This window comes from Toxorhynchites rutilus, chromosome 3, assembly GCF_029784135.1.
Source record: "Toxorhynchites rutilus septentrionalis strain SRP chromosome 3, ASM2978413v1, whole genome shotgun sequence".
Classification (NCBI taxonomy): Eukaryota; Metazoa; Arthropoda; class Insecta; order Diptera; family Culicidae; genus Toxorhynchites; species Toxorhynchites rutilus.
This window is the reverse complement of record NC_073746.1, coordinates 460,188-532,276: the sequence shown is the minus strand read 5'-3', so window position 1 is coordinate 532,276 and position 72,089 is coordinate 460,188. Positions and strand designations below refer to the sequence as shown.

Here is a 72,089-nt window from a genome sequence, read left to right as displayed (position 1 = left end):
AATAAAAAATTAAAGGAAAACGCGAAAAGATGATTTCCCATATGTCATTGTATCTTACATTGTATTTTACATTTTCCTCTGAAATTATTACATCTCTCAAGTTCTGAAGTCTCAAGTTCCCGAATCGCGAATTTGCTTGGTTTGATTAACTTCAGTTTAAATTGTGACATGCATATTGAAAGCGTATTGTTGAACCAATCGTCGTTATCGACATTTTGTCTAATCATCAAGCGGTATGCGTAGAAGTTCAGTGAGCTAAAGATATGAAAACATATCATCCAATACCGTCATGAATAGCCGAGTCTAAGCGTTGTTTTCATACCCGCTTTTGTAGTCCGTGTTGAGAAAACACATACCGGAGTGCAATGATGCATGCGGGTACAAAAGTACCCTCGACTTGCTTGAAAAGTTGAAGTTATTCAACTTTTTATATTACTTTATACTAGAAAGTTCATTCGCCTCTAGCATATGTAATGTCGATTTTTCCAGGCTCCTTGGTTTTGAAGTCTGTGTTGGGGAAACACACTCCGGTCTGCATAAATACAAGCGAGTATAAAAGTACCCGCAGTTTGCATGTATTTACAATGCAGATTTCACCAGGCTACTTTGTTTTGAAATATGTGTTGGGGAAACCGTATTCCACTGTTGCTCTGGTTGCTTCTCTCGCTCGGTGAAATTTGAGAAGCACAAATCAGGACAATCAAAACGTGGGATTTAGCGCGCTTAGAGAATGCTTGATATTTCACAACTATTCAGCATTTATATAATTGTTTATCTCAGGGAAAATAAAATTTTATTCATTGTGATAGATATTTCCTATCAATTGCTCGAGTTATACCCATTCGCAACTTTTTCTTTTTTCCTGCATGTTCAGTGTAAATGTTTTCAATTTACCCCCCATATAACAGTTCGGTTGGAAAGTTTATAAGCTTGCACAGTATACCTTTTTTTTTGCAAAATTCTTCACGTCTGCGAACAGAAAATAACCGCTGGGGGCCAGATCTAGAGAATACAGTGGACGCGGAAGCAATTTGAAGCACAATTCATGCAATTTTTGCACGGGGCGCCATCTAGACCTCAACCTTATGAACTTCGTATTCGAAAATAAATAGACAGATATACGGTCCAAATTATTATCAAAAAGTTTAATCATGGATTTTCTATTATTTAGTGCATACTCCTCTAACATATACAGATACTTTGACCCACTCGCCACTAGATTCCAGATTCCGCATTGTTGAAAATTGTGCAATTTTAATGGTTCAGGTCAATCACGGAGAGCACCTACGAATTGTACAATCTACCCAAGCTCAAGCTCAAGCTCCAGATTCCGTATTGTTGAAAAAGGCTCACACAAGTTTCTTTGAGAGCATCAGATATTATGTTTAAGTCTGAGTTGATTTTTAAGTCTCCGAACTTAACTGAAACGCTGTGTATAATTAGAGCTAAGCTTTTCGTTACTTCCTTGGACTTATACGAACACTTAGAATTCTTGCATCCTGCCTCAGCGTTGTAAATTGCTTTCATTTTCTGCTGATTTTACTCAGATTCTAAATTTATCTCAGTAATTAAATAATTAATTAAAGAGTGTGTCACATCAAATTGCATCACGGAAAAAACGCTGTAGAAATTCGCCCAGTAGACCGATCCTTTTGAAATTTTTAGACAGTAAAATAAAAACTATTAAACAACTTTTGGCATTTTCTTTTTATTCATACTTCGAGTCCAAGCCCGTATGCTCGCACCTTTCTCTTTACCCCGTCCATAAGGTTCTGTACAACGTCAGGTTGTAGTTTTTTTGAACAGAAATCCATTTTCTCTTGAAGTCCGCCTCCGATTTGACAACTTTTGGGTTCTTCCGGAGGGCCTGCTTCATAATCGCCCAATATTTCTCTATTGGGCGAAGCTCCGTCGCGTTGGGCGGGTTCATTTCCTTTGGCACGAAGGTGACCCCGTTGGCTTCGTACCACTCCAACACGTCCTTTGAATAGTGGCACGAAGCGAGATCCGGCCAGAAGATGGTCGGGCCCTCGTGCTGCTTCAATAGTGGTAGTAAGCGCTTTGTAGGCACTCCTTAAGGTAAACCTGCCCGTTTACCGTGCCGGTCATCACGAAGGGGGCGCTCCGCTTTCCGCAAGAGCAGATCGCTTGCCACACCATGTACTTTTTGGCAAACTTGGATAGTTTCTGCTTGCGAATCTCCTCCGGAACGCTGAATTTGTCCTCTGCGGAGAAGAACAACAGGCCCGGCAGCTGACGAAAGTCCGCTTTGACGTAGGTTTCGTCGTCCATTACCAGACAATGCGGCTTCGTCAGCATTTCAGTATACAGCTTCCGGGCTCGCGTCTTCCCCACCATGTTTTGCCTTTCGTCGCGGTTAGGAGCCTTCTGAACCTTGTATGTACGCAGGCCCTCCCGCTGCTTGGTCCGCTGGACGAATGAACATGACAAATGCAGCTTATTGGCGTTAGGTTCTCGAAGTATCGTTTTAGTACTCTGCTGACCGTGGATTGGACGATTCCCAGCATCTTACCGATGTCCCGATGTGACAACTCCGGATCCTCGAAATGAGTGCACAGGATTAATTCACGACGCTCTTTTTCGTTCGACGACATTTTTCCAAATTTACGAAAAATTGACAGTGAATCATGGCCAACGTGATCTATACACTCTTATCTGATTATAAGCGAAAGCTGAAGATATAATTCCTAAAAATTAAATTTCTACAGCGTTTTTTCCGTGATGCAATTTGATGTGACACACCCTTTACTGAGATTCTAATCTCAGTTTACTTGCTAACTTTAGTACAATAAGACATACATTTTCAGCATGACACTGCATCTGAACATTGTTCAATGGTTCAGAAAGTATGAGAGTTCATTTATGTCCGAAAGTCTTCTATAGGCCTTTTCAGGTGGCTCAGTATTTCTCGATTGGACAGAGCTCTAGGGTGTTAAAAGGAATCTTGCACTAGATGGAAGTAATTGGTGACATGTCAGGGTGTCTAACTCGACCAAAACAGCACGGAACAATCATGTTGCTTCAGCAACGACAGCAGACGGTTGTAATGCTGTAATGTTGTAATGAAAAAGTCGCCATTCTAGATGTTGCTTGATATATGATTGTTCCATATGCTCTCACATTTCCCCTTCCGGTTACCAGCAGGAAACTAACTACTGTTAAGAAAACTTTTTTTTCTTGGCGTAGGTTTCCACTTCTATTACCACGTAATTGAACTCAGTGATCATCGCCGTGTGCATATCTCCAAAACATGGCCGTTTTTTCTGTTTACTGTCACGATTTGGAGTCACTACCTTCTTTTAACTGACAGTTCGTTTTTTGATGTAGAACTACGTCATTCAGGGAGGGTGCCAAATCAGAAAACAGGTAACGTTTTTATGAAATAAAGTTAACGTTAATAACTATTTTCATTGCAAAGGAATTCCGATGGTTTTCATACCAATCGAATCGGAAACTTTCTAAGATTTGTTTGATGTGCTATACATTGATATCCCTTAATCTCTAAACGGTTTCAATGAATTAAAACTCGAAGCATTCCAATTTTCTCATACATCTTTGTTCTGCCAATTTATGTGCTTACCTTCCTGTACCGTCAATAACGAGCAACTAACACATTCGTTTCTGTCCGCTTTCAAGTTACAGGTCGGACTTGATTATCCGGAGTATTGATCTTTTCTTCACTCCGGATAATCGAATCCTCCGGATAATCAAGTCAAAACATTTTTTTTCTTTATTTGTTTTTTTTGCATGTATTTTTGGTTTTTTGAAAATAAAAGATGAATTTGATTTTTGATTCATTCCCTTAAAGTCAGAAAACACCTTTCTCGCATGAAAAAAAATGAATTTATCCAGATTCTCTCAGGAGGTGATAGACGAGCATATTTGATGAAAAAAATCCTCCTACGCATATGTTCGAATTTCAACAATGACAGAGTTACAGAACTTTTTTTTGTTTCGGACTCTGTTGCTTCAAATTGATTCTACATTAAAAAGTACGCTACGGAAGACGATTCTGATGCTTTCATTTGAAAGATGAGAAAACTTAGTACAGGATGTAGTAGTGGAACAACTAAATTAGTTAATTTTAATAACATTTTAGAAGGGAAACACTGAAAAGTTAATAATTTTTAATGTGTTGTTATTAATTTAATCCTAAAAATTTATATTAAACTAGATTGTTCCTATCAATTAAAACGAAGTTCTTTAACCGCTCCACAATTTGTTCTTTGACGCACAACTTCTATCTTTCTTAATTTGGCTGCAATATCGATATAAACAATTCCTGGTGAAAATTCAAGCAAAATCTTCAAAAATCACGATTTTTGCCCCACTGTACATGCAATAGCCACTTAAACTTCACCTTAACGTTGAAAGGTTACATTATAAAAGAAATGAAATAAGCCATATTTGCAATATAAGAAAAAAATCCAAACTGAATATAACTGAGTCCAAAATTGTATATAATCGAATCACATGTAATCGAGTCTGTATATAATCGAGTCCGACCTGTACTGTATTCCATTAGTCAAATCATTTCATTTGATACCAATATTGAGGGGATTGCAAAGAATACATAGTCTACCATTTTGTGGCGGCGACCTTCTCGAATTTATGTTGTTCATAGTGTATTCTCCAAATCAAGCCATTCAGCCATATTTTTGCGGCGGCCAAATTGAATTTTCCAAGATCATGGAATACGCTTTTTATAATGACAGTAGAATTAAACGTATGTTCGAAATTTCAGATCAATCATTCAACAGGAACGGGGTCAATTTTCTATTAATGTAATTGTTGGGTTATTCCAACAAATATTCAAACATACATAGATACAGGTCAAGCTGAATGAAACCATTCAAAAAGTAATTAATTGTTTGGGGACTGCGGCCATCTTGAAATTGGATTTTTCATTATCTGCTATGTACTACTAGTCGAGAACTTTCTTTTGATACATTTTTGGGTATTTTTCATAAATAACTGTGTTCTACTAGTCAAGCCTTTTCATTTGATACCCATATTGATGGGGTTCTGAGGAAATAGGTAATCCGCCATTTTGTAGTGGCCGCCTTCTTAGATTTGCATTTTTCATAAATAACTGTATTCTACTAGTCAAGCCCTTTCATTTGATACCCATATTGATGGGGTTGTCAAAAAATATATATATGGCGCCATCTTGCAGTGGTGGCCATTTTGGATTTGCATTTTTCATAAATAACTGTGTTCTACTAGTCAAGTCCTTTCATTTGATACCCATATTGATGGGGTTCTGAGAAAATATGAAATCCGCCATTTTGTAGTGGCCGCCATCTTGGATTTGCATTTTTAATAAATAATTGCATTCTACTAGTCAAGCCCTTTCTTTTGATACCCATATTAGCTATTCAATATAGAATTATTATACAAATTATTCAAAATTTCCGAAAATCAAAAATAAAATACTCCGGATAATCGAGTCTAAAATTCCGGATAATCGAGTCTCCGGATAATCGAGTCCGACCTGTATTTGGTATAAATAAGCCATCCGCAATTTGGAATCACAGTCGCGAGCGAGCTAGCAAGCTCATCGCAACGAGCGGACATCATCCGTTCCTCATGCTAATTTCACACACATACACACACGCAGCTCGATACAAGAATGGAATGAATGGAGAATATTGCGAAACAGCAATTTCGTTCACATTCACTACACACCCTCAAAGAAGAAGAAGCCCTCTGTACCGAAGTGTGCTACGACAAAGAAGGTGCCTGTATCATAGAGGACATTTTCGTGTCAGTGCGAATATGGGAGAGAATCCAGAATTTTGGAATATTGACATACACAGCAGTTATTTAGATACAACGTATCTTTCATGGAAGTATGCTTTCAAATCCCAGTATTAAAACCTTACTGTTGCATGCTCTGGGGTTCAATCCCACCTTAAGCGTAATATAGGATAAGAAGATTTCTGAATGGGTAGGAGAAAATCTGGTGCGGGTTCTCAGTTCGGAACGGCAGCACAGACGCATCGAAGATATTTATTTTTGGGCGAGATGGTAAATTGAGGCACTGACGATATTGAGCTTCATATCAAGAGTATCAAGATGAAACGACGATTACTAGACAATGGGTGGAATGAACGCACTATCGTGATGAAAATTATGAATGAAACATTACTTTTCTATATCTTATATGTAATATGTTATATATCTAATATGTGTTAACTCTAATATATTCCGGAGGCCGTTTTAAATTGTTCAAATTTTCAAAGAAAATTTTGACTAAGTAGACTTTAAGTAGTAAATATGAATAAATACCTAAATAACTAAAGAGATATTTTGAAAATTTCGATGTATTATAAAAACGATCAGAAGTGAAAAACAGGCGGATTGAATAATATAATCCCGAAATTCTACGTCAAAAATGCGGTCGTGTTCCAGGCACAATCCATTGCATTTTTTTAGCTCAATTAACGGTTGTAGACTATACTCCTAAGACGGAGAGATTGTGGTTATTTGGGAGCGCTGAACATTTTTTCGTCACTGCAGCTTTTAGCTTTCTTCTGACCCCCGTTTCAGGCATCCTGACTGTCGACAAATGTTACCCAAACTCTTTTATTATATTGGTGACAATTGATTTAGTCACTTTCGACGATTCCGTGCGAGTAGTCCGGATTTTTCGCGTTGCGTGAGGAAAATTTATGATGCGTTGCTCTTCTTACTTGGACGTCATATTGATAACTGAAGATCAAATATCAAAATCAAAATAGAAGCACACATATACAAAATGAACTGGTTTTTAAATACACAAAAATGATTAATTAGAATTCATTCACATTCTATCTTGATTAACTATTACGGTAGACAGTAACAACAACACAACGAAAAAGTGAATGATGTGAAGTATAATGAAATGTATATCACATTGTATATTATATTTAGATTTTTGATGTGCTCTAATCAATAAATGAGTCCCTACGTAATTTGAGCCGTATCGAAGCGTCCAGTACGCAATACTGACATTGTACAGCAAACACACACAAAGCGAAACAGAAGTGGAATTTCAAATTAGATACTCTCTGACCTTTCCAATGGACATCTGTTTCCCTTCGTTGTCAACGCCGGCAATCAATTTCTGTCATGATTTATTCAGCAATTATATGATTTTATTTTCTCTTTGTACCAATTGATACCGACCAGTAGCCAAAATAACATGAAAGGAAGTTCTATAATCATCCAATTTTGCACAAGTTGTCTGTGCACAAGTGTTCGGTTGTGTGTGCGGCAGCCAGGCTAGTGGACCAAGTACCGACTTTTATTGGGCAATCTACCTAAAACACATTAGTTCCATACATATTTTATCACAAATTTATATCAATAAACATGGATACAAATGCTGCACTCTATCTATCCTGCACATAAAGGAATGATAATTGAAAATATATTTGTAGTAATACACCCCGAAAACAACATCCACCCCATGGGACACGATACGGGAAAATCGCTTTTTACCTCTACCGCCCCAGCTCTCTTTAATGCTGTTATGCTCTCTGCGATCCTATTTTCGTTTGAATTGCGTGCAGAAAAAAAGTAAATATATCTTTTCAAATTCATCCTTCGTCCTTTATTAATGTTTACTCTATTTTGTCACAGTGTTTCATTTCTATTGTGTATAAATATACTCTCCTTGTCAAACATCCTTTTTTGAGGGAGTTTTGCGCACCGAGGTAACTTGGCAGGAAGGAAGAATTGCCATTCTTCGCAGCCGACACTCGCACACTCACCTAATATTGAATTGAGGAATACCGATTTAAAAGGATCCGATCAACACAGGTCGGTTACATGACGATTACGTTCCAGTGACTGAATTCCACCCATTTACCATATTATTCTGCCCGCTCGATGCATACTTCTCATTCTGAGGCGACACATATTGAAGCATGTTCATATCGGTACATTGCGAGACCAGACGGAGCGAACCAGCAAAAACTGGGGACCGGAATATTCTTCACCAGCGCATGTGGATGAGGTGAAGCAATAAAAAATCGTAAAAATGACATCTGTCAAATGAATTAAGTGTGAAATTATAAACAAGTTATTGAGCTCTGGCTCGGCTCGGGCATGGGGAATGTAATTATTTGTAAATTTATAAAAGGGATGCGATACCAAGCGATTGCGTCGGAGGCAATGTACGGGAAAGGGACAACAGGATTTGCTATGGCGCAAGGCGAAACGAGCCGAGCACGGCCAAATAGTAAGATGAAAGGAGATTTATTGTTTGACTAGTGTGAAATAATCTGATGGAAAAATATTAAACGTGTACCGTTCGGTGTCCGTGAAGGAAAGTGATACCGGATTCTGTACACCCTGATTTTCCTGTCGACGCAAGGGAGTCGTGTTCCCGCGAATGGTGGTGGTGGTAAGTGCGGGAGAAAAATGAGTGGTGTGGAAATTAAACGGATAATGTAAACATTTAATCATTTCAGCCATCCGTGGAAGCATCATGCGCGGCCTCGCAGTGATAGATATAGATTCAAACTTTTGTGTAAGGGGTAACGGAGCTGGATTGATAGCATATATATGTAGACACTATATCGGTCGCAGTTACAATTATCTGCATAATATGATTTGCTTTTTGCTTGATAATTTGCATGAAACATTTGGTTCACAAATACATTTTGGTATTCACCTGTTAGTATGGGCTTAATATTTATAATCAGTAATCATTTATTTCAGATTAAACGCTCACGCAAAAAAAAATCGAATAGCTCCGCATAAAAAAAATTTTCGCTCCATCGATGGTAACACGATAATATTTGGCTTTTTTTATTCGGTGTATTTTTAGTGAAATCGTATTACTCGAGCAACCGAAGACTTAATGAAACGTTATCCTCTTATGGTAAGAATTTCAACATTTCTCGTCGTCAATAACATCCTCTGGGGGTACGTGAAGGACCGATGCTATGTTCATAAGCCACAAAGTTTTAATTACAAAAGAAATAACTTGGATTTTCAACAGCATCGAAGTCGTAATGTTAGAGTTGTGCATGAAGAATTTTGTTCACCGTTCAAAACGCGTTATCGAAAATAGGGGTGATCACATCGAAAATGTCCTAAAATAAGCTTTATTTCCTTTTTTTGAAAAAATGGGACCCTGTAAAATAAAGACATGTTCAAAAAATAAAACAAGAAAAAAAACTATATAAATAAAAATGGATCGCCAAATATGTTGGTAAGCGCGAAAGACAATGAAAGAATCGTCCAATTTTAGCCGTTTTTATATTGTTGTATTCGTCTCTGCCCGTGGATCGATGTTATAGAAAATCGAAAAAATTGTGCCAACAAAATTCGGAAAAATTAATTTCGTTCGAAAGCGGAAATGGATTTTGAGATGATGCTCTTCCATATCTTTATTTATACGGGACGAGCTCGATTATATACAGTCAGCGATTTCTTTCCACTGTCAAAATCACATATGATCATTCTGAGGGTTCGAGTTCGATTCGCGTTGGGGCCGGGAGATTTTTCGTCAAAGAAATTCCTTCCGACTTGTACTGTAGTCACGAGTAATCTGTAGCTTGTCATTCCAGAATACATTCAAGGCGTGTTTCCTGCATAGGAATCTCAACTGAGCACTACAGGGTAACTTCGATATAACGTACATTTCACTTTCAAAATTGTACGTTGTATCGAATTGTACGTTATATCGAAGCATAATAAAGGACTCACAAACGTAGCCTAAAATACATTATTGTGTTGCTATTTTAGTAAAGTTAATGAATAAATTCAACTAGAAGACGAAGACAGTCTTTCTCATGATGTTTCCCTTCGTACTGTTGATTAAAGCTTGATTCATTTAGAATCCGGAATCACAAAACCAGCTGTATTTCGGGATTGATTAAATGTACAAACCATGTTTTAGCATCACAACACAGATAGTTTCAGAAAAAAAAAATTCAAAAAAATTTTCCTTTGCACTTTGGAAATGTCTACGTTATATCGAGGTAAAATGTACGTTATATCGAGTGACGTTATATCGAGGGTACGTTATAACGAGGGTACGTTATATCGAAGTTTCCCTGTACTAATAAAAATGATGCAAGTAATAATTACGTTGGGAAGGCAAAAGATCCACTGAGAACGTAAGTGCGATTCAATAACATACATATATTTTTCGTTTTTTTAATATAAAAAAGAATTTAATTTTTGATTCTTCCCCTTAAAGTCAGAAAACACCTTTCTCGACTTGAAAAATGAATATTTTCGATGTTATGTTAGAGTGTACAGAAGGTGTTTGTTCTCAGCATCAGTTCATTTGTTTACACCATGGCGTCACCAAAACAAGCGCATCCGAAATTGATCCAGCGCGCTCACAACGAAAATCCCGGACTATTCACTCACAAGTTGACTAAACTATTGCATGATTTCAAATCAACGATGTGTGATATTCTCAAATGATTTGGAGAGCGCTTGACCATCGACAAGAAACCCGAATGTGACAAAAAAGTAAATTTCTAAAACTCAACTTAAACATCATTCAGCAAGATACGCGACGGAAATGATAGGACCTTCACAATGCTACGTCCAGGTATCAAACAAGAAGGCTGGTTCGAGAAGTTTCAGAGCACACGTTGTACCGTAGCGCCAAATTAGGAGACAAAGAAACCCTTTTGATTGTTCGAGAACTACAATCCAAAAAGTTATCAAAAGAAGTGCCATCCGAAGAAGTTACTTCCATTTCTGAAGCAACATGAGTTTATTTGGTTTTCCAGGCCCGACACGGAAAGCTGCCACTGTTCAAATTCCACAAAACAGTAGCACACTCATAATGGCGTCTCTGTAGTTCCCATGAAGTCCGGCTAATTTCCAAGGACTTGTGGCGGACACGACCATTATATCGTGCTGATGATCTACCACTTGCGAATTATCTATATACGCGTTCACCACCCGATGATGACGGTCATCGGCTTACTCGGCCTGCCTGACCGATTACACACGCAAAATTGAGATTTGTAAATAAAGTAGTTTAGTAGATAGTTGACCATCAATCGCGCACTATTTATTTCTTAACCCATCCGATACTTGGAGGATTGTCCGAAGTTCAACTCCGAATCTCCCAAAGACTAAAGCGAATTCAGGAATATTGATCGATTGCGAACGCGACGAAAAGGAGTTAAAGCGAAAATGGAATGTGGCTACCGAACGCAAGATAACGCAACGAAGAAAGATGGTCCGAGTGCGGGGAAATTCGAGCAACAGATGTAAAGGCAAATGAACTGCAAAGTAAATACCTATTAAAAACAAAGAATAAGAAGGTAAGATGTAAGGTGAATGAATATCAAAACAGTTTTTTTTTCCATTAAAATACATCTTTAATGATATTGACTGGTTCAAAGTTTTTCATTCAAAATAAAGGCCAAACAAAAAGTGTTTTTCAATATTCCAGATTTTTTAACGAGGCAAATTTTGTCTCTTAACCAAACCAGTAATTTTTGCACATTTTCGTAAGAATCAAAGTACTGCTCAGTAAATGGATAAGATGCATACGGTAGTTGATCCAACTTGAATAGCTCGACCCTTTCCCTGGCCGCTCTTGCTCGGTGTGACGGAGCGTTATCATAAAAAATTAAGGGTAGTGTCCAAGACACGATCGCATTGTTAACGTAGGACTACGAAGTTATTACATTCGATTCGCCTGATTATCACTTTCGATACTAAAATAATAACTAAGATAATTGACAATGAACAAATTTAAAAACTCTTTGGCAGATTTTTTTTTGGTGTCTCTGATGAGTGATTTTATCGTAACTTTTATCATTTTCATATTAATCTCAGCCTCAACATATGCTGTTTGCAGCTCACTGTCTAAAGCGAAACTAAAAACGAAACCGAGGAGTAAAATTATTCATACTTTTCCTCGATACAACGTGATATGTGTGGAACCGACCGTGCATCAGTAGAAAATCTGGCAAGAAACACAAATTTGATGGGGCAGAAAGCTTGCACTGAACAGTGCGGACTATTGATACAGCAACAAAGTAGCAATATAAGAATTACAGAAGCCTTCAACTTTTGCGGTCCATATTAATTTAAAAATATGAAATAGTTTGGGGTAATTTTGTTTCCAAAATTTCACAGGATCAAGTTAAGAGTGTATAAAATTAAAGTAGGCATTGGTTGCCATGATAATTTTATATTTACATCATGGCTTCACCGCCTACGCGTTCACCACCCGATGATGACGGTCATCGGCTTACTCGGCCTGCCTGACCGATTACACACGCAAAATTGAGATTTGTAAATAAAGTAGTTTAGTAGATAGTTGACCATCAATCGCGCACTATTTATTTCTTAACCCATCCGATACTTGGAGGATTGTCCGAAGTTCAACTCCGAATCTCCCAAAGACTAACGCGAATTCAGGAATATTGATCGATTGCGAACGCGACGAAAAGGAGTTAAAGCGAAAATGGAATGTGGCTACCGAACGCAAGATAACGCAACGAAGAAAGATGGTCCGAGTGCGGGGAAATTCGAGCAACAGATGTAAAGGCAAATGAACTGCAAAGTAAATACCTATTAAAAACAAAGAATAAGAAGGTAAGATGTAAGGTGAATGAATATTAAAACAGTTTTTTTCCATTAAAATACATCTTTAATGATCTTGACTGGTTCAAAGTTTTTCATTCAAAATAAAGGCCAAACAAAAAGTGTTTTTCAATATTCCCGATTTTTTAACGAGGCAAATTTTGTCTCTTAACCAAACCAGTAATTTTTGCACATTTTCGTAAGAATCAAAGTACTGCTCAGTAAATGGATAAGATGCATACGGTAGTTGATCCAACTTGAATAGCTCGACCCTTTCCCTGGCCGCTCTTGCTCGGTGTGACGGAGCGTTATCATAAAAAAATTAAGAGTAGTGTCCAAGACACGATCGCATTGTTAACGTAGGACTACGAAGTTATTACATTCGATTCGCCTGATTATCACTTTCGATACTAAAATAATAACTAAGATAATTGACAATGAACAAATTTAAAAACTCGTTGGCAGATTTTTTTTGGTGTCTCTGATGAGTGATTTTGTCGTAACTTTTATCATTTTCATATTAATCTCAGCCTCAACGTATGCTGTTTGCAGCTCACTGTCTAAAGCGAAACTAAAAACGAAACCGAGGAGTAAAATTATTCATACTTTTCCTCGATACAACGTGATATGTGTGGAACCGACCGTGCATCAGTAGAAAATCTGGCAAGAAACACAAATTTGATGGGGCAGAAAGCTTGCACTGAACAGTGCGGACTATTGATACAGCAACAAAGTAGCAATATAAGAATTACAGAAGCCTTCAACTTTTGCGGTCCATATTAATTTAAAAATATGAAATAGTTTGGGGTAATTTTGTTTCCAAAATTTCACAGGATCAAGTTAAGAGTGTATAAAATTAAAGTAGGCATTGGTTGCCATGATAATTTTATATTTACATCATGGCTTCACCGGAGCAAACTCATCGCAATTCTGTCCTGTAAGCTCGAAACGAAAATCCCGGCCTATACGCTCGAGTAAACTATTGATTTTTCCGAAACCCACGGATTTTCAAGCGAAGCCCGGAGCTGTAATCGGGGGAAGCGATGAAAGAGGCAAATGTTTCGTAATCCTACGTCAAAAAAACTCTTTAGTGCAATCATTTGGTTGTACTGACGCGGACCGAGAAATGAATACTTACACTTAGTGAGGAGCGCGAACGATTCACAACGCAATAAAAAGCCAAGTTAAGCAGATTGTAAAATAAACTTTGTCTAGAGCAATATCCAAGGTGGCGACACGAAGCAATATCCAAGTAGTTTTTCAGTATCTTTTATTAAAAGAAGTAATTTACAAATCATACTATGCAGCACCTTTCGCAGAACAGCAACAGGAAACCGAGCAGAATCGGTTGTAGGACGGTGGCTTTGCAGACAGGCACCGATGCGAAACAAACTTTCACCTTCATTTTTCCACCGAACAACACAGCTCTCGCTGCTAAAAAAAACCGGCCCAACCGGCTTGAAACGTGCTGCTGACGACACCTTTAACCTGAAAACAATGCTCAAATTCACGAACATTAAATGATCGATCGAATAACAGCTCACGATTCAACAGTCATTCAGCTAGCAACCAAACAGCTCAACAAACATGCTCTGCTGAAGACTTTCCAAATACCTTATATCAAAGCCGAGAGTTCAATTTAATTGTCTAAAGTGATTTTTTTCAAGATTGGAGGCGAATGAGCTGAAAAAGTTAAAAACCTCTTCAGTTAAGTTTAGTTAACTTTAAAAAGAGGTTAGGTATTCAAAAACGTAAGATATTGTATGCTGCGAAAAGTCGGTAGACTTCCGGGCAATGAATAGTTTCAAGAACTGAAAATCATGATTTGAACGTTGATCAAGTACATAATTGCGACGAATCTGGTTCTTTTTTTAAAACATTAAAACACTACATTAACTCATTTGAAGAAAAAGGTGTTGTGGGGACCAAAACAACAAACAAAACCGGATAACTTTCATATCCTGTTCGAACGTTTCTGTTACTCAAAATCTGTCATAGATGATAATTGAAAGACAATCGATGCTCCAAATATGCTACACTTTCAGAGAATTCAATAATTTCCTTGTGAACTGCCGTTTCATTAATGGATAACTTAAATGCGCGCTATTGTGGGGATGAAATTCTCTCTGGTAATAGATTGTTAAGTTTTTTGCCGCCGAATGCAACATCTATTGCCCAACCAATGAACCAGGAAAAATATCAAAATTAGTAACTGCAAATCTACAAAAAAACTAGAAGTGGCAATCATGCTAAGTTCAGAAATACCGAACAAGTCACTGAAGAAAAAAACATTGAACGATGTAGCATCTTGCCTGTTTGTGTCCTAGCAGCACATTTTGTTAACCACAATAATCAAATTTTGAAAGTCAATAGTTATGGAGCAGAACAATCGTTTAGTTTAAGTATATAAATTTTTCTGTTTTAACCTTGTTTATGATTCCTAAAACTTAGAAGGTGGTACCAGAGCTCGAGTGTCGATATCAGTATAGAGGATGGACAATGAGGTTAAAAAGTAAAATTGATAAATGCAGGTGTCATCCGGAAAACGTATTTTTGAAATACGCGATCTACTCACAGAAGTCAATTTACACACAACGACAGTCAGAAGTTATAGTGATGCGATTGCATGGGCAGACCAAAATAGCTTTTTAGCTCATACACTACTGTCTGTGAAAAATACGAGAAATTGCTATAAAAGAAGCTCTGTGACGAAAGTTTCAATATATTGTGTTATGTTGTATTATGATTTGATGTATTACATGCTTCTTCTTGAATGGCACAAACATTCCGAAAGGAACTCTTGCCATCTCATCGTAGGAATTACCTTGCCCCATTTACTAATACTTAGTTGAGGTTTTTCATTCCAAATATCACACCTTGAATATATTCTGAATAACAAACTCTGAAATACGCGTAGCATAAGCCAAGTCGGCAAAAACTTTTTTAACCGAAAAATCCCCCCAACAGAACGAAAATGGAACCTGAACCGCCAGTATGATAATGTGTGACGCTAACCACTCGAACTCGGGAGCACATTATGTGTTCATGTGATGAATAATTTAATAAATGTTTTTCAATACATTTTGCATGTCGCAAGAGAAATAGTGTTGAAAGCATACATATTGAAGAAGAAAAATTGATTTTTCATTTAAAGAAAAGATCTTTTTCGAATATATCACGTTTCAACAATGTCACACGAAATTTTTTTTGAGCGTGATATAATCGAGACGTTACTGTATTTCTCTTCTGCTTTACTTCTGACAATCAGTGCAAGCTCTGTTCTGTGCTTGTTTCGTGCGTATTCTGAGATGTTGTACGTCCGTGAAAAATTTAACTGAATAGAAACAAAGATTGACTAGGACAAGCACAATATATAGATTTGTAGATTTTCAGTTAGCAGACGACATGTATCAACCGCTGACCAACCATAACTGAGATGAATTTCCAAGCAACTACCCATATTTATAGATTTTTTATAGTTTGCTTTCGAAGCAGTTTTTGAGATATTGAAACAAGGTTTCGGGTCAATAAGTAACAAACACCACTCATAGACATTTTTTCTTTCGAATGTAGTGATTATCATACCACTTCGTTGAACCGGCGCAGAAGTATTTATACGTTGAGCCCCGCGTCGGTCCCTAGAGACCTCCGTTAAGCTTTTTGGTAGGAAAACGCAGCCTGACTGGGACTGACAGTTACAAAATAAAAAAAATAAAATACAAACGGTTTATTTTCGGATGTTTTACAAAATGTGACTACTTTCTAGTCGAATTTCTACTGTTTTCTATTGATACAAGAAGAATCTTTGGGAACTGGGACCGACACTGATATTGTGAAAAAGCTCTTGATGCGGGCTGAATGGAAAGCGCAGCAATAAAAATCCGAGGCTCAACGTGTTAACGCTCTCGTTTTGAACATTTCAAACTTACACACCAATATACAAAGTCGCAATGCTACGTCAATATGATTGCGTGATTATGGCGGACGAATCGTACTGCCTGGCAGTTATGGATCAAATTCTTGACCACTAACTTCATGCATCGAAATTCTCCAAAAAGTTCTTTATCTAAGCAATATGCAATTGTGCACCGAAAAGCGAATTTTCATTACTTTTGAGACCATGAATCAGCAAATTTACCAGGAGGAGTTCCTCCGGGAGAAACTTCTGCCTTTTCTAGAGCAGAATACTTCTACTCTGACTGCATTTGGCAAGCTGCCACTACTCAAATTCCACCAAAATGTGGTACAGCGATAATGATGTTACAGTGGTTTCCAAGAAGATAAATGCGGTCAATACTCCGTATCTGAAGCCACTTAAAGAATGCTGGAAATAGAATTTGACAGCCGAACAAGTGGAAACAGGGCTCGTGCAAATGATGATGTACAAAAAAAACACGAGCAATGACACGGTAAGAAGATAGACTGAAAGACCTTTGTTTCACTGTAAAACCATATGGAAAATAAAACGCATTTCAAAACTCCAACAAGATTTTCGTGTCCGGATTTTTCTTTTATTCAGTAACTCCTGGACAATCTCCACACCCGCAACTCCTTTCATGGTGTATTCCACATAACCCTCACAATTTAATAATCTTTTTTAGAATTAATTTATGCTAACGGTTACATTTTCAAAATCTGATAACAGCAAATACGGGTAATGAAAGGGCTGACTCATTAGCAAAGGTAGGTGCAATTGAAGGCGATATTTATCAGAGTCAAATCGCCTTCAATGAATTTCATTCTTTAGTCCGCAAAAATACCATAGTTAACTGGCAACGCAAATGGAACGAAGATGAATTGGGCCGGTGGCTCCACTCGATTATCCCTAAGGTTAGCCTCAAACCATGGTTCAAAAGTCTAGACTTGAGTCGGGACTTTATTCGCACCTTCTCCCGACTCATGTCCAATCACTGTTCGTTAGATGCGCTACTCTTTCGTATTAATCTTGCCGACAACAATCTTTGTGTTTGTGGCCAAGGTTACCACGACATCGAGCACGTTGTTTGGTCGTGCGAGCTGTATCTTGTCGCCAGATCGAATTTAGTAGTCACCCTTCGGGCCCGAGAAAGGCAGCCCATGATGCCGGTGAGAGACGTGTTGGCTCGGTTAGACCTTGATTACATGTCCCAAATATATGTATTCCTTAAAGCTATCGATCTTCGTGTGTGATTGTCCTTATACCCTTAGTTTTTCCTTTTCCTTTTCCTTTGTGAGAGATCGGATCCCTTCTTAAGAATAAGATGAAATGTAAATACATATTAGATATAAGATAGGTTTAAGAATTGAGTGTGATGAGTGGGATTGAGAGTGTGAGTGTGATCATTGTCAATATATCCTCATATCCCCTCCTTTTCCTAAAGAAAATATGTCACCCTTCTAAACTCGAGTCGACCGCGAGTAATCGGTTTCCTATATTATTAACATTAGAATTAAGGAAAAATGTATATATACTAGTAACAATACAGTAAGGAGTTCGGCTCCATTAAACATATGTAACTGAGCCTTTAAAAATAAACGATTTAAATAGAAAAAAAAAACAGCAAATAGTTATTGGCGAATATCTTTACCCAACGCCATAATTATCTCATTTCTATTAAAGTTGCCGACCATTTGTACTTAATTGAAATTCCTTTGCCAAATAACACGTGTAGACGCGTAAGTTCAAAAATATTCAAATGCGTTCAAGGAATTATCGCCTTAAAAAATTACCATTAATTTTTTACATTTTTCGTCAAGAAGAATAGGACTGATTTCTTTTCATTCTATGTATTCACGAAATTATGAAAAATTTTATAGATTCACAAAAACTAATTCATAATTGAAAATTATCAGTGCAACCAAGAGTATCCATGATTATGTCCACAATGAACAGATCGATTTTCCTAGGTAATTCACTACCGAAAAAAAACAAAGCAAACAAAAGCATTTATACGACAGTTCTACTTATTTTATAGCATCATTTCTAGAAGACCCGAATACGTATCATCGAAATAACGAAGAGATAAAAACTTTTTACGGCATATCCAAACCGAGCAAGAGACGTATGAACGTCACTCGATTTATTATCTAATATATTCAAAATCTGTCAATCGATGACGGTGGCACCTGGTTGGTGGGAAACAAATCTTATTGGCGGTACCACCAAGTCAACCACAAAAAAAACGGAATTCCCACAAGCAATTGAAAATTAATGGAAACCCAAGATTAACTAACTCTTATTTTAATTTTTTTTTCTCTATGTGCACGGATGTTCGTTGTTAGCTTACGAAATTTATCTCCGCATCGTTCTCACAAGTTCACCCAAACGAGTAGAGGAAGAAGGCAAGCCGGCTAGATAGGCACTAATTTCGATTGACACTTGTTACAAACTTTACGAGTGTTCGATCATGCTTTATGTGGATTTGGAAAAGAAATCAATTAACTATTGTGCCAGAGTATGGCCCAACCACAAAGGAAAGCGCGCTGAATGAAGCTCGGATGAGAAAATGACAAATTTTAGAAATCGCCGGCATTTACTGTTTGGAAGATAATGTTTGAATTGGGAATAATGATATAACATACGAGACGCAACAGCAAACACACAAAAAAGGCCTTGATAGGAAGATTATTTCTGATGGTTGCGGACCGACTCCATCGATAGCATATTAGGTAACAATAAAATCTGGTAATTAAATCTCTTCTGATGAAATTTTAGAGAATCGGAAAAAGTTACTGCCTACAGAGATAATTGAGATTTCACCTTCCGTTTAAACGATGGGAGAATATTGTCGTTCAAGAGGAAGGTTTCATTATGCTCTCACGGTATCTTCGCTGCTGTGATATGATTAAAGCTGAGACGAAACTGCGAGATTTCAAATAATGGCATGTGAAAACGAGTATGTTCGGAAAAGACAAAGGAAGTAGCTAGCCCGGTGGCATAAGATAGTGAATATTTATTTCTATTCTCCGAGAATTAATGCACTTCGAAAATTGTTTTGTAATCAGAAAGCATGAAATTAAAATTTGCAGCATCCATTCCTTACTGCTGCTGCACCAAAACAAAGTTTCACTTGTCCTCTCGAATGACACCATAATTATAACTTTTTCGATGTGTGCGAATAAAACAGATAGCTCGAATATGACTCTGTCTCAGTCTGCGAAACTTGGTTCAACGAACAAAATTTTTCAAACAGGTCCTCAGAAGACAAAATTTAAATCTTACAGCCTGCGGCGAAAGTTGTCTGGACATATTTCTCCAGTGGCGTTGATTTTATGTCGAAAGACTTATCCTCATATCAAGTCACATTATTATTACTATCAAATATTTATTATAAAACCATTATTTCTTGAATAGCAGACGGGCCATTAGACCAACTTTGCGAGACGCGATCTGTAATTATCAGACCTGAATAAAAGAAATGCAAAACAGTTTTGGCAGTCCAGAAATATAATTTTAAGATGCAACTGCAGCGAGCATCGAGGCACGTTATTAAAGTGACTATGACCATTCCGAGCTTGTGTTCCAGATCAAAGATCTGTGATGAGAGAGAAGAAAAGACAATAACGTCGGAAAAAAGCTCACAAAGAAGTTGGTCGGAATTAGAGACTAAATTATAATGATTATACGTGATGCTTGACGAAGGATAACCGTGATTTCTAAGCGTACGTTGAAAAACCAAAAAATAAAATGAGTTATACACATATTATATTTTAATCGTTATCTGAACTAGATATAATTTCTATTATGTATCTAATGTTCCGCAGTGATGAACACGTTCGTTCCGATATAACCCATATAGGCAGGATTGTACAAGGGCTAACTAAAGTTTTAGTCACACGTACCAAAAATCATTTACATATTCATACCATGGAAGCTCACGTGCGCAAAATTTAAACTCCGTCACTGCATCCACAGGCAGGAAGAGTATCATGAAATAGACAAATTTTATTACGCGTATAAAAGAAGACATTTTGAATCTGCTCGGTGACGATTGCGTTGCGATTCGCCAAATTAATAAGCAAGAAAATCCAGCGTGAAACAGTATGAAAAATCAATTATTTAAATTTCATTAGATATAACCTCCCTCTGCGAAGGGAACGTGTACATTAGCGGGAAGACACTCGGTGTGAAGCGGGAGCCTGGAAATATGACAAATTCGATCAAAGCTATATCCATTGCGACACGAGTAAATACAGGGGAAACGAGTCGCGCGACGGGGAATCCAAAACAGATTTTTTGCCTTATTCAATTTCACAGTATTCATGAGATTGATGTGGGGTTCGAAATAGCCAACAATTGTCGTTATATTACGGCAATTTATTTTAATTTTAAGGAAATGCTTCGTACTTTTTGTACCATATCTTGAGGCTCCATTATGGGCGATCAACTGTTGGATGGTGGCGAGGGTGTAATGGAGGGCGTCGATGGTTTGGGTCGAAATATTTTGATCTGTCAGTATTTTTTCTTTTTTTTTTGTAGAACCAATTATGTTATGTACAGTAATTCAAACCAAAAAGTGGATGTAGTAATATATTTTCAAGCCATAAGAAACTTCGAAAGCCATATGTTCAAGTTGAATGTGTGAATAGCCATCAAATAACACCTCAGAAAAAGATCTCATGCCCAGCATTATACAGAACTACTAAAAGTGTAAATATTGGATAGAATTATTCTTGAAAGGTTTGCCAGATGGGTCATTACTGATTTGGACATCAATTTTTTTTTCCATTCGAATTGCAATATTTTCGAAATAATCTCTTTTTTACACTGAGTGGAGGTGAGAATGGGTCTAGCTCAAAATTGAATTCCATGCCAAACCGATATAGTGATTGTGAGATATTCATGAAAATAGGTGGTTTTATTCCTCATCGTAAAATATTAGACCCGTATTTTTTATTTTCATCAGGGTGGCCATTTCCATTTTATGGTGGTCCGAAAAATCAACTTTTCCCCCTTTTTTCCAAAAATGACTTTTTTTCAATAATTCATAACTTTTGAACTACTAGACCGATCGAAATTAAAGCCAATGAGCTAGTTTTGTTTGAAAAATATAACACTTGAGAAGAAAAACTGATTTTGTTCTCGTAATTATTGATTATAATTGTTTTTCACAGCTTACATGGTTTCGGAACTAAGGTCACCATATTTTCTATATTTGTTCTTGAAAGCTCACTCGAAAACGAAAAAAACCATCTCTCTGATATTCGGATATGTTATGTTAAAAACATATCCGAATATTAGAGAGATGGTGTTTTCGTTTTCGAGTGATTTTGCAAAGTTAACATGTTTTCAGTTTTTGTTCAATATTCCTATGCGACTGGACAACATCTATGCGACTAGAATCCAATTTTATGCATATGTGGTATTTCATGTGGCTTCAAATTGGTATACCGATCATCTGACTCAACCCGGTAGTACAAAAGTTATGAATTTAAAAAAATCTTAGCTTTCAAGAAAAAATATAAAAAATATAGCGCCCTTTGTCCCGAGACAATGTAAACTATAAAAAAATACAATCAATAATTACAAGACCAAAATCCAAAATTTCTGCAAGTATAATATTTTTTGAGAAGAGACTAGCTAATTGACTTTGATTTGATATGTCGATCATCTGAATCGGTGCAGTAGTTCAAAAGTGAGTGAGTTTTTAAAAAAAGTCATTTTTGGAAAGAATCAGAGAAAAATGATCTTTCGGACCGCCCTAGAATGGAAATGGCCACCTATTTGATTTGATATGTATATCATCCGAATCGGTACAGTAGTTCAAAATTTGTGAATTGAAAGAAAGTCATTTTTGGAAAAAAATGGGAAAATCTCGATTTTTTTGGCAACCCTGAAATGGAATCACCCTAATGTAGTAATATATTTTCAAGCCATAAGAAACTTCGAAAGCCATATGTTCAAGTTGAATGTGTGAATAGCCATCAAATAACACCTCAGAAAAAGCTCTCATGCCCAGCATTATACAGAACTACTAAAAGTGTAAATATTGGATAGAATTATTCTTGAAAGGTTTGCCAGATGGGTCATTACTGATTTTGAACATCAATTTTTTTTTCCATTCGAATTGCAATATTTTCGAAATAATCTCTTTTTTACACTGAGTGGAGGTGAGAATGGGTCTAGCTCAAAATTGAATTCCATGCCAAACCGATATAGTGATTGTGAGATTTTCATGAAAATAGGTGGTTTTATTCCTCATCGTAAAATATTAGACCCGTATTTTTTATTTTCATCAGGGTGGCCATTTCCATTTTATGGTGGTCCGAAAAATCAACTTTTCCCCCTTTTTTCCAAAAATGACTTTTTTTCAATAATTCATAAATTTTGAACTACTAGACCGATCGAAATTAAAGCCAATGAGCTAGTTTTGTTTGAAAAATATAACACTTGAGAAGAAAAACTGATTTTGTTCTCGTAATTATTGATTATAATTGTTTTTCACAGCTTACATGGTTTCGGAACTAAGGTCACCATATTTTCTATATTTGTTCTTGAAAGCTCACTCGAAAACGAAAAAAACCATCTCTCTGATATTCGGATATGTTATGTTAAAAACATATCCGAATATTAGAGAGATGGTGTTTTCGTTTTCGAGTGATTTTGCAAAGTTAACATGTTTTCAGTTTTTGTTCAATATTCCTATGCGACTGGACAACATCTATGCGACTAGAATCCAATTTTATGCATATGTGGTATTTCATGTGGCTTCAAATTGGTATACCGATCATCTGACTCAACCCGGTAGTACAAAAGTTATGAATTTAAAAAAATCTTAGCTTTCAAGAAAAAATATAAAAAATATAGCGCCCTTTGTCCCGAGACAATGTAAACTATAAAAAAATACAATCAATAATTACAAGACCAAAATCCAAAATTTCTGCAAGTATAATATTTTTTGAGAAGAGACTAGCTAATTGACTTTGATTTGATATGTCGATCATCTGAATCGGTGCAGTAGTTCAAAAGTGAGTGAGTTTTTAAAAAAAGTCATTTTTGGAAAGAATCAGAGAAAAATGATCTTTCGGACCGCCCTAGAATGGAAATGGCCACCTATTTGATTTGATATGTATATCATCCGAATCGGTACAGTAGTTCAAAATTTGTGAATTGAAAGAAAGTCATTTTTGGAAAAAAATGGGAAAATCTCGATTTTTTTGGCAACCCTGAAATGGAATCACCCTAATGATAAAAATACGGGTCTAATATTTTTCAATAAAGAACAAAACTACCACTTTTCACGAAAATCTGAGAACCACCATATCGGTTTGACATGTAATGGCTATATATAAACGTTTCCATCGCACTTCTAGGTGGATTGACACTATTTTCGTAACTCAAATAATCATTCATTTTGAAATTATTGAAATTATTGAGATATGGACTTCTAAACACAATTCTTTAGAGAAAATATTATTCACTACTTTGGTCCATTGTCACCCCCTCTAAGGCGTCAACTTTCATTTAATCATAGTTCAGTGAGGAGTGACGAGTTACGAGTGTTCATCAATAGAGAACATTTCTACGTAATCAGAATTGTGTTTTACTCTAATTTACGATAGTTATTCAACAGAAAGTTCGAAAACTACCATTTTTGACCCATTTTTCACTCTCATCGACGGTATTTTAAGATACTCCGTCGTTTTATGTACTCGTTAGAATTTCCTTTTGAATGGAAGAAACCAATTAATGAATTAATAGAATTTGTGTCTCATCCGTTTGAAGCACATAAAAACTTTGAAGGTAATTTAAGCCAAAAAAAAGCTTAATAACCCAAAATTTTTCTTAAAATATACTAACTACTATACGCGAGTATATCAGTATACAAGCTCAAATATTAACAGATAGCCTGGATATAATTATATAGAGCAATTCCATCCAAATCAGCCGACCGCTGATCCGACCCTCTCTGATTATTTTTGAAACACATGATACTTATGATGGAAACTACCTAAAATCACAATTCTCATTATCATATAACCCATTACGACTGATTTTTTAAAAGGGTTTATTCAAAATCATTGATCTTTCTTTTAAAAAATCAGTCGTAATGGGTTATATGATAATGAGAATTGTGATTTTAGGTAGTTTCCATCATAAGTATCATGTGTTTCAAAAATAATCAGAGAGGGTCGGATCAGCGGTCGGCTGATTTGGATGGAATTGCTCTATATAATTATATCCAGGCTATCTGTTAATATTTTAGCTTCGTAACTCGTAACTCAATCGTAACTCAAAATCCAGATGTCTAATAAAAATATAACGTTTGACAAAGTTGTTGGAAAATAAATTAATCATTTATGAAAAATCACATTTTAAATATACTGCTAAAAATCTTTCTCAAAAGTTTAATTTAGTATTAAACACTTTAAATCCTGAGATATCGAAAAAACATTCGAAACCATGTTTTTTCGATATCTCAGGAAAAACGCATTTAAAAATTCGTACAGCAATACTATATCCCTTGAGGTGACCTCATACTTTTGGCTGTAACTTAACAACGAAGTCGAATATCGAAAAATTCTTTCAGGACAACATTTCTGAGGGCATAAACTTTCCAAAAATGCAAAAAACAAAAATTCGATTTTTACGATTTTCCAGACCGGGGTCCCCCTTAAGAAAAGTAACATAAAAATGGAATCTGCAATCTTTCGGCTGATTTGGTGTGGAATTGCTGTATATGTTAATGCAGACTACTGAAAAAAAAAAAAGTTTGTTTTTTCCGAAATACACTATTCAAATGTCAAATCGTATCGCATAGAAAGTGTATGCACAGACATTAATGAGACAACAATGCACTCGTGTTCCTGGCCAGATAAATCAATAATTAACCTATTGAAACCACATTAATCAGCGATGATCTTCAACACCGAAAATCAATGAAATCGTTGCTAAGTCGTGCTTCGATTCCGGGATCAGGGAATGATTATCGAGTCAACGCGAAATGTTGATTTTCAAAGTATCAGTATGGTTTCAAACGAAATAAGGATATTCCAAAATTTTAGCACTCTCTTTTCTGCCTATACGTTTAATTGGGAGTGCGTGTGGAGTATTACTAATGAACTTCAATCGCTCCGAAAAAAAAACTACCAGCAACCCCAAGCTCTCGTTCCGCACTTTATATCGTCGTGACGCGGCTGGTGGATCGTTCGCATAATCACTCGTTTTTTGGACTTCAACCCAAAACAAGCATGGGCTTTTTGGTATAAATGCATCTGGCAAGATCGCTATAAAGAAGAAATATATTGTCCCATTCTTCCCGAAAAGCACGGCGGCGACCGCCAGTAAGCTATATGTCGAGATGTACTTTCAATATTTTATTTATTTATATTTTTGATCATATTTCCGTGTCTCTCGTTATAGAAAGAATTTCGTTGGCCATCGTATGGCCGACTGACGGCGGCTCGCCGTTTGTGTTCCTTTAGCTTTTCATATGCGCGCTTTTGCCTCCGGGCAAGGTGAGAAATCTGCCGGTTTCCTCTTCAATCTTTCACCTTTTATTGCGACCGGCATTGGAAGCAGTTTCGGTTTTTGCTTAAATTTATTTACACTGTATTTATAAATTTATAATTTCAAAAATTCTCAGGTGTTCGGGGAATTTTGGAAGATCGCGAAGAGTGAAAGAGTGCAGACGTAAGCTATAGAATCAGTGATGTTTTGAAATGATGATTTTTTCCACCTCGACCGTTCTTTTTTAATGTGTTCTTCACATTTGGGCTTTGGAGGGAAACCTCGCTCGGCGATGTTCCAGATTGTTTGCACGAGAGATGTCGACAGGCCCAGACAGACTGGCAGGCGAGCTGCCATACGCTGAATGGATTCCCTTTCGAGCGGTCTTTGTCGCGAAACAGATTTTGAAAGATGCCCGACTTGTCTGATCCATTTCGTAGATATTGATAATTCAATGAGCTTCTGTTTTTCTTTGATTTGTCACGAGTCAATAATATTCCATCAGCCAATTTGGAGCATTGATTCAAAGTGTGTGTGTGTTTTTTTTTTCAATTTCATGTTCCGAACTTGTGAAAACTAGAATTTCAATTCAATTATACCGTGTTACACTTACATGACTGAAATGAAATGTTTTTATGCAACTTATTTGTTGTACTCCTCAGCGGACAATTCTACTTTGCTGAGATGAAATTGTGTGATCCTGCTGAATAAGTTCAAACAAATGATTGCCATAAAATATAATCCAAAAATTTACATAAATATAAAATAAAATAAAACATTCGCCCCATTCTGGGGAGTGAAAAATATATCTCAATTTGATAAAAAAACGTCACAACAAAACAGTGAGAGAAAGCACCGGAGAACTTTGCAAAGAAAATATTGCGGGTGGTTGATACGGATTTCCATCTTGCTGCCCGCGCCGCTCTAACAAAGGGGAGTGTCATGAAGGGGTGCCACAGGAGTAACAGAAAAAACATTTATTCTTTCTCTTTCACTTTCCATCGTGGATTCGAAAAGCGCAGAAATAAAAATGTGCCCCCTTCTCTCTGTATCTGTACGCTAGTCCTTTCGCAAACGTTCCAGCGCCCAACCAACCACTCTATCCAACCCAATAAGAACCAGAGTAGCATCGCATAACTCCTCATGCTGTTGGGGTTATCTTGGTCTTATTTTATGAGATATTCTGGGTGGGCGGAAATGGGACGTAAATACAAAAAATGACTTCTTCGCTCAACTCTCTCCATTGGGTTATGTTTTCCTTTTTTTTTTCTCTTCTATCAAGTTGGTCCAAGTTTTCATTTTGCTACTGCTATATTTATATCAGCGTTGTGAACGCTGGGTAGGAGCAAAATACACGTTGAACCACCGGTTATCCTTAAAGCGCAATGAAAGCGCCAACCACCCAATCCCAGAAAGGATCCGCTCGTGTGCAGTGGGTAAAGAGAGAAAAACAATCGAAGCGGACCAGTAACCTTTTTTTTCTAGATTTTATTGTTTTCTTCGCTTTTCCTCTTGTTACCGCCAATCCCCCATCTAACGCTTAAGATATTACACTTTATCCATACAGATGAGATTTTTATGGCAATTTTTTTCTATCGGAATGGTTTTTTCCGAGGATTTTTTATTTATTTGAAAAATTTATTGTTTCGATAAAAGGATTTAGCAATGACATTTTTTTCCTACAGGAGGAAAGAATGACTGTTATTGTTCCCAGTCGAATTTGAAGTAGAAAAATCAGGAAAATGGAAGAAGATCTTTATCAGAGATTATATTAAAATCACAGACGCTTGAGTTTCAACACGTGCATGCTTGAATAATTATTTTGCTACTCAAAAATAAATATGCAGAACATGAACACCTATCGGTACATATATTGATTCATTCATTACAGAATAAACTCAAATCCAGCGTATTGATCGCGACACACCCTACGAGTTAACCTTTGCCACCAATTATGAAATTACATATTGATGTCCATTTTCTGAGCATATGGTTGGAGAGAGACAGTGAATGCATTTCATAAAATAGTCGAGTATCAATCTAATGATGAACTTGTCTCAATGTATCCGTGTGGCCACAGATGCGTAGTAGCACATGAGGGAGTCTATATTTTCAGCCGATTCTATGCCATTAGTGTGAACGAGCAATGGTCATGAGCTAAATGGAGATTAACTCGTAAACCACTTTAACATCTGGACACATTTCCTTCCTGGTTTCTGTGCGTGCCAGAATTAATAACAATTATTCCTCCCTTGATTTTCGATGGTGCACAAAAAATTTTAATTGTTCGTACCACTGATGAGATAGAGAATTCTTTTTTTTTATCATTTGCAATGCCAGTTAATCGTTTAGACGAAAAAATATTGTACATTACGTTCCAGATAATTTTTTCCAAATCTTCATATTGAATGTCAATATATACTTTGTGCCTTGCTACCAAATCTGTCAAAGCTTGTAGCTCTGCTCAGAGCACTGACACATGAATGAGTACAAGTGCTCAATACGTAGGGTCAATGAATAATAGGGAATAAAAGGATGATGACACCCTTCCCCCAATTAGATTATTGATAATTCTCACTTGCTCAAGCCAACAGACACCGGGGTAAAACACCCCTGCCAGTTACACAGCGGAGAAGATACGAAGCCCAACCGGGAACAAGTGCGTAAAAATTCTTACAAATACCAAAGTAAGTATTAGAACGGGTGTACAATTTCACAGTCAATAGATCTATTATGTGCTCAAACCATTCTATGCAGCCGTACAAAGGGATTAAAATAATCTCCACAGTTATTAATGGAAAAATGTCATTTTGCATATATTTGTTCTCAGTCAGATTTGAATCTCGGGAGTGGAAGGAAAAGCATATTTAAGCTATCTGATGAAATATTCAGCTTCAGGAAGGGTGCACCGGAAAAGACAATTTTCTACTCTGCGTAAGTCCGTGGCAACATCAGAGGCTGTTTTCTTCAACCCACACTTTTTCAGAGCATTTTGAAGCATTTTTATTTAATAAACTTCAACAAATTAAGAAAGTGGAGTAATTTAAAAATCTTTTGGCTAACCACAACTTTCTCATTCCTCGCCCACCAATCTTTGGGTTCGACCGGGCTTATCCAAACAAAATTATGGAATGCAAAATTACTGATGGCGTCGAGCCATGTCCAACCATGCCCACTTCATAAAATTCTCTTCTTTTGAAGTGTTTTACTTCCGCAGATCTTTTTTATCCCTGCTTTACAAAATCTTATATTTGTTGAATTTGTTCTCATCCGCATCCGCCCCACATCACCCAAAATGGAGCTACTGACGATGATTGAAACAAAGTACGGGAAAGATGAAAAATGCTCAATTCCCGCTCCTTCGTGTGGAAAATTGGGTGGTGTCGGATGGGATTCCCGGTGGTGGCACGAACAAGCAGTGGTTGAGATTTTCTTTGGGGGGAAACTTTCCCGAAGATGCTAATTTTCCATTACGAAACATAAATCATGTCGTTTCACAAGCAGGATTTATTCTCGTGAGGAAATTTGCCCACTGGGCGATTACAGACCAAATTGTTTGAAAACAACACAAAGTTATTTGTGCATTTATGTAAAACAAGGAATTGAAATGTTAACATTTACTACGATGATTGTTTTCATGCTCAAAATAGGTGTGTACTTCCTGTTGGACATTTTGATCCTTACTAATACAATTTGTACGGTAGCCATATAAAAAAAATACCCTTAGCGGATTTTCTTGCACTTGTTTTTTTCGTCTAATTTCCTTGGACAATCAATTTCGTCCCCAAAAGCACTTTGAGTACCTTCTTTCTCTTCGCAAATCCACCCATTTATATAAACGAATAAGCATCCGTAATATTTATCATTCGGGCTGCTGCGAATTGAAATTAAATAAAAACCACAAAATGTTTTTCTTAGTCCTTTTGCTTTCTTCTTGTCCTTCGCCGCATAACAACACATCCACATATATATATACGTGTACGCAGACATTTCCGCAGCGGAAGGAAAATGTGTTTTCCTTGTATTCGTTTCCTTTTCGGTCTGCCCTGTCCATCAAAAAATAAAAGTGAGATGGTCATCATTCTGCGAAATATATGGACTATTTCTATCTTCTTCTACCGACGCGAGAAATTTGATATCCCCGAATGGATGGAAGTGCCATGAAAATATTTCGTAAAATGAATCGTAAACATGCAAAATTGTAAAATCATAAAACACATTAGATCAATTGTATTAATAATATCAATCTCTTTTGCTCTGACATAAAGTTATGTAAAATTAGCAATTGACATCTTCTTCAAGCTTTTTAAACCCCGATCCATACACTAGCAAAAAAACCGAGCATCGAACGCATAGTTTATTGTGCTGTTTCTTATTCTTAGTTCCAATACTATTCGCGTTGACGGCATTGAGCTTCGTTTACTAGTTTAGGAGAGCGGAATGCAATTGAACACGTTTTAAGAATTATGAATGAAAATTAACTTTTTCGTATCAAACTGTATTCTATTCAAATGAAAAACACTTTTTTACAGGTGGACAGGTGGACGCTTGATTATGCATTTGCATGCATTTCATAAAATAGTCGAGTATCAATCTAATGATGAACTTATCTCAAAGTATCCGTGTGGCCACAGATGCGTAGTAGCACACGAGGGAGTCTATATTTTCAGCCAATTCTATGCCATTAGTGTGAACGAGCAATGGTCATGAGCTAAATGGACATTAACTCGTAAACCACTTTAACATCTGGACACATTTCCCTCCTGGTTTCTGTGCGTTCTGTTTTTTTTTCACATCCGGCTTGAAAAGTGCTGCGCCTTGACGCCACTCTTAGCCCGGAAACTATGCTCGAATTCGCGATCAGAAAAAGTCGCCAATAAGGCCACAAACACTTATAAATTCACACGTGCTATCCGACAAAAAAATACATAATACATAATAAACATAATAAACTCTGAATTGACTACCAACTTTAACGAATGATGTTGACTCATCGCTGTCTAAAGCGAAAAATTGAAGAGAGAGCAAGAGTGTTGAATTGTAGATGTTTTAAACAATTGCTGTTCATTCGTCTCTAACCTTGAAAAAGGCCTCCTGAATTGGCCTCGCTAGATGCTCCGTGACGTGAGCGGAATCGGCTCTCATATCAGCAGAGAGAAACAAATAACATGTTCCATAGCACAATCTCTTATTCTTTTCAACAGAAAAATATTTTATTGCACAAAATGCACGATCAATCGGCATAGCAGCAATATTACAAATTCGTTCTCAGTTTTAACACATAGTGTTAGCTGAACGCTGTCTAGAGTAAAATCAAAAATCGGAGCCACAGAGCAAATCAATTCGTACCTTCTGTTCGATGCAACATGACATCGATAAAAATGCAAACTAACGCCCGAATCGCATGCCAGAATGTTTGACTGCACGATTCCGAGTTGTTTCCCGATGTTCCCGATGAAGAGAGTTCAGGATTTTCCAGGTGCTTCCGCAAAATCAATTCGCGACGTTGTTTTTCGAGTGACGCCATTTGTCTCCGCCCAGATAGGTTCCTGCGCGGAGTTCCAGTCCGCAAAAAATCATGGAATGGTAATATACTGAAATACCATTTCATTCAAAAACTAGTATTCTGCACCATGTTTATTTTAGAATTATATTTAATGTTACTTTTAACATTATGACATCATAATCTTTTTTTATTATAAATATCTGTTAGTTTTGATTACAAGAAATAAATATTCGCTCGATTAATCGAATACTGAAAGATAATTATTCGAATGAATCGAATATTTAGAATAGGCCCACGATTAATCGATAATCGAATAAACGAAAAATTTAGACTATAGGTCTCTCTAGGTATGTACTGATCGAAGGTTTTAGGCGGCCCTTACACGATCAGTAGCATTGACATTATCAGTAATGACAATAGTGGCAAGAATCACTCATTTCCGCAATCACCTTATTCTTCAACCTTACACAATCATTCTTATCGCTTGCAGGAATGCAGCAACTCTGGCCTTCATAGTCGTAAGAGAAATCTACACATTTTCGAAATGAAAATTATCAATGAAAATCAATTTATAGTGTCAAATAAACATCCCCGTTAATAATTTGAAAGGTTTTCTGCAAACAATGAAAAAATCTTAAACGAAACATGTTTCTAATAATGATTTCTAATTATAATTTCAACAATTTGATCTGTTCTTATAATGTTTTTCAGTAAAGGATGAAGAATGTTCAGAATAATATGTTATGAATATTCAATAAAACATTTTGAAATGCTTTCCATTGATCTATTGACAATTCAAAACTGTATTTTATCATAGCAATCTTAATAGAATATGCTTGATTCATTACCATTTAATACCTTCGTAGACGTCGACACCGTATCTTACCCGTGTGTGAAGCACACCCCGTAATTGAGTAATAGATGTCGACACTGTATAGTAGCCATCGCGAATTAACATTTTATGCTTCCTGCTTCATCGTTGTGAAGCGAAAATGATAATGGATTTTCAGGTGGAATGGGCAAACATTTAAAATCAAATAATATAAATGAAAATTACTTTCTTCGCATCAAATATGTTGCTCTATGTAGTAGAATAACAAGTTTTCCGCAATTGGTGAAAAGCCTTGAACTAAAATAATATCTGGGTATAATTTTATTTTATAATAATGAATTTTAGAAGGGATTTCAGAAAAATTATAAAAAATTGATTAGGTAAGGTTCAGTGCTACGTGTTTTATGCATTCAAGTAACAACAAGTGATAATTTTCATTCAAATTTTAGGGATTTAAAATTCTCTTGGGCCCACTAACCTGACAGAGAGTAAATTTCCTCACAAACATAGATTTTAACACAAGATGTCGCACAGTATCCTAGACACCTCGAATGATAGTGTCCCTGCCCTATTATAGAAATGATGGAGCGAGATCAGAAAATCCGGATTTGCATCATTATTGCCCGTCGTATCAATTTTGTCAACCTTACATGATCATTGTTATCGTCATTTTAATGAAGTAATGTCATCATTATTTATCGTGTAAGGGACCCTTTATAGCAACTGATCAATACTGAAAATGCTTACCCCTTTTTTAAACAATTCTCCCTATGGTCATTTGAATAACCTATAGTAATTGCTTCTTGGATCGGGTTCCTTCTCGAATGTTCGCTATAAACAATACAATTTGTATAGTGGATTCATTTCCATCCGTTTCTATCCTTCGACACTGAATTGTTATTGTTTGTATTTTGTGTTGTTTCCTACCACTAATGATACGTATTATGCATGATACTACAACTAACACTGTTCATTCCAGGTTACAAGCGGTAAGTGACAATTTTCTCATATATATAGCGGGACTTTTTTTAGGCGCGGACTCAGGCCCTGGATTGCAGTTGTTTTTAATGTTTAAAATATTAATAGTAAATTGCTCAGTTGTTTTAAAAAAGTATCAAAATTCAAATTTGTGTTTTCATTTATATGTGTTCGACCTGGGTCGCAACACAATTTTTTCCAATTTTCGAAAAACATAGAAGTGCGCCCCTCCATTGAGCTGTAAAAATTTACAATCTTCTTTATTCAAATAGATACGTAGGGGAGATGGGGGTGAGACGGACATGTTAAAGAAAACATCAATTGTATCTTTGGAAACTCATGTTTTTGAAAATTTGAAAGCAGTTTCTTACAGTTCAATATACTGGTTCTCGAATTAACTGGTTTTATAAAGTTTGTTTTTCCATGTTTTTCACTGAAATTAAAACAAGCCGAAAAGTACAACATTTTTATCGACGCGGGTATAATGGACATGTAGTGGGGGGGATATGGACAGGTTCATAATATACGAAGCGTAGAGGTTTATCGCGGGTATAATGGACATGTAGTGGGGGGGATATGGACAGGTTCATAATATACGAAGGGTAGAGGTTTATCGAGGAATAATTTCACTCTCTCCCAGTGTTTATGCATCCAGTAACTGAAATAGAACAAAAAGAGAAAGCAAGAAATATAACAAAGAGTTCCCTTATGCTTCTGTGATTATGGATATGACTGTCCATTTCACCCCCATTTTCTTACTAAGCGCAAGTTCATGAGTCCAATAGCAGAACTGTTCATTGATTGATCTTTTAATCGACCCCCTTGAATTTACCTTTTACTATAAAATTCCTAGTACCTCTACCGAAACTCATCATTATAATATCAGATTATTTTCAGACACAATTCTCGTTCAAGATTTTTCAACCACTTGCAAATAACATGTTTCTCCATTACATGGAATAAATGTTTTTACAGAAAATATGATAGAATAAAGCCAGCTCCCTCCCATCCCCTCCCCTTAGAGAGTGGGGAGGAGTGTCTATTCACCACAGAAATCCCTGTCGCCTTAAATCTTCACATGCCGAATTTTGTTTCGTTTGCTTGATTAGTTTTCGAGTTATGCAGAAATTTGTTTTTCGTTTGTATTAAGGCCCACCCTAAGAGAGGGGGAAGGAGTGTCGAACTACCATAGAAACATTTATTGCATCCTAAAACCTGCACATGCCAAATTTGGTTTCGTTTGCTTGATTTGTTCTTGAATTATGCGGAAATGTATGCTTCATTTGTACGGCAGCCCCCCTTCCCCCTAAAAGAGACGGGCGAAGTGTCTATTCACCATAGAAACGTTTTGTGTCCTGTTATACCTTCGCATGCCAAATTTGGCATTTTCTCGATTAGTTTTCGAGTTATGCAGAAATTTGTCTTTTATTTGTATGGCAGCTCTCCCTTAGAGAGGGGAGTGGAGTGTCTAACCACCATGAAAACAATTATTGCGCCCTAAAATCCCCATATACCCAATTTGGTTTCGTTTGCTTGATTAATTCTCGAGTGCACCATAGAAACAATTATCGCATCCTAAGACCTCCATATGCCTAATTCGGTTTCATTTGCTTGATTAATTCTCGAGTAATGCAGAAATTTGTGTTTCATTTGTATAGCAATAATTTCGCTTGGGCAAACATCAAAAAGACTAACAGCCCTTGTCACTATGTAATTGTACAACATATGGGAATTTATTTTCCGAATTTTCCCTTTTTCCTTCAGAGTTTTCAAAAAATTTCTAATTGTCATGTTTGGTTGGAATATTTTTGGTTGAATATGTGTAATATTTTTATGGGACCCCTCTCCATTCCAGAGTATCATACCATTATTGAAACATTTCTCACACCCAAAAACCCTCACATCCCAAATTGTGCTTGATTATTTCTCGAGTTATGCAGAAGTTTGTGTTTCGTTTGTATGGCAGCCCTCCTTAGAGAGAGGGGAGGAGTGTATTCACCATAGAAACGTTTCGTGTCCCGTAAAACCTTCACATGCCAAATTTGGCTCCATTTGTTTGATTAGTTTTCGAGTTATGCAGAAACTTGTCCTTGCCTCCCGACCTCTTTTTGGGATCCTGAAGCAATTGTTATAAAATTATTTGTTGTTCGATAAATATATATCTCTCTCTTTTGTTCGAGAAATATATCTCATAAGAATCTTTTTTCATCCCTCGCAATATATTGCAAAATGTTCGAAATTGTATCGACTCATGTTAAATAGTTTCTCTCTCTTCGTTTCGCAGCTCAACCATTTGTAACTTGACTGATTTGATAAACTCTCCGAGGAAAATTTAAATAAGCGCAACTTTAGTTCGCCCATCAACTCCGGACACCCGGACCGTGATGAGTTCTTTTCTCTTAAATCAAGCGTATCATTAACTTTCGTACCTAAACGTCGGCCATCAAAAAAAGGAAAAAGGATATCTGGTTTTACCAAAGTCATCCCCACCGAGAACAGTGAAAATTAGAATTTTTGATTAAATTTTCCCTTTGCATGCATAATTTACAGCACCGCCTGTTCGGTCGGCGAATAGCGAAGGCACCCGGAAAATTTCCAAAACTCATTCAACAAATTGCCGAAAAATTGAGCTCTGCCATAGCGAGAGGATCAGATCAAGTAAATTGTGTTTTTCATACCAGCAGAAAAGGGCACAATTTCCCTGAGCTACATTTTGTAAAATGGCAATCAACCGACAAAGGTCTCGCAGGTAGCTGATGTCGTAATGAGGGCGCTTCAAAATTTGGTACGGCCGGATGCCGCTGATTTAGATGAACAACAACATGAAGATATTTATCATCGGGAACAGCACATTCTGTGCAATTTTCCTGGCTTTGAATGATATGTTTAAAATGAGGAAGAATTTTCTGATTAATCCTGTTACTATATAATATTTATCCATTTACTATTAAAATCACTGAGTGTAGTGAGGAAACGATAACGCAGATTGCCGACAATCAATTGCTGCATGTGCAAATATATGCATATGAAAATAAATTAAAATAGTTTGAGAGGAATTGAACTGAACACATGAAACGACACACACCCACGACAAAATGTTGATTTTCTAACCCTCCCTGGGTGTGATTGTGTAGATTTTGATTACACCCTGCGAAGCAAATCAAGAAAAATATAAAATATCGATCGAGCTGTCTCTGGAGCATTCTTAATTACTTCATTTCCTCCGAAGCTAGCCGCTACAGTTGGGATATTATCTTCTCTACTTCGAGCATTTCTTATTATGGCGTTTGTTCATCCATTACATTGGGGTGAATTTTATGAGTCGGACAAAGGACAAGCAGACCTTGGTTCAAATTAGCTGGAATAATTTCGTTGTAGATTTGTTTGTTTGTCATTGACAATCCCCCTATAAGTTGCTTGAATTCACCTGTTCAGTGTTGATGTTCGCTTGGAGGTATGTGGAACAGCAAAAATGAAATGAAAATACTTCAGGCGGATCGTTGAATTGCATGACGTTTAAGTATCATCTGCAGAACATTGTTTTACGAAAGTTCACAGAATCACTAGAAATATGGGTAATTCGCTATGATTGTAGTGATTGTAGATTAGCGAACGTATGAAAATTATCTCAAACTCATATTCGTACGATAGTTGAAATTTCAATTTGATTTCTCGAAGACTCGAAGGCTTTGATCTATTTCAGTATCCAATCTTTAGTGTGATAACTGTTAATTGGCTTGTGCTTCTTTAAAGATGATGATAAGAACACGTTACTGTCAAGTTAATTGCTACCGTCCAACGATTTTCTATTTGTTGTTGTCCAACATTACACGAGCTAAAGCTGGGTGACACGCGGTTTCAACAAGACGATGCCACATGCCACACAGTAAACGATGGACCTATTGCGCAATGAATTTGGTGAGTAGTTTATCTCATTTCTTGTTTATGCCGATAAACCAGCATCGACTCAAGCACTGGAAGACAACATCACAGGTGTTATCAATGAGATACATGCCGATATGTCCAAAAAATAACTCTTGATTGGACTTCACGTATGAATCACCTAAACGTAGTCGTTTAACCTTAACCCCCAATAATAAATTTTATACTTTTTTACAAATTTTCTGTGTGTTTTTTACTGTAAATTAAAAACTTATAAAATCACTCTTTACTATTGAAACTACATGCGGTCAGCTAATGGGTTTTCAATAGAAAACCCAAGTGGTTCTATTCGGGATCGTGCTCACCAATAGGAGCTGCGTACATCTAATTTATGGAAGATTTCGCGGAAAGATTTGAATTAGCGGTCTAATAAAATTCAACTCTTTCCGAATTTCTCAATAACATATTGTTACCGATGAAGTTCATTTTAGTAAAAAGAGGGAGGGGTGTCGAACCAGCATGAAACATTTCTTGCCCCTTAGAGCCTCTCTATGCCAAATTTGATTCTATTTGCTTGATTAGTTCTAGAGTTATCGCCCCCCCCCCGCCTTAGAGAAGGGGGAGAAGTGTCAAAGCACCATAGAAACGTTTCATGCTCCCGAAAACCTCCACATGCCAAAGTTGGTTCCGTTTGCTTTATTAGCTCTCGAGTTATGCAGAAGTTTGGGTTTGGGTTCTTTTGTATGGCAACCTCCTCTTACAGAGCGAGGAGGAGTGTCGAATCACCATAAAAGCATTTCTTGCCCCCAAAACCTACACTTACCAAATTTGTATGACAGCTCGCTTAGAGTTGGGGAGGTCTTCCACGGCCACAAAAACCTCTACAAAAAAATGTTCACGCCGATCGGTTCAGTAATTTTCAAGTCTATAACAATCGGACCGAAAGACAGAAAGACAGACAGACATAACTCCATTTTTATACATCTAACTGGTGTTCAATAAAAATGAGAATTTCTTCAGTAAAAAATTAAAATTATTTCAGGCAATTCAGTATTTTTTTTCATTAAAAACATAACAGTCGTTCTTCAAAAAAAAAAAGTCAGTGAATGTTGGCAAAGGGCCGTGCTCAGCCGTACAACGCAACTTGGTGGAAATGCTCTCACAAGAGCGCTGGACGGCACTGGCATTCATCTTCCGGATGCAATTCTGGATCCTCGTGGTCACCTGCTTGATGTCCGTGGCCCGTCAATTAGTCTTGTACAGCAGGGCACTGAGGGAGTCGAAAAAATCCTCGATCGGATGGCACTGGGTCAAGTTGGTAGGGTTCCGTTCCGGTATCTGTTTTTTCCTCAAGGTACGCCAACGTCTTCTTGGCGTAATGGAGAGACGCCTTCTCCGGCCAGAAGATGTACTTCCCATCAGAATAATGATCCTCTAAGAATGGAACCAGAATTTATCAGGCACTCCTCCTAGTACACCTTCTGGTTGATGGCAAGATCAATCAGCTTGGTAAACCAGGGCCAGGGATTTCAACCTTTGTCGGAGATTGCAATATACAGCATAACTTTCAACTCAAACTTATGCTTGTATTTGTACTTCACCCCGAGGTTGTGGACACCTTGTCGCTGGTATAGTACCGGTCATTGCTGGGAATGTGGGAATTTAACAGCGGAACTTCTTGTCGTGACGCACGAACGATGACCCGCAATAATTCTTCGTCATTCACCTGTACTGAGATTTCACATTCGCTATCTGCTAGTCCATGTACTCTGAGGACCTAGTCTTGAATGTAGAAATGGGAGCAGCGAAATTTTCGGCAGACGTCACGCAAACTCGTACCGTTCTTGCTGTCGAACAGATTCTTCAGAGATTCCTTCTTCTTTTTCGTCGTGATCTTCACCGAACGGCCACTGCCGGTCTTCCACTAGACGTTCCGGGATGCTAGGATAAGGTGAACAGTGCTCACCGGCACATTTTCGTCCCGAAAGTGGTCTACTGTAAACTTTTTTTCCTTGACTTTCACGCGGAATCGTGCAACGCGCTCGCGTAGTGTTTGTTGTTTCGACGCCATCTTTGATCGAACTGACAGCACCAGAGCGAAAAGAAACGAGCAACTCGTTTCTAGGGAGCCCAGAGAACAATTCTCTTAGTTAGAAAAAAAATTACGCTCTTTTCTTTTTTTACAGAACGATGTTGAAATCATTCTCATTTTTTATTTATTTTATTTAACACCCGTTAGTTGATAAAATCGGCAATTACTTTTCAGGCAGTCCAATAGATCAGATAACGCATTACTAAAAGAATTATAACTCGGTCAATAATTGGATTTTCGAAAAGTCCTTTCTAGAGTATATTCTTGAAAGTTTCGATTTCAGAAATTTTTTTTTTCAAATTTCTATATAAGAATACCTCCTTAACCTAATGACTTTCCCAATAAAATTGGATTAAAAAATGAAAAAAAATTCTGCCAAAAATATACCCAAAAAATGAAAAAGGATTGTGTCTAGAACACGACCGCTTATTTCAACGAAATACATCGCCAGGTCGAGTGATTTTAGATTAGTTCTCTAGGTTAGCTTCTCAGGTTCTATAAAACGTGCGCGTGGTGCATAATGGATCACTCACTTCAGTGAATCCTGATTCAGATTTCATTTTAATAGCTTTTTTTAAAAAACCACTTAAGTAGAAAGTTTTAGTGGTGTGAACAGAGCCGTGGTCATGATTCATTTTTCCCTATCGTGAAAAATACTAAGACCACGGGAATAATTTTTATTTTTCTTCTTGGTGTTATCGCTACAGCAGTTTTCGTGGCGGTCTTTTTTCAGTTCACATACGCACGGTCACAGACGAACAGACGACTATATGTTTATTTCATCACTATTATTATTCATATTTCTAATAAACAAAATATGAAAATCGTTTACCATCATTTTAATCTACATTTCGCAACGCATGGCAACTAACAGAAATGTGTGCGTGTGACCCAAAAACACACAAGTGCTCTCTACCAGATGGCATGAAAATTCATCAAGTCCCACCTTGTGTTTGAAGTTGTGAACGAAATTGCACCATGATTTCATTCCCACCATGACATACTATCGGCACTCCAAAGTGATGTTGACCGCCCGCTGGTAGGAGCAAGACTGGATAATAAACTTCACAAATTTTCTGCTTCTATACTCTGGCCGTGTGTGCAAGTTGCCATCAGACGGATCTTAAATTGCAATATTTTATCTCTCCACAGTGTCCGTTCACAAGTGGCCACATTTCGACTGATATGCGTGCGATTGATTTGCGATGGTGTTCGCATTTGGTTCTTATTGATAGCACGGGTAGGCACACCAATGAGCAAAGCAATTGTATGGGAAAATGGGGATGTCTGTATTTGCATCAATTTCAATAATTTAAAGTCTAGGGGATTGTAATTGAGAAGCTCAGAAGGAAAGGGGTGTAAGTGATTTGATCGATTTCTCTTTATCAACTTTTTCTTGAGTTAATAAATCAACGTTCCAATTTGAGTTTGCTATAGAATCCGATAGATAAGGCTCTGACCTACATTGTCAAATACAGCTGGAAATGTGTTTGCAGCTAAGTTAAGACCAAAAGATAGAGTCGATGTGGATAAGTCGATGATGTCACTTACACCCCTTTCATTTTGAGTCCCTCAATTTATAGATTAACCGTTTGAGTGCGGAGCAAATTTTGTTAGCATATGCCAAAAATGCGGATGAGTTTGGATATATTTAAAAAAAAACATTAAGAGTTTAGATAACTGATTAGGTCACAAAAGATGTATTAATAAGAAAAAACACATAAAAAGTGAGGTTTATAAATTTTACTAACATATACTCCCTTATTTATAAATAATTTTTTTTTTAACCAATGAAAAATAATATTTAAACAATTTCATTCAAAATTATGGTTTGCTGCACAAAGCACGTGTCCTCTTTGAAAAATGTCCCCGAAAGACGAAATCCTACGTTAAGAGGTGCTAAGTCAAAAATAATAACACAGAACAAGAAGAGCGCTATCGCGCTCCCCGCACTTTTCGCATACAACAAGAGGAGCGCTATCGCGCTCCCCCGTATTCAAACGGTTAACGTCATACAAATCATAGAGAATTTCCGATTCGATTAGCAAATAATCGAATCCGTTCGCAGCAAAAATACTTAATATCGTTAATATTATTCCATGAAAAAGTGATCTATTTTCTGATTTGACACCCTCAATGAAAGACGTAATCATACGTCAAAAACAATTGCTGCACCCAAAATTGATTTTTAGCACATGTTTTGGCATCCCGATTTATTACATTAAATTAGCTAATAACACAAAATATGCTACTTCTCCATACTGGTATAGCAGTTGAATTTTATTAAAGCAATAAGCAATAGCAAGAGCAATATGGACGAGCGAAACAAGAGACACATTACAAATAAGCAAAACTTTTCGCATACTTTACCACATAAACGGGTCAGACCAAAAAGAATGTAGATTCACGTTTATGCTCTCCTTTTTACTCTTAGAAAACACTTTCCAACTTCATTTCATAAAGATGTATAATATTATCACGCATTTATGCAACAGTTCCAGTGGCTATGTGACAATGGCTATAATAGCGCGGTCGTGTAAAACAGTCTTGCATTCTTAGCCGGCCTTGGATCGATCCCCGATCGAACTTCTTTTTTTGGGTACAATCGCAAGTTTGAGAGAAAGAGATGTCTGTCCTATACATACAAACATTCTAAAGCTTTTGAAAAAGGTGCTTTTATTTGTTCATTACACCCTTCAGCACACGAAAAAGCATTTTTTCTGCCGAAGATGAAATGTTTTCTGCCAACCCTAGTTTGAGTGTATGTGGCATATTTCTTCATATTGTTGAAAGAGAATATCCACAGCATAAAGACAGTAACTTTACTCTTTTAGTAGCAACCAAATTTAGATTATTCAGATTGTTCATGATTAATCGGCAAGCCTGACTGATGGAAAATGTCTGTCAATTTTTATTCAATTTTAGACTCACGTAATTGTTATCTTGAATATGCTATGAGCCATCAAAATGGTATCATCTATATTGGGAATGTGTGTGATGAAATGCTAATTTCACTTTGTATTGTTTTTTTTCGGTTGACCGTAGATGTTGGTGTTGGTGTTGACCTTTTCACACAAAGGTCAAAGTGTCTTCTTCTTCTTTTTTGGATTTGAGAGGCTTTTAACTTTTCAGTTCATTCGCCACGTCAAAGTGTCAAATTCAAAGTGATCAATTATCGTCAGTAGCGCTCAGTATCAATTCGATTCGATTCTTTGTTTTTCTTCTTCTTGGATGGCACTAACGTTCCAGTGGAACTTTTGCCTTCTCAACGTAGCACTACTTGCGTCATTTTTATGAGTAGTACTTGGTTGAGATTTCTATGCCGAATAACACGCATTGAATGTACTCTGGAGTGGCAAGCTCTAGAATACGTGTGACCACAGTGCAAGCCGGAAGAATTTTTTTTGACGAAAAATCTCCCGACTAGAACGGGAATCGAACCCGAACCCCCGGCATGCTCGTGTGGGACGCTAACCACTCGGCCACGGGAGCACTATTCTTTGTTTTAAGAGGCTTTAAACTTTGCAGTTCATTCGCCTCTATCAGTATCAATGGTTTCGCCAAGTTTCAGCAGTTCATAACAAAACATAATAGATTATAGATGACTCCACGAAACACAAAATACTATCTTCTAGTCCATTATCTTTTGGGTGGGCTTGTTAATGGTTCGGCTAGACTTACCTATGATCTTAAAACCGCAGTTTTTTTTCGATTGGAAGAAGAAAATAAGGTTTCCGTATGACCAACTTTTTACACTGAGGATACATACTTACAGATGAATGATGCGAAAATAAACATAAAGGAATTTGTAACAATTGCGATTCAAATGAAACGAGGGAAAAACTTCGGATGAAAATGTAAGTGCACTGATAGTAATTTAATATTTCTCTTGGTTGTATATTATTTTGTCATTGCATTTTTTGCTGCTGTACAGTATTTTCAATAAAAACAGTGTCATAAAGATAGAATATAAATACCTAAAATATCTTAATAACATAAATTATCACAAAAAAGTTGTTTATTTAGATTTGCTCATTTCTCTGGTATACATCCACAAAATGTGGACACGAAAAAAATAAGTGGAACTAAACAGTGGAGCAGTTTAACGATTGGAGGTGGAAAAAGAAGAGGGTGACCGAAACATGGTTAACCTTAAAGCTATGTACAAAATGTTATTGTATATTTTTGGAACCACATGAAAATGACAATGGATTGATTTTGTTATTTACTATGAATAAAACATAATAGTGTCGGTTTTGATTGGTTGTTTTCGCTATCTTTCTCTCTTTTTTTTTGTTTAATCCAGATATCAACTTTGACCGCATGAATATTACATTTCTTCCGATTTGTATTCTACCATCAGTGTAGCTATACATTTACAATTATTAGTTTATTTTTTATAACTTACTTATAATTATTTGATTTAGACTTTTATAAAGCATAATGTAGTATTTAAATGTGTTCTTTATAGGTACATACATACAGTGACACACTCACATACAGTACTTTTAAAAGAGCTTCTAAGCTCACGTGATAGCTAATGTGGTTTCTATATAAAACATGACTTCCATCTTCACCCATATTTAAATGGGCCTCAATATGAGTCAAATGAAAACAAATTTTCAGTTGGTTTCTGTTCCGTTGCTTCACTTCACAGTATAGTGAACAAACACGGGAATACAACGCAAGGGTTTGCAGTCTCTGTATGCTCCAGATTCAATTTTCGCTACATCATTGGTTTATAGCATCGCGTTATTTCTAACTTCGCATTCCGTTCCATTTCATTTCGTAGTTATCACACAAAACATAGCCTTTTTCGGTCGTTTTGCGCTCAGTTGTACTTTCTGACACATCTCAAATTTTACACAATCTGCACTGAGCATGTGGGTGTGTTCCGCTTTCTATCTGTCTATATTCTTTCCTGCATTATCATTACACGCCTTCGTGCAACATCTGAACAATCAATATAAAGTTTCGATGATATGTTACAATTTTTTACAAAAATAGACACTTCCATTTTAAAAATACAAATTCGGTTTGCTTCATCAATAAAACGAAGGTTGGGATTGTATCTGAGATCGCACATTTGATTACTAGTTTCATTACCTGTACTGCTGGGCACAAGATACATTTTGTTCTAAAACGTGCTCTGATTGGCCAGAGTTTGAATTCTATAAAAGCATATGATTACCGTCTTTTGTCAGTAGATTCCGTTCATCTACAAAGCAGATAAAATGCGATTACCCGAATTAGGTTATCAGCTTGCGGTGATATTCTCCGGCATCTCATTCAGTTTTTGGCACCAATTCTTGATGTCCACATCTTTGTTGATGAAATCCTGGTAATTATTGTTGGAGGTATTTTCCGATACATTCGCGTGAAGGCTGGAGCCGCGTTCGTCACTGTTGTGTTCCTTCTCTTGCTTTACCATTACATTCGAAGTGCTATCGTAGCTGCCGGATTTGGACCGTTCCCGTTTCCGTTCTCCCGGTTGCGAATAGTCGTCGGCTGCATCCGTAGGAGCTGGAGAGTAAGATTGCGAAAATCGGCTATTGGCATGATTGGACGCGTTTTTCAACCCTCCTCCAGGGGCACCGCTAGTAGAGTTGCTAGAATCCTGCGGCGGAGTTTGCGTGCGTGACTCATCACCGGAATTGCCACCCGAGCTGCCAAACATATCACGGATCTTGTGTGTGAGCATGTGTTGCTTCATATTTCCCTGCAATTAAAGGAAGAAAACAGAGAAAAAAAATTATCCTAAAATGTCCCTCACATCTGATGTTGGCTGTAGTTTACATTTCGATTATATGGGAAACATGAGATATAATAGATAAGCTGTTATTGTTCGTGAAGTTGTTGAGGCGTTATTATGTAATAAAAGACATTTAAGCGAGTTTTAAAATTAGAACACTATAATCGCACCCGACTAAGAAACTATTCATTTTCAAAGAATAAGGTAGTACGAGAGACACTCAATCTATTTTCACTGATGACTCTCATGCTACCAAACTCTGAGATCTATTTCGGCGTTTTCAATATGTATGTTCTAGCGCATCGAATCGATTTTTGTTTTACTTTAAGTTCTTCGGATCGTCACATTTTTCACATATCTAATTTGTTGAAATCATTATCATTTTGATGGCAGCAATTAAGTTTTTTTCTTGGCGTTAACACCCAGATTGTGTCTTCGAGAGACACTCTTCAAATATAAACTACATGCTACACTTCCAAACAAACAAACAAACAATAAAAAATGTGACAAGGCGGAGAGCGGAGGAAAGCGTGCGTTACTTCAAAAAAATGCCGTAATTTATTGCGCACGATTGAAACGCACACCTTAGACAGTGTTGAATAGTCGAGGGGGAGGTGAACTGAAAGAAGCAATAGCAACCGAATATTAGGAACAAAAAAAAATAGACGAGGCGCAGTGTGAGATGCAAGCACAAGGTATCGATATCAAATTGGTGAGAGTAAATTTAGTTCTATTTTTAACTAATTACAGAAAATTTGGTATTGTACTCGTTTCGTTCTATTTTTGGCGCGGTGGATGTGTCCCATTCCTTCTTTCCAATGTTCTTATTTTTTCTCATTCTTCCTCTACATGTTGTATTGCTAATGTCACTCGAAATTTGATCCCCCCCTCGTATGCTTTCTCTTCCGTCCACTGTTCGATTCTTCGACATTCTTCACCGATTAATGAAATTTGATATTTCAGAAGGAACGATTACTTTTAAATGTCACCGTACGCATCGGAACGAAAATGTAGCTGCTTCTACAAGTGCGAACAAATAGAGATCAGTGCATTCTCGAAATTATTCACTAGACTACAATTTATAAGCGGAAAAAAACGAACGGATCATGATGGTACGTTATTCAAACCGTTGATGATTGTCATCCAAAAAAAAACATAATAATGTGATCGCTTCCATCTCATCGTTCGCCTTCGTTATTCCCAATAGTGAAAAGAAGAAATAATGAAATTATGATTGTGAGTTTACGGTTTTAACGAGCCATACAAAAAATACACTCAGTCAAAGACGTCTCTTTACATAGGATTCGTGAACTGGTATTATCAATAGGGATTTGGCGCCATTACCGAAACAGAATTAGACGGTTCGAATGGAACAAAAAGTATAGCCTTTTGAATTTAGAATACAGGGACAAATTTTAATAACAGAAGGTAAACCATACACAGAAACAGGGAGATTAAATCAAGTTCTGGGAATCAAAAATAATCAATTAGAGTTTTACCTTGGTAGAGAATCCTCGATCGCAGATTGTGCATTTGAATGGGCGCTCCTTCGTATGGCTTCGATAATGAATTTCGAGCGCGGAATTACATGCGAAAGTTTTAAAGCAAATATTACAAGTTGTTGTGTTTCCACGTACGCCTACAATTAATCAAATTTTCTGTAATAGAGATCTATTGTTCTGAAAACATATGCAAAGTCTACTCCTAAGCCTGTCACTTACCGAACAATCCGAACGGAGGCATATTCGATCCGGGTGGCCCGATTGGGACATTTCCAAGAAATGGCGGTCGGTTAATAAACGGCGGGAACTGGGGCATCCCAAGGAATGGAGGTCCGTAAGGAAAGGCAGCCGCCGCAGCCGCTGCAGCAGCGGCTCTTCCAGCAGCGCCCACTCCTATCTGTTCACCACCGGATGTTGGAGGTGTAGACATTGGTGACCTGGTTGAGAGAACCGATGAAACCGAACCAATTGGGCTAGACGACCTCAGACGTTTGGCATCAGACGAATTGGGACTGGCAGATGCTGTGTCCCGTGAGAAGTCTTCATTCGTTAACGATCGCACCGACAATCTTTGCAGATTTATTGCACGTAGGTCTTCCACATGATTCTCGATCACCGGTGACGTATGTCCTGTTTTTACTTTCTGTTTTTCGTTCACTTGGACCTTATGAGGTTTCTCAAGGTGTCCTTCGTGATCATTCTCTTCGTCCGAGTGTTCCAATCCTCGTTTGTTTTGGTTGCTTTGGGAAAGCTCACTCAATCGAACTCCAAACGGATTCAAACGCATGTCGGGACCTTCGTATTCTTTGATCTCGGCAGCTTTGATTTGGTCGGGAGTCAGATCCGTCATCTCTCCGGTATGCAAACGAATGTGTTGCTGCAGGACGAAAATGTTGGAAAACTTTTGGTGACACACAGGGCACTGATGGAGCGTTCGCATCGGAGGTTTTATTCTATGGACACTCATGTGAGTCTTCAAGTTGCCCTTTGTTGTGAACGATCGGCCGCATATTTTACAACGGAAAGGACGCTCACCGGTATGCACTCGGTAATGCATTTGAAGTGCACTTCGACACGATAGAACCTTCTTACACACCAAACATTGATTGGGTTCCGTAGTCTTACTGTCTATGTTGTCTACCAGCTCTTGCAGTTTCGATGTTTCGGAGGAGATTTCAATAAAATTTTCCCACGAACTATCGTTGCTATCGGGACGAGGCAGGTGAGCTGAATAGAATGAAGGATCCAGCACTGTATCCTGATATAATGAGCCCGATGAAGAACTCGAGGGAGGAGATACAGACGGAACCGTTGCTAGATTTTCCACCGAGTTATTTTTCAGCTTCAAAGGAAACTCTTTTTCGCTAGTGCTGTTATTCAAATTGATATTTTCCTCCTTTTCTTGCTCCATTTCTTCCTTCTCTTCTTCCCTTTGAATTTTCGACGATTTATCGGAAAGATCCAGCGATTCCTCCATCGGCTCTTGCTTTATTTGTGGGGTTTCATTTATAACTATTTCCGGAGAAAGCCTCATTTCTGGCGTGGGTTCTCGAGGCGGATCTGGTTTCTTAACCTGCGATAGATCGACCGGATTTCGAGGATGTTCGTTCAGCGAACTCGTGAACATTTCCATTGGAGGTCGCGGTAAATAAAAGTCCGGGAAGAAACTTCTGGGAGGGAATGCACGCGAATCTAAGCCAGGAAACTGCGAAGGAGGTCCTGGTGGAGGAATTTGCTGCTGTGGAGGTGGTTGGGATTGCTGTTGCTGCTGTTGTTGCTGCTGCTGCTCTTTCAGCGCCTCCTGTGGTATCAACGGAGGAAAATATTTGTCCAAATGTTCCGGAACGGGATTTGGGTTCATCGGTATGTGGGGATATTTATCCGAATGCCGTTGAAAGTGAACTTTAAGGTTGCCTTTAGTTGTGAAACGACTGCCACAGACATTGCATTTGTATGGTCGTTCTCCGGTGTGGGATCGGATATGAATTTGAAGCGAAGAATCTGAGCCAAATATTTTACCACAGTATCGACAGCGGTGTTTGAACAGGGCAGCATCATTTCTCCCATTGGGAGATGATTTATCGTTCGCGAACGCAAGCTCGTCTAGTAGATTGTTAGATAGGATACCTTGGGAGGCTGAATTTAGCACCTCCTGGGCCTTTTTCTCCAACATGGCTAGCGAGTTTGGCTCACCCAGGATGGATGGCGCATGATCTGTTATAATGCTCGCCGCCAGAGAGGAAAAATGGGAATCCTGATATGGTAAAATTTCATCCTTCTCGGATGTTCCGCCTCGAGCAGCGGTTGAATGTAAAGAAGTGGTCAAACTTGAACTTGCACTGGATGTTGCCGTCGATGATGGCAAATTATGCATTGGTTCTAGCAGTGGCCGCTTTTCAACGAACGGCTCAGCGGTTTTTGATTTCCTGATGTAGCAAGCGGAAAGAAATGATTGTTTTTATTATGTACGAATGTACCAGCACAATGCTAAACTTACCTTAGTTCTTCTTCCGGAACCGGATGAATCAGTGGACGATTTTCGGTATTAGTAGAAGCAGCGGCGGCCATTATACTAGCCATCTGGTAGCTTTTACTATACGCATCTTCGATGCCTTCCTCTTCGATCTCTTCTTCTTCTTCCGTTCTTTCGGGTTTTCGGAGATCTTGAGGTTCATTTCTTTTACTAAGATTGTTGTTGTTATTATTATTGTTATGATGAAACACTGAACAATTGGTTTGATCGTTCGAAGGCTCTTCCTTCGGAGCTTGTTTCTTGACGAGCTGTGATTGCAGGTGCTGAATCAATTGAAATTGAAGAAACTGCTGCTGCTGAAGTGTAAATAACGCAGATTGCAAAATCGCTAGATTCTTCACCACCGTATCGTTGTCCATATTGTTGGCCAAAGCATTGGCGGTAAACTGAGCGATCGCATTCTGGAAAGCCTGAATAGACATTTGTCCCGGTGGAGGAAAAAATGCCGCAGGATTGAATTCATTTGGTAACGCCGAAGATGCACCCACAGGACTTTTGGATGCAGCCGCAGCAGCAGCGGCTGCGATGGCAACAGCGGCGGCTGCCGAACCTGTGACCGACGATTCATCCACCATACTGTGAGGCGTTAAACTGCGATCATGAAACTCAGTCTTCTTGTTATCAGCTTCATCGGCGTTACGACTGCTGTCCTCGTCATTCTCTTCGTCACTCATGTTACTATCGCCATGCATCATCTCGTCCTGATCGTGTTGATGATGTCGCGTCGAGAGATGATGAGGATGGTGATGATGATCCTTTAACTTTTCCCGCTTTCCGCACTCATTTTCCACAAATTCTTCCGACATTTTTGTTAGTAACTCTACCGAAGGTCTTGGGATTATGCTATCTTTACCGTTACAATCATTCTCCTTCATATCTGTGGAAAAGTGAGAGAAAAATACTATTTTATTATCTACTGCAGGTTTCTACTATACAGTCTGTAAATATATATATCGGTAATTTATAATTTTAAATCTTCGCGCTGAACATTTTTCAATTTTTTTTTGACATTTTGACGTTCTTTCATTTCTATACTGAGGTGTATGTTGAAAGTTTTGAAAACGAGAGCGTTACGACGAAACTACAAGATTTTGAGCGTTAATATCTCCTAATCAGCTGAACGAAATGGTTTGATAACTACTTCGTTCGAAAGATAAAATGTCTACGCGTTATATGCTTGTTAATTATGAATCAAAAAATTTGATTTAATAGCTCCAAAATAGCTTTGAAAACAAGCCATTGAATTTGCATATAAGCTGGCGCCCGCTCGGAAATCCATTTAGTTGTGATAGCAATGTGACATGAGGATGCTCTCGCTCACAAACCTATGCGTTATGCTCTTCTCTTCCAATTGCAGTCGAACTGAACGGAGCGTTCAGCGAAACCCGAAATATCGATGATAATTCGATACTGATGGGTGCCATTGACAATGGATTCGATAATGGAGAATACGATATGTTTAATATAGAGAATATTTCACCATATCAAAAAGGCTGCATTGTTATATAAAAGCAATAGTTGTTGAATTTTCACGAAAGCTTTAAGTAGATTGGTACGGAAGCTCACATGAATCGCTCGTAAGGGTTGTTGATTTTATACGTTGACAAAAATAAGTTATGGGGGTCGTTGAGCAAATGTGAAAACGTGTATGAAGGCAGTAAATCTCTAGAATAAGGAATACATACTGACAATAAGGATATATATCTCGTGTATTATCCTTACGAGAACAAGCAATAATTATGTATCAACCATCTTCAGTTGCTTCTACAAAGCCAATCGATCCTTTCCAGCACCACCAGTCAGTCCAAAAGTGGTCAAATTTTATGCACTTTCCTGTATCAATTATAATTCAGCACTCAAAATGTCCACTCATTCATTGTGAATTGATTCAGATGCAACAAATGATTACTAAGCCAACGGTAGTCCTACGTCCACCTTGCAGTTATTTAGTTGATACTACTGTCAGTGATCTTAATGTAAATTTTGAGCGCGGTTTGTCATTTAATGCTTGTATCATTAGGAGCATGTTAACATTTTTTTTTTTGCTCGGCGTCCGTAAACCGGGGCAAATTGATTAGGATTTTCTGAAAAAATGTAAATATTTCGAAATGTTTTGATTCAATTATATACAGTTATTTGTTAAACCAGTACTGGTGCCAAGGTCACAAAACGTTATGAAATATTTTGTTGAAAAATTTCCTTAAACTTTAGTTTTGAAAATTTTTGGCGGAAAATTTCAAAACATATATTTGGGGTGAAATTGATCAATCTATTTATCGATTATTTTCTAGTGTAATATGCACGAAAATGTATAGAAATTCATTGATTTCTTTACATATGGTTATACACATGATAATTCAAGCGTTTGAAGATACCAAATCTGACTTAATCCATCTAAAGGTGTAGTTGTGCCTTTCTCATATCTCGATCTAAAGTTTGAGCTGCAGGTTATTCGGAGACTGCCGAAACATTAAAAATGGTGATGGTGATTCAACTAAGGTGTACGAATAATATAAGGCATTCGAAGAGGGTCGAGAAGAGATGAACGATTTGCTACGTCAAGGACGACCATCCATCTTTTGAACTAAGAAAAACATCGACAAAATAAAAGCAACGGTGGAAATCATCATTTAAGTTTGAGAGAACTATCCCGTGAATTAAATATTTCTCACAAGACCGTTCGTCTTATTTGATGTTTTGGGCATGAGAAAAGCCGCAGCACGACCAGTCCCATAAAAGCAAAATTTTCTTTAAAAAAAAATTCATCGCTATCAAGTGGCTGAAAACATGCTTAAACGGTCAAATTACCACTATGACGTTTCTGTACGACCTTTCAACACAGACATATTTTTATTTGAATGAAAAATTTCCCATTTATGTTTTATATTTGTGTCATCATCAAAAACGATGAGGTATTTTTTCATTCTAACTAAACTATCTCTGTATGAGAAGGTTCTAAATTAATGTTGGTTAGCTAAAAATTGTGTTAGTCCACAAAATATTTGAAAAAAAAAACAGGAAAAACGATTTCTCATTTCTTGCCGATTTTTTGTTCACTAAGCCTACATACATCAAGACAAAAAATATGTTTGTAATATCAAGCTGAAAGCTTAAGCTTTGTGATGTATATATCGTTATCTAAATAGAATGTTTCAAAAGCTTGTTTTAGACTTTCCAAATAGAGCTGCATGGTGGGGTCAACATACATTCAAAGTTTAAAGGAGGCACCCACCATATGTAGATTCGCATTTCTTCATTGCGAAAGCCTTCAGATCAGTTACTGCTCGAACATTGAATTTATATGAAAATATTTATTATAAACTCATTTTGGATTTATGTCCCTTTTCATCTTGTCTGGAAACCAGCGATGCTGTTGCGCTTCGTACACCTTATTCTCCGATAGTCTTTTTTCAATGGCTTTCCTCTTACATTGGGTCGTTTTCTCACCTCGCCAACAACTGTTTCGCTCGGATTTCCTACAGGGTAGTGGTAGAGTCGTGTAAAATCTACTTTAAACCTTTATCTCCTCAGTTTCGACGTGCACTCGGCCGCAAATCAGTGCTCAACAACCAGGCATGCCATTATATGATCGAAATGTGCGCCCTGTCTCTGAAGTGCAATGTTTTTTAATACAGACCCCGCCTCATTTGCTGACTTGTTCCCTCCCATGCCTCCATTGATTTATCCGTACGCTCCGTATGTGAGTATGGTGGTTGTGTTCAATACTATCAAACGCTATCACCGACGTTCCCCAGTACTCCCTGGGAAGGAAACTGGGTTCCTTTTTAAACCGCAGATTTATGCACATTTCAAAGATTACCCCTCACGTATCGGCTCGGACTTAGGCAAGAAAGCGCGAGATGATCGTTGCATAGCGAAGCCATTTACTCCAGCGAGAATATCAAATTTATTTCATTCCGTAAACATAATACTGAAAATATTGAATTAAAGAAACAAAAATCCGACTGTCGATACTGCATTCAAAATATCGAAAGAAAGTCGTGATACTGAAATCTGACTAGCTCTAGAGAAGGATGCAATTTATTTCATCTAATTCCTATCTTATAGCATGCTTAACCGAAACCATAATCCCACTCCTAGACGACACTTTGGGTTGTGATAAAAAAAATTTATTGCTCGTTATCGTTCGATAAATTTCGCAGGTGATTTCGAACGATTTTATTACTGAAAAATTATTATTGACAAAAGACTCGCATCACGTCTCACGCGAATATTATTTTCCCAAAATATTGGCTAAATGTAAATTGCACGATCACTCTCCGGCAGCATGCAGCATCCAGCATCATGCATATGAAGATAGATATAGGTGATGTCTGTTACTCGCAGTGCGAGTGTGTCCATGCACACGAGAAAACTGGTTTTTCTCCGCGTGATGACGTGTATAAATTAACAGCATCTCTCGGGGACTTTGGCAGGCGCGCAGCCAATGTTAGTCTTAGAATCGACATGGCTGATCCCGCCGTTAACTTGTGTTTGTGATACTCATAAGCTTGAATCGAGGAGGAAAGCTACAATAAAATCGCAAGAGGCAAAGGTACATGCGTATCCGCATGAAAGAAATGAGATGAAAAAAAAACAAATATGAGAAGATAAAAGCGAAGCGACGGAAAATGTTACAGGAACTACAGAATTTAATCGGACGATACTGCGAATATATGATGTTAGGCTGACCAACAGACCCCACTTCCACGCACCAGATTTCCAAAGAATCTTACGAGAAAACTGGTAATTGCAGTCAGTGATTTCGTTCAGGAAAAAACACTGCTCAACTTGTCTGGCAAGAAGACGATAAGGAGGATGAGCAAAAAGGAAGAAAACTCAACTGGAGTGGAATGTCGAACAACGATCGATGGTTGCCGTTTTGGTCATCGTCTTCGGCGGCGGCGGCGACTGTGTATTCGAAAAACGGGTTGAAATCAAAATGGTTTCCAATTTTTCGGGGTAGTCATATTTCTTTTCCATACACTTCACATAGCATTGGCTTTTTTTTTGTTCAGAGTCTTACCTCGCGATTTCGTATTAAACACGAGTAATATGAAATTGCCTGATAGCCGCAGTTAAAGCTACTACTATTTTCGAATGTCGAAAAATTAACCTCATTAAAAATGATAAAATTATGCATTCAATTGCTGACTCTCGTTGACTTTAACTGCCGTTTTCGATGACGATGACAGACGAACACTGTGCGCTTCACCTCAGTCATTTTGAACGAAATACACCAAATGTATGCAAGAGATTATTGCACAAATCGGGCTCGAAAAAAAATAAAACAGAGAATAATACAAAAGGTAAGCACTACCATTGAAAATTGGCTGATTTATTAATTCAATTTGCACGAACGAAAACAGCAATGCGCTGGAGAATTTTATATGAACGCACATTGACGCGTTTCATAAATACATTGTTGCTTTGAAAACTAAATTTAAAACAACTAGATTGCCGATATATTGCGACATTGCGATCAATAAATGTAAACAATTTATAGCCTCATTCATAGGGATAAATACAAATACGAAATAAATTAATAATGATGGACGGGAGAATTTTACATGCTAAAAACCATGGATTAGAATTTACACTACTTCTCGTAGCGTAACATTCTCGCACACACAGAGACGATTCGTTTTGTGGGTGAAATTTGTTTATTTTTAAGCCCCATTTGGTTGCATGAAAGGTCGACCGTCTATTTTTACATCTTAATTCTCTCCGTTAGTCGTATGATTCTCTGGTTCTCATGCCGACGATGATAAAAAAAATATATATCTGCTGCAGCATAGAAGGTCCCCACAAAACCACAAAACATTAAAGGATGAAAGGATGTGTTAATTGCAATATAAAAGCATGAATGTGTACAACGCAACAGGGCTGAGTTAACCGATCTTCCGAATGCAAGGGATGCAAGTCAATGGAGTGGGACCAATGCACTACCCTTAGAAAAATCCTCGGTAGAAAACTACCAAATACCTTTGGTAATGCAAACATTTATAATGTACAATTTGTTTGTACATACTTCCAACTGCATTACATTACATTACATTACATCCCTACCAGAGGTTAGTATATTTTACTCGAAAACATAAGTATACTGAAATGTTGTCATATCTGAATACTGGTGTGAAAAGTGCGTGTTAACTTCTTTTATTGATGACAAAGGGCAGGGATGGCCAACATTTGAACAATTAATCGCCCATAATGCCCAAAAGTTTGGCCACCCCTGCTATAAGGCAACACGGAGGTAAGTGTTTTGATATAATTCTAATACGTGTATTTTAGCCGGGAAAATGTAGCCGATATTGGGCTTTCGAATCATGGTTCTGCTTGACATATATGTTTATTGGTGCGGTAGGAAAAGACTGTAGATTGATAGCAATTACCAAAAAAAATCGTTATATTTACTAATTATTCCTCTCAGTGTAGATATACAGATAATGAAGATGATGGAGTATATGAGTCACAAAACAAGCGCTGCCATAATTACTTTTCAAATCACGACATTCATATTTGTATTATTATTTAATATCGCTATTTTCAGTATGTTTTTTATCAATTAATAACATACATTTTTTTCTAGCTCTCGCTAAATATGAGTATAATGTGTCGCGGATATTTGTGAAATCACATCGAAAAATTCGAATAGAAGTGACATTTTTGTGCGTTATTTTCACTCACCCGCGTTCATAGAAACAAACGAATTTTCATTATTTTAACGATACCAAGTTGATATTTTTTAAGACTCTCAGTGTCGGTGTGTAAGAGTGTTGTGCAAAAATAGTCTGCAACCAAGCAATAATTCACCGAACATGCTACTAGTTTTGAGGACTAAGTATACGGTTGCTCCTGGATATTTCACCACTTAAATAATGAAAATAGGTAACAATAAATTGTCATCTATCAAAACACAAACAGTTGTAATATTTCATGAGCCTTTGACTCAAAACAACATGAAACCGTGAGTATTTTTAACATTGTTTTGTTTCTTACAAATGAATTTCATGTTGAATGTAAACAATTGTAATGAACGTAAATAACACTTCGCCTACTACTCCACTTCGATGGGAGTGGGAAAGAACATTGTTAGTATACTTTAAAAATGTTAACATGAATATACGGGTTATTTGACACTAGAACTACCGACCAGTCAAAATGACCGGTTGTATCATTTGTTAACAAGAATTTATCTTGAAATTTTTTATTTAATATTTTTTATATTGTTATAACCTTTTCTAAATATAATTTATTCTCTTTAAATTTTTTATATTCTGATAACTAAATAACACACTGGTCAAATGATCGGTTTGGTTGTAATAGGTATATAAAAACTGTCGGTAGTTCTAGTGTTGAATTAGTTTGTAAAATTTAACGCACAAATAATTTTGAACATTTCAGTTACTGTTCCAGTATTGAGCCTTTGGAAATATAACAGCATATAAAAAAAAATTACGTCTCTTTAAGGAGAAATTCCGCTTTCACGTTGTGGTTGTATTCATTTTCACAACTTGATTCAAAACCTAATGCCCTGTTTGTGGATTGTGGCAAATCGGAACAATTATTTAGGAAGAATCCTGGGAATTCCAATGTTCACACCACATCTGATGTAATTCGTACTAACGGTCGCTACGAAAACTATACGTTTTCAACAAAAATCGTGCATATTACGTCTATGTCTATGATATGTCTATGTTCGATCGTAGGTTCTCAATATAACAGCATGGGGGGATACATAGTAAAACGGCTTAATCAATTATATATTTTAAAATAAAGATAAAAATTGTATTTGTTTGGCCAGTCAGTATTAATTTATAGGCACGATACAATGTCCTTCAACATAAAAAAAATGTTATAAAATGTGCAGAACCTCAATTAATAAAATATAAAGTTTCATTCGTGTAGGTGCTATTTTCAATATTTGAAATCAAAATTGAGATTTCATTTATTTGCGAGAAGAATAGATAACCAAAATTGTCCAGTTATCGATCGGTACATAATTGTATATTTCACTGGGAATATTATATATTGATTAAAAATTTATTTCAAAAGACAAATTCTAACCGTGAACCCGGCGATAATTTAACATGTAAAAGGTATCTTTTGTTGCGAGACTATGCTTTACTCTCGAATTCTATAAATCTCTGTGTTAATCACTTTCCCGGATAATCCACACAAATTATCGACTACATCGTGTCTTCATCCAAACCAGGGAAAACTATTCGAAGATGGTTAAATGGGTGAAATTATTTAACACAACGCAGGAGTTTTGAAGTCGTCGTACGTCTCGTTCTTCCGTCGCATCCATTCGAATCAAATATTCAAATCGATCCCAACCAAATAAATCGATGAGATTGAAACCACACAGACGATCTGAGAAATGCATCACAGCATCATCTGAAGCTGGTGTGTATTGAAAACATTTATTTACTCTCTGTGCGTTATAAATATAATTGATTGTTGCTGATTTATATTGAAAACAGACATAAGCACAGTGGCGATCGTAGAAAACAACACTCCGGCGTTGTTTAGTGCAACTCGCCTTCTTCATGTGGCTTTCATATCCCTGTTGATGCTTTTGAAATGATTTAAATCGATAGATTTTAACAATCAATCGATAAAATAAAAATAAAAATAAAAAGAAATAGTCTCGCAGAAGGAGATCTCGGACTGAGAAAGATATGGTTTTGTTTACGCCTTCACCGTATATAATCTAGACTTATTGAAATATTACACCTCGAATTAAACATTATCCGAGCGGCCGACGGCACGCCATTTTTGGTATATTATAACACAAATGTGTTTTTTTCCACTTCCAAGTTGTTATTCAAACAAATATATTTTCTGTGCCCATTCATATTTACAATATTCCGATCTTAAACTACACTAAATAAATATGTTCATTCACCTTCATTCACGTTCGATTCATTGTTCACTCTTGAGTATCCAACAGAGTCGACTTGAATCATTTCTCAACACTGTTCCTTCAGTTTCTGGCGACAATCCTTCTTCAAACTAACCACTTATTCTTCATAATTCAACATAAACATGAGGATACTATTGCTCATTGCAACTTATTGCACAAACTTATTCTGCGTAAGTTTATCACTTTGTCATGTATCGCGCGTAGGTAATGCAAGATAATATTTTCTCTGAACAGCACCACAAAAACACTTGTAATCAGGGACGCATGTTCGTTTCGTTGACCTCCGAAAACTCTTGGAGATTACTCACGGCGAATCACTCAGTTCAACGTTTCGAAGCTAACTATCCGCGGATAATAATGTTAACACACGTGAAGAATATGCTTTGTATGTACGGCCGATGAAACTTCACTCGCATCCGTCTGCGGTTACCGACCACATCATTCAACAATCAACGCGCTACTACTGATTAACAGTATATGCTAAGCAAGCTAGTCGGTCGATAAGTCAAAATCGATCGAGTCCGAGACACGGAGATAAATAGAATTAGATAGCCAGCGCGAGAGATATAGAGAGCGAAGGAGCGCGTTTGACATACACCCGGTTATGTATGATGGACGAGGCGATAAAAACACAAATAATTTTACACTTCACTCTACACTGCCTGCGAGGTTCGAATCTCGATCGAGAAAGTACTACTTTTTATTTATTTATTTTTTTCCACGTTCCTCGTATTGATATTTTGCGCCGAAAAAGTCTCTCGTGTGTCATAAGACCGCTCTCCCGTTACAATACACGCTGACTGGCCACTTCTTAGCAAGAGATCGCGTTTCCGTAAACTACAAAACATTACTAAACAAACTTCCACATAATATTGACAAAGGAACCAATTACTTGTACGACGATAGCGCTAAGACTGGTTTGGCCACCGAACCAACACCAGCCTGCAGCACGGATCGCATGTTAGAATACACTTCATCCCCACCAAAATCAGGTTTCATCCCCACCACAAAATACGAAACAGTTTTGTAAATGCTGCACTACTGTAATGTTATGTTCTACACGCACACACACACACACATGGGCACCCATACTTTCACAGAATCCATACACATATGAGATCAGCAATCATCGCGCTATGCTGAGTGCATGGAGGAGAGCGAGAGCACATCTCTCTCACACACAGCATTGGAAACGGTTGCAGAATTTACAACATTTTCCGTAGCGCACCGTCAGAACTCGGAAAACTCTCGCGCCGTCTGCCCGCCGTTTGTATGGCTTCAGGTTGTGTGCCTTCGTTTGGTGTGTAGAATATACACGAATCATAACATTTATTGAAAACCCGTAGTTCTTCCTTCACTCGCCTATCTTTCATAAAGCATAAACATAAATATAATCAACGACTTGGTCACAACGTAACGTGCGCTGAGCTGAGGAGGACGAATACGCGGAACCATAGGTGGGAAAGAGATGGAAGATCCGAAGACGGAGAAGGTGCACCAACACCACGTTTAGGTTTCCAACTTCATATACTTGGCGCGACAGTGTGTGCGAACAGTATGGAACGCAGTAAAAAAAGGGGATAGGAGGAAAAATATCATAAACAATTTATTATTATGACAGAAAGGTGGAGTCATTTTGATAATTTCGTTATATTATTAATAAACAATTCGAAAAAGGTGGATCTTCGAACTCTGGCAATGTATGTGTGCGCAGTGTTGCTTTCATGTGTATTTTGGATGAGTGATGTTTTCATTTGGTCATGATAGAATATAGAAGTGGCTTTCGCAGGGGTGGATGGCAATTCAGTTTTGACTTGTTTCTGTAGCATTTTTTATGTACTTGATTATGAACGCTGTGTAGTTAGGTGTTCTCTACATGAGCGATTATTTCTCAGTCAACACAGATATTTGTCTTTGAGTTTTGTGAATTATAAATTATTTTAACTATTCACAAATAGTGAAATAATGTACCGTTCTGAATCATATTTCGGACAGCTTCATATTTCGGACACTCTGGATTAATAACATGAAATTCTTAAGGCCCTGATGATATAACTATAAAAATATTATCACAATTGATTTTTTAGAGTAACCCTTTAGTTATATCATCGGGGCATTAAGCATTTCTCGCGTAACTTTTGAAAAGGTCCAATGTAACATTTTCGTCAACTCGAGAAAAACGAAGTTGAAGACCCGAACATTATTCCGCGAATTGTCTTAAAAGTTATCGATCTTTATCGCTCCTCTCACCACTAGCGATCAAGAATAGCTCTCCAAAACCAATCGTAGCTGTTGTTCCGTGATTTGAGTTTAAAGTTGGAGCCAAGGAGCGAAAAATGTTACATTGGACGTTTTGACTGCCCGCGTTTGCACATTGGACATATTACGTTGCACGATAAGAATTTGAAACTCACTACTAAACAACAATCCAAAAACCAGCATTTCGTTCTAAAGACAGATTATTATTGTTATCACCCGTTGAATTGAACTGAAATCGATAACAACTACTGTAAAAAAAAAACTCAAAACGACCGAAGTACGTCAGAAGTAACAGCCGGGTGCTTAAAATCCGAATCTGTACATTGCATATTTTTTGTATCGGCGATAAAAAGATGAAGAAAATAGATACGTGAACGATTGTTTTTGTAATGCATTCAATTATTGAAGACTAATAGCGTGCATCTATTAACTCGATTTGTTTACATTTGTTACATAGGACCTTTTCAAAAGTTACGCAAGATTTCAAGTTATTATTACAGAGTGTCCGAAATATGATTCGGAACGGTACATTTGAAGACGACAGACTGCTTGCTACTAGTAGATCGATTATCTCTAGCAACATTCAGCTTATAGAATTTATTAATTTGTTATTACTTTCTTATCGAATGAAAGAAAAGATTGGTATGTTATGTCTCTATGGATAACATAACCCTCTTAACTAATCACTTACAATATTTTAAAAAAAACTTCAAAAACCAGGGGGTACAATCAAGGTTCACTAAAAAAATCTTTTGATGCGATCCACGAATCGATTCATTTTATTTTCCTTTCTCCATAAGGCCGGCCTGACTATCCAGTCGGTCGTCGTTGATCGAAACAGGAGATTGTATTTTCACAACATTACATTTGTCAAGCATTGTCATACAGCTAAATCACTTTCTCATATCCTTCAGATATTGCGGTTGTTCGCTGTTCAGTTCGAACGCATCAACTGTATTCTACAAAGATCGCCTGCGTCTGATTCAGTTACTTTTCATAGATACAGAAATAAATCATACAGTGTATCTCAGAATGGAAGAATGTGTCACTGAAGTAAAATGTGATATGAATATATATCCTAATTGTATTTATTGTACTATTTTCATTGTATTTTTCAATTACTAATAAGGTCAATTATCGTTTCGTCAAAGTCCAATAATTTTTAATAAGCCTTACTTGCAGACAACTCGGAGGATTCTTCTCCTTCCCCACACAATGTTTCCGCAGTCGAACAAAGGGAGATTATTTGGCATACCGAATTGCTTGCCAAACCTGCACATTCCTTGCTTTATCTTGCTTTATGGTGCATTATTGTTTTGAGTTTTGTAGTCCAGCTAACGTAGTTTTCATCAACCATAATGATGCACATTTCGCGTTTGCTCAAAATTCAATAGTTAAATTTAAGGGCACGAGTTTTCACGGAGCTTGCCTGAACTCTGCTGATTTTGTGACATTTTTGCTTTCTATGTGTTTTCAATGTGTTAATTAACGATCTTTAAAACGTTCAATCATACCGTTTAAATTTCCTCACTTTTTTGAGCAATGTTCCTTTTTTCTTTCAAAATATTTTTATACAAATCTGGGTTGGACGGGTCATGTTTTCAGCCACATATTTTATGACAGGCCAACTTCATTTCCATTTATTTATATTACGACACAAATCGCTATTTTTTTTTTGTGTAGTTTAAAAAGTCTAAAAAATGTAGTTTCTATGTGTTTTCAATGTGTTAATTAACGATCTTTAAAACGTTCAATCATACCGTTTAAATTTCCTCACTTTTTTGAGCAATGTTCCTTTTTTCTTTCAAAATATATTTATACAAATCTGGGTTGGACGGGTCATGTTTTCAGCCACAACCGGTAGATCGTCCGATGTGTTACATATACCAAAAAGCTTGATAGTATTTTGGACCGCATGGACGCTTACTTCTTCCGTCTTTGCTAATTTTCCCATTGATATTCCTGTTGAGTTACAGTACCTGATCACAATAAATTCACGTCAGCCCTCTTATTGTTTTATAGAGAAAAAAACGAACTTTTAACGAAGGTATCTGAACACATGTTGTATTAACAACACGGGATACATAAATTACTTTCAAACCTCTAGTATTTTTCAAACAAAGATTCTGAGGCACATAATTGATAGAATAAATTGGAGAATATTCAAGCAAAATAGGGTTAACGTTGACGATATTGAACTTCATGGTCCATTATTGTGAAAATAATAATAAATTGTGAAAATAATAATACTTATACAGCGCTGACTCGATTATATACAGTCTCCGATTTCTTTTCACTGCATATAATCGAATCCTGTATATAATCGAGTAAAAAAAAAGTTTTTTTTATTCGTTTTTCATCCATATTTTTTTCGTTTATAGAAAATAAAAGGAGGATTTGATTTTTGATTCAACCCCTTGAAGTCAGAAAACGCCATAATCAAATGAAAAAAAAAATTCCAGAATATCTTAGGAGATTATAGATGATCATATTTGATGGAAAAAATCCTCCAACGCGTATATTCGAATTTCAACAATGACAGAGTTATAGAACTTTTTTTTTTGTTTCGAACTCTGTTGCCTCGAACTGGCTCTACACTAAAAAATACGCTACGTAAGCCAATGCTGTTGCATTCATTTGAAAGATCTAAATTAGAGGATAAAAAATGAAAAGTTAGTAATTTTTAATGTGTAATTATTCATTTTATCCCAAAAATTCTTTTTAAACTTGATTGTTTCTATCATTCAAATAAAAGCTCTCAAATCAGTCTACAATTTGTTATTTAACACCCAACTTCTATCTTTCTTAATTTTTCTTCAATATCGATATAAACAATTCCTGGTGAAAATTTTTAAAAAATCGCGATTTTTCCCACCTGAACTTAGAATAGCCACTTAAATTTCACCTGACCGTTGAAAGGTTACATTTTTTCATATTTGAATAATTTACAATAATTATTTGTATCGAACTGTATATAATCGAATCACATATAATCGACTCCGACCTATATAAAAAAAATCTCTTCGTGCGTATAACTTATAATCATAAGATAACGGATGGTCAAATTTATCGCTATATTCATTTCGCTGTGCTTGTCTTCATTCAAATTAAAATGATAGAATGAAATGAAAAATATGGAAGCAAAATTGTGAAATTCGAAAAAAATCAACAACCTTTCACATCACATTGGTGTTAGTTTTGAACTCAATTCGAAATTATCGAGATCTGTTATCGATCTCGAATGTACACGAATTAAAAAAATTGGAGAAGGCAAAACAAATTGAGCGAGACGAAGTTCATCAGGTCTACTAGTATGATATAAAATACAAAGTACATGTGTATGCATATGGAACCGGAATTTTCTGGTGTTAAAAATTATGGATTTTGGGCCTACGAATTATGGCCATCATTAATTTTTTTTAAATAAATCAAAAAATTCTCTGGAATCTGGTGGAAGCTCGTGACAATATTGTTTTGCTGCATTACAGTGACTATCTGCCTTTTTGGTTGGTTCGTCAGTCGGACAGGGCTTCTGTTCAGGATTTTAAAGAATTGCCCAACTGTTTTTGTAGCAGCTATAATGCAGCGTCAAATGCAATTCAATAATTCCGGTAAACAGTTTATTTACATTATATGATACACAACTTACAATTAATAGTTTTTCTTCCACCTCGTGCAACGTGTGTCGTGGATTTTCACAAATTCACAAATGATTTGTATGAATTCAAATCGAGTTCTAAAAGCACTTCACAATCATAAGATGTTGTACTTACTATCAAGCTAGTAGTACTAGTACTAGTTTAGAATCTTTTTCCGTTTAACCTTCGCAAACCTAATTTGAAACGGTATTAAAATAGAGAAAACATAATTCAACTAAATTCATTAAGTTTACCGTATATCGATAAATGAACAATAACTAATAAATTGTAAGTATGTTTGAATGGTTTTACGTTTTTGATCCATTCGTTGATGAAGATCAAACGGTCAAATTACCATGTTTAGCCTGGCAATAGCAAAGGCTGTGTCGGCGTTGCTTCTGATAGCTTTTCACAGGTGAATTTATTCGTCCTCATGCTGCTTCTGTCGATTGTGGCGTAGAAATCGCAGTCTTTCTCTCCCTACCTTCGCGTACATACCGACCATGAATTGTTGGCACAGCTCACGATATCGTAGGATGACGTTGCTCTAGCTGCGTTGAATCATCGTTCGATAATGAAAATCCATCGAGCTCTCTTGTTTGTTTCGTCTCTTGTAACTACTTATTCATAAATATTAATTCGAGTCATTGAATCAATTCCAGTGTTTTCCAGCTGATAATTTATCTGAATTAATGACAATATCGTGATTAACATTTGGCTATCCGAGCATGTGTGATCTGAAAGATTTCAATAATTCATTGTGTTTATTCGATTAGGTTTCCAGTACCTCGTCGATACCCCTAGCTTTAGACGAATCGAGGTTACTACCGCATGTGTGGATGAAAGTTCGATGAAGCGTACGTAGCGTCATGTGTCATTCAACAACGTAAATAAATTCATCCTGTTGTAAAATTGAGCGGCGATAATTTTTTTTATTTAGATATAGTTTTAAAAAAAAAATACTAAAATCGTGAAATACAAAATAAAAAAAAATGAGACAGGGTTAAAAGAATGAAAATTTGGGTTCTTATGTTTTTTCTAAACCCAAAAAAAAAACAAAAAAAAATATTCAGAAAAATTGTTTTTTTTTGCATAGTATCAGCCTAATCGGCGGTATGTAATATAGTTCACGACCTATTCTCATGCCTAACAAACGTTTTGTGCATAATTTTATTAAAATCGGTCGAGCCGTTTCGGAAGAGTTTGGCCACGTATATCATGACACGAGATTTATATATATTTTATATATATATATATATATATATATATATATATATATATATATATATATATATATATATATATATATATATATATATATATATATATATATAGATATAATTTTATTAAAATCGGTCGAGCCGTTTCGGAAGAGTTTGGCCACGTATATCATGACACGAGATTTATATATATTTTTATATATATATATATATATATATATATATATATATATATATATTATTCTGAGGTCAATGTTATGAGAACGAGATACCCATCTAACGAGGATAAGGAAACGAGGTGGCCCCAAGCCACCTCACGCAATCCGAGTCGGCCGCTGACCCGCCGTCGGAAGCGGCTGCCTCTTGCAAGCAAACCTGTGTTCCACCAATTTCTCGGTTAGTTTGAAACATAGGAGACAATCCATTAGTTAAGTACGAACAAGCGTTAGCGAGCGTCGGACGGCATACGTTTGCCCGGTTAATTTTAGCTTTAAGATATATCATTCATATTTCAAGGTAAAAAATTACCGGGCAAACGTATGCCGACCTAACTAAAAGAGAACTGTTCATTTGCGTTTGAATTTAACAAACTTAAGTATCTTAATTCAATAATTACAAAAATATAATTTCTTCGATGTTGCATTCGGGTGAATGTTCATTCGGGTAGATGTTCCATTCGGATACCTCTGGATATTTGTTACATTCGGGTGATTGGAATTAGGGTTAAGGTTTGTAAATTTTTTATAAGGAGCGATTTTTTTTTAACGTGAGCGTTCAATCAGGAAGACCCTGTAATTCCTCGCAAATATTTTGTGAATTCGTCACGGTATTATTTGCGTCATTATTGATACTTAGCTTAGATTTTTTATGCCTAATAGCACGCCTCGAATGTATTCTATAGTGGCAAGCTCTAGAATGCACGTGACCCCAGCACAAATAATTTTCAATAAAATCAAAGAATCGCGTCAAAATTTGCTGTTTTCGGCTAGTTTGGCATGGAATTGATCCATATAATTTTTCATAAATCGGCTTTCCATTGTGTCTAGAGAAGATACACATTTCGTATTTTGTTTCTCTGTGCGGAAAAAATCCAATTGTTCAATTGGTGATGCACCTTTTACATGAAAGGAAGATAAACCTTGCCAAATGACAAAAAATATTATATCACATGAAAAACTATTTGAAGCAAAAGGATCCTATATTCTTACTTCACGTTTTGATCACCACTGTTTACCTACAGTTGGTACAGTATGATAAGGTCAATTCAATATTTTTATTAGTTCCATTCTAGTAGCACACGGAATTTACATCATTCTTCTCATGTTTCACACGCAAACACTAACAAACATGTGGATTATTCTATTTTTGAAAACAGAACACTTTGTATTAATTTTTCTGTACTAACCGAACAAGAGGAGAATAATTGCCAAACATTTTATTCCTCTTACTCTTTTATCCATCCATCAACATCATCATACTCATTATAATCATCTCGTCAACAGCGCGAATCTCGCACGAACCCGATGGGATTAATCTGCTTTTTCTCTTTTTAACGAGCAATAATAAATCAGTCATTTAATAAATCAGAACAGCGTCACTCAAAATGAAAGAGAATTGGACTGGGCATTAAAATTTGAGATGTATGAGGAATTTACTGGCAACAAACTATTAACACACTGCGGGAATAAAGACTCGCGTGAGCCGGGCGTACACAAACCCAACCACCCACCTCTCAGTTTCAGTTTGAATGCCACCTCTGAAGGACCTGTTGATCTTTCACATAACAACCATAATTTCCTCTCTACGCATCATCGTATCGGATTTTGATGTGTGCATAAAATGAAATATTTAAATTTACATTCGCTGTTCCCACTTTTGCTTTACATCTCAGCTGACCACATCGAATACAGTCGATCGTCTCGTGGATCTTGATCCTCGACACATCCATCTCTTGCGGTGCTCTGGCTTTATTTGATTATTTATGTGGCGATTTGACCGCGCGGGCTCCGTTGCGTGTCACGTATGAGTAATTTAATATTAAATTCGAGAATAACCAAGTAACACCCAAATTGTGACAGATTTAACGACTTTCAAAGATTATAACAGCTTGTCTGGGACCAATCTCTGAAGCGAGCTCGGAAATCGCTGAAAAACTCTGGCCCCTGAAGAGGGGACGGGAAATAAAATATTTGTTATTGCTCTCGCGTTTCTTTTGTCTTTTGCTGGTATTACGGGCGATCGTAATTTTGTCGCTGATAAATTGGTCTACAAACATTAATCAAGAGTGTGATGACATGATTTTATGGATTGTATAATTGTCGAAATATACAACCTTTGGCGCAATTTCTAAGCTTTTGATGGGAATAAATATCTCTTCATGGTGAAGAAAAACAACCTTTTTTCATATCGGATCTGATTACGTGACATAACAATATATCATGCGAATAAACAAGTAAAACTTAGAGAACTGTCGTAGTATTGCGTAAGAATAATACATATAAACGAAAATTTCTCATCAGTTTGTTATCATATAAGAGTCATATCGTAAGCATTAAATATATATAAACAAATTATGCTTTATTCAACTACAACTTCGAAACGTGCGAATAACCTTGCAAAATAAAACCATTGGTACTTCTTGTTAAAGTATCGCGAACGAGTATGCGTGAGTGTATCCTTTCGAACCTCTCAATCGGCAGCCAGATTAGTTCTTTCATTGTAAAATTTTGAACATAACCAGCCTACTCAACATCATATCCTACATGATAGAGATGTATGATTAGACAACAACATTTCTAATAAAATCTCTATCAACGTTAAAGTTTTTAAGCCAGTCTCTCGACGGAACTTTGGAGATAAACACCCAGCAAACATTAAATCGTATAACTAGTGTAGCGTAGCATCATATGTCCAATATTTTGGGTGATACTTGATGCGCTTTACTTGCATGTACATTAGGGTGCCAATGAAAATGGTCATCTCTAATTTCAAAAAGTTACCCCATAAAAAAATGTTCACCACCTCGAAAAAACACCCTATGTCTTAAAATTGCATGAAACGTCGAGATCAAGTGCCATCTCGAAAAAATTTTTTGGTCTGAATTCTCTGGGGATTTTTTTCGGAATACGAGACGAAACGTATGGTTTTGGGTACCAATAAGAATAGTTATCTCGATTTTTCATTCGGAACTTGCTGCGAAATGTCGATTTGCACGATAATATACCCTATGCAAAATATAAGCTCATTCAAAAAATGGACTTTTTTGGATGTTGATAAAAAAAAACTAAAACAGATAATTGAGTTTGATAAATTTCTTTCTGAGTTCCTTGAAGCTACTCGGTTCTTTTCAGGTGAGATTAGTTCAAACAACATTCTCAAAGAATTAATCTCATTCATAGATAAATACATTCTCTATCGGGTTCCAAATTAAATATAAATTTTAGCTGATTTTGTCTCAAAGATTCGAATTCACGCTGATGAAAAACGATAGCAATTCTATTTTTTTGATTTGTTGCTCTTATCGCTATCTATTGACAATTTTCCTCACACGTTATCTACGCCTACCAATTCTGCCGTATTTACTTTATGGCTGTACAAGGGGTCTTTGAGCGGAATGTTTCACCACAACAAGGTAATTATATTAGCTTATTTACTTGCAAAAAAAAAAATCGGCCTTCCGGCTGAACCGGAACATTCGCCATGGCGGACGAAAACATGCGTGTAGGCATGTTTTTAGGTTCTTTCTTCGTTTTACTTATCAATTCCTTCTCAGTTTTCACGACAAAATTGTTGGAGTAGATCTTACGCTTCAGGTTTGCCCAGAAATTCTCGATGCGACGCAGCTGAGGGACGTTGGGCGGGTTCGCTATCTTGGGTAACACATCGATATTCAGCCGCTCCATCTCCTCTAACGATCGCTTCGAGTAGTGGGCTGACGCCAGATTCGGCCAGAACACCGCGTCTTCGTCCTAATGGTATTTCTTGATGGACGACGCAACTTCCGGCAGGCACTTCGTACTATAAGTTTCCCCGTTCACGGCCAATCCGGAGCTGAAGAGGAGCGGCTTTGACATCCCCTTCTCGCTGATTGTCAGCCACAGCAGCACCTTCTTGGGGAAATTGGTGTGTGAAATAAACTTCACTTCGGAGCTCACTTTCTTCATGGAGGAAGTAAAATACTATGTGCCCTGCCAGTCGTTGCCAGGTCTCGTCGTCCATCACCACCGCCACGTCGCGATTCGCCGGGAAAATCGACTTCCCCATCTTATTCAGCCGCTGCTGCTTCGTCATGACCTGCCGCTCCGAGACCAGTGGACGGGACTTCCGCTTCCTGACATGTATGTCCATGTTCGCCAGGTACTTTTTCACTGTTTGGCAGGTTGCATCGACCTCCCGGCCAAGCGCACGCAACGATGTAGCCACTTTTCCCTCGATCTTCCTCTTCAGCATCCTTTAGAGCTTCTTGCCGCTCAGGGTCGTCGGCCGTCCGGAGCCGGGCTTTCTTTCGATGCTCTAATTGTTGTCAAACAGTGCCAAGATGTTGTAGATGCCAGAACGAGAGTATCCGGCGTCCACAAAGTGCCGCACGATGTCCGTTTTCGACGCGGCGGGGTACCGTTCTTTGAACGTGCACACGTCTGAACGGAGTTACACTTCACTGTTTTCGCCATCACTCATAGATTTCTAGTTTCGTCAGTGCGTGTGAAGGTAAACCCATGAAAAATCGGCAATTTTTTGTCCATTTTTTTAATGCAAACGTTAATACGAAAAAGATTTAATGAAAATATCATGAAAATTATATAGAAATGGTCAAGTAATGTTTAGTGCTACGTGTTTGAGGTAATCGAATAATCGAATAACATGAAGTAAAAAAATTATTCAAATTTTTCCAATTCAAAACTGCTTTCGGGCCTGCTGATCTGGTAGATTATCTTCCCTCCCTAAACCACCGTATCACCGCCAGAAGTCGACACTATGCATACGACATCGTGGATTTTAATATATAAAATTTCTAATAAGATGCAATTTGGCCTGAATTACGATCTAATATAATTTACTGTTGAACGATTTTCTACAGCATATAATATAATTTTTCGCAGTACTACATTGATGTAATTTATATGTTCACGCGACTCACAAACTGTATGAGCCTGCAATTATATATAATTTCGTGTAGACCAATTTTGCGATAGTTTATATCATGAAACCAATGCTTCCCAGCAAGCATTAAATCGTATAATTTTTGTACATGCTAGGTCGTACATATAAATTCATATCAAATTACAATCGTCTAAAATATCAATACAAGGATGCATCATGTGTATCTGAAGTCGTATAAAATACAGAAAAACGATTTTCTATTTCATTGATGAATTAAGTCGTATATCAGCATGTCAATCATCCTTTTACCGCGATGTGCGATAACGTACATTATATTCATTTTATATAACATTGTCAGGTCAAATCGCATATCACCACAACAAGTATCGTATATCGACGTATACGACTCTATGTACACATAATATGACATATTCGTATATCGCCTCCACTTTTGCATGTATAAGTCAGTTATACGCATCATATATCACCAAAACGTGGCTTGGATGTATGTATATCGCCTCCAATTATGGCATTTTATGCGATTTAATGTTATGATATTTTGAACGATTGTAATTTAATTTAATTTAAACGGGACCTAGCACGTGCAAAAGTTGTACGATTTAATGTTTGTTGGGTTGTTACACCGAATTGAGACTTAATCTGTAGTGATAAATATAATCGAGGTTTTCGCATTTTATATGATTTTAATTGTACGCATATGATCGACATTATATTTGATTTTGATTCGATCTCACTCTTGCGATGCCAAGTTATGCGATTTACTGTTCGCTGAGCGAGTGTCGAGTGTCTTCCATGTCATCTCGTCTCTTTTGATTCTGATAAGTGCTTGCTATCGTCAAATACAGAATATTTTCGATGCACATCGACTCACCTTATTCGTCACGAGAAAGGCACGTGAGAACGAATGAGGAAACCAGACTACGGAGCAGAGATGGCAGTTCATCTTGATGAACTTTCAAAAACAAGCAGTGTTAGCTGGAACCCAATATACATAGATTGCTTTATAACTAATCATATCCTGGCGATGATACTGTTAGATTAGATAGGACATTTTCCAATTTGTATGGATTTTATTTTTTGTTCATTACTGGGGACAGAAAAAGTCGCAAATAATATGTAAAAATATGTTTCTCGTCAAACAATGCTGTATGTAATAATTTGATTCACGCAATTTTTGTTATCTTTCTTACCTGTTCTCGCACTCAATGCAAAACTTTCAAACCATTCGTAATCAATGCAAACATTTCAAACCAATCCTTTTGTTTATCCAATTTCACGATGTAGTGAACAATTTTGACGTCTAGCTATCAAGACGTCTAGTGGCAACATTCGATTTTGGGATTAAATTTATTCTCTGCCGTCCTTCTAGTTAAAAATTGTAAAAATTTGAATGAAAATTTTGGCTGGCGTGCAAACGAAAACGCTTCACGCCGGCGATATTTGTACATCTCCGCTTCTCTCTTGCATATTATTAGATTAGGCAGTAAAACGTACTACATTCGATTTTGGGATTAAATTTATTCTCTGCCGTCCTTCTAGTTAAAAATTGTAAAAATTTGAATGAAAATTTTGGCTGGCGTGCAAACGAAAACGCTTCACGCCGGCGATATTTGTACATCTCCGCTTCTCTCTTGCATATTATTAGATTAGGCAGTAAAACGTACTACCAGTGGTTGAAACAGAAGTGAAAGATTTTTATTTCCTAATTTATTACATGGTTGCTATGTTTGGATCTTCGGTCTGAACGCCTACTACTTCTAACACTCCTCCTCGATCAGATCCGGACGAATTCCTACTTCACAGCGTAGTTTATCCAGTCGAAGTCGTTGAA

At 37.0% G+C, this 72,089-nt stretch overlaps 1 protein-coding gene across 3 annotated transcripts; it reads right to left on the bottom strand.

The window, feature by feature from the left end:
- Positions 1-43,177: 43,177 nt before the first annotated feature.
- Positions 43,178-58,916, bottom strand: LOC129778057 (homeotic protein spalt-major). Of its 3 annotated transcripts, none has more exons than XM_055784706.1 (5): positions 58,003-58,916; positions 49,053-49,965; positions 46,775-48,981; positions 46,553-46,692; positions 43,178-45,020 (listed from the first exon to the last, which is right to left on the bottom strand). In XM_055784706.1, exons 1-5 carry the CDS (start codon positions 58,061-58,063, stop codon positions 44,559-44,561), a joined length of 3,783 nt encoding a protein of 1,260 aa, XP_055640681.1. In that variant the 5' UTR covers positions 58,064-58,916; the 3' UTR covers positions 43,178-44,558. The 3 variants fall into 3 exon arrangements, 2 of the variants coding, with proteins under 2 accessions (XP_055640681.1, XP_055640682.1); XR_008743353.1 differs by having other exon boundaries at positions 44,882-45,020; positions 46,553-46,711; XM_055784707.1 differs by lacking the exon at positions 46,553-46,692 and having other exon boundaries at positions 44,837-45,020.
- Positions 58,917-72,089: the final 13,173 nt, after the last annotated feature.

Bases quoted from the DNA above. Each gene is read 5' to 3' on its own strand.
- LOC129778057 (XM_055784706.1), bottom strand. From the start codon at position 58,063: ATGATTCAAGTCGACTCTGTTGGATACTCAAGAGTGAACAATGAATCG. The intron at 46,693-46,774 runs GTAAGTGACAGG...GATTAATTGTAG, and splicing joins GCCTCCGTTCGGATTGTTCG to GCGTACGTGGAAACACAACA. The intron at 45,021-46,552 runs GTAAAACTCTAA...CTTTAATTGCAG, and splicing joins ATCGAGGATTCTCTACCAAG to GGAAATATGAAGCAACACAT.